Source organism: Grus americana, chromosome 4 (genome assembly GCF_028858705.1).
Source record: "Grus americana isolate bGruAme1 chromosome 4, bGruAme1.mat, whole genome shotgun sequence".
In the NCBI taxonomy this organism is placed as follows: Eukaryota; Metazoa; Chordata; class Aves; order Gruiformes; family Gruidae; genus Grus; species Grus americana.
In genome coordinates this window covers 75,475,135-75,547,223 of record NC_072855.1, presented here as the reverse complement: position 1 = coordinate 75,547,223, position 72,089 = coordinate 75,475,135, and the positions used below count along the sequence as shown (strand labels likewise).

The window sequence follows — 72,089 nt, the reverse complement described above, 5'->3', positions numbered from 1 at the left end:
TCTGTGCATTACAGTAAGTAAAAATTCTAAGCGCTAGCAAAGACAAACCAGAAATTGCAGCAGGACAAAGTGTGTTTTAAACCCACAGCGCAAGGGAGAGCGTTGTACCAGCACGGTATGGTATTTAGAGAAATCTCCTCACCTAACCCAGTAAACGGGTTTTACCAACTTAGAAACAAGTTCTCAGAAGTTTACGGTTAATACAGGCCCATCTTAAAAGCTAGAGGCAGTTTCTTCCTAGCAAATGAACACAACGCCAGCAGAAATCCACAGCTACCACTATAAACAGAGGTCACTCGGCACTGCCAGGCGGGTGCCTCAAAGAGCGGGAGGGTCCTGCTGACACACGGCAATCCCGAACCGAGTCAGCCATCGGGAGAGAGAATACTTGTTGGGAATAACACTTGATGCACACAGCCAGGAAAATTGGAACCAGACTCAGAGCTCGTGTGCTGGAAAAATAACTGCGATTATGGAAAAAATATTCTTCTAGGCTACGTGGTTGACTCCAGATTACAGATAATGGGTTTGCCGCGCACACGACTCCAGTGCTGTGATTGCTCAGTTAGGGAAGCGAACTGCGTAGCTGGCATTTTAACTAGCCGCACCTCCGTATGCAAATACAGGCTTACTGCATCATCTGCTTTGCAAAGTGTATTGAGTTAGAATTATTCTAGTTTTTTCATATTTTTATGTATCATATATATCTATAAAAATAACTTTAAAATAATGTTTTCTCTTGTAGTTCTCTTTTGTTTACCATTTTAATTTCATGAATTCACTTAGCGAAAGATCTGCTTTAGATGTGAGGAAGCCAGGGAAGAGACTAGAAGCTAAGGCTCAGTACTCTTTATTGCACACGGTAGCACTATTTTCTGGAAGATTTTACATTCTTCTCCTAATAGTTTTTTCCATTAATTTCAATCTCACAACAGCTAAGTTATAAACTGGTACTTGCCAGAGTCACAGTTACTATATATCTCAAGTATGTAATGATTCATTATATAAGTTTAACAAATGGTTATATACGAAATATACCGTTAGCTTTTTAAAATCAGCGTAGCCTGCCCACGTTCCGGTATGTTGCTGTTCTAATTCAGTTCATAGTGATATAAACGATACTGCCTAATGACTATTGCTAACGAGGTGATGGAACTTGCTCAGATAGTTTTGCTTGGCCATGGTAATGGCGTTGTCTTCCAAGCTTATTTACACATCAGTTTTCCTGATCCATGTTTTGCCTACCGGTACTGCTGGAGTTCTTGTTTTGCGCAAGTTAAAAGATACAATTGACACAATTGTTTCCTATGCTGGGATACAGAAAAGAAATATCTGAATCCTTCAGGTTTCTGCTTGCACCGAACTCTAGCAATATTTTCATTAAATAATTTTCTAATTGAATCCATGCAGCATTTGTTCCCTTTTAAGAGAAGGGGAGATGTCAGCTAATTGTATGCTTCATACCGGGATGGAAGTGATTAGGTAATTATGTATTTTCAACAGCAGAATCTTCTAGGGGAATTGTTTCTGTGGGGGTACTTTATCCGTTGTCCCTTTCTTTTGAGAGATTTTGCTTGGTAGAAATACGTCCCTGGGCTTTTCTTTAACAGGCTGACTGAATATTGCTATTGGAAAGTTGTGTTCCACACATACCAAGGAGAAATGAAATATAAACACAAACGCTAGGAAAAAATTATAGAAAAAGATTGCATATGATGATAAACCAGTAGCACTTTTGCATATATAGTACAAAACACACCCTGCACTAATGCAAATGCCAAACAGAGCAAGTTCTGTCATCCTTTGGGCATATTCATCACAGATTTTTTTGGACTTAGAGTTAGCTTGGATAGTAACAAAAATCAGAGGTTTTAAGTCGATTTCATTTGCAGAAATTAAAGCAAAAAGATTAAATGAATAGCAAACACTGCTGAAATTGAAGTTTGGATATCAGCATTGTCATTCTTGCAAACTTTTCCAGTGCTATAAATCTTCCCACGTTATGCTCAAAGGTTTTTTTTTTTTTTTTTTTTTGCAAAGGCTTGATGAAAGGTAGCAGTACTTTGCAGATATTCTAAGTTGTGTAAAATAATTGCTAGCCTTGGGAATTCTCCTCTCTTTGAATGACATTTAAAAATCTATGAAATTTAATTAAAAATACATATATCATAATTGCTCTGCCTAATTTTCTTCAACACTTTGCTTTCACATCTAAACCATCTCCTTTTCTCTTTCCCTACACGCCGGCGCTCAGCTGGCTGGCATGAACTGTCCTGTCTACGTCAAAAGTAGCCGGTGCGATGTCAAAGCTTTTTCCCTCTGCTAAACCAAGCCACAAGCAATTTAGCGCAATACAGCCGGGAGTTCATAATCCCTAACACAGCACACTGTAAGCATTAAGCTACTGACCAGAGGTCTCCTCAGAGTTATTCAACTTGTATAATCCTGCAGATAGCTGAAGCTTGAAAGGCTTGGAACCTGTTTCCTAGCAGACCAGTAATCCCTCTCGAGGCATATTTACAAATGTGGGTTGGTTTTTTTCATCTGGTACTCATGACAATGTAGATCACATTTTAGAACCTTACAATTAAAAACGTTTTCCAAAAAAGCGTGTGTTTTTGCGCAAGCACGTATCTCCATCACAAGGACGAGCGTGTTTGGGACACGGCACGTGATATTAACTCTTTCCTGTTTCCATCCAAGGAATACTGCATGCACAGCAGCAGAAACAGAGGTTGTAATGTTGTTGACCAGCATAGACAAATCTGAAAATTTTGCCTGGATATTGGTTTCCACACCACAAACCTCCCATCTTTCCTTGTTCTACACCCAGAAACCTTCCTAGCGACGCTGAACATAAGCTGTTTTCTTAGATTGCGGCGAAACCTCTTGCTACGCGTCAGGATCCCTGATAACCCTCACTGGCGTAACAAGTCCACGGACGCAAAACAGACGGAGGTCACACCGATACCCTCTCCTTCGTACTGACTCAGGGAGAGCCTGGTCATCTCTTACCTGAGTGTCCGGACAGGACGACTCCGGCAGTGCCGTCGTGGCTGTTGGGCAGCAACGTGCCCGCGGCTCCGCAGCTGCTGGGCTTTCTTTGCATCTTTGCAGGGTGAGGGCAGGGAGCCTGGGGCGAGGGAGGCCGGTGGCAGCGCCCGGCTCTCCCCACGGTGGCTGGGGCAATCTCAGGTAGCTCGGTCCCTCCTCCGCACTTTGATTTTCCTCCCTGTAAAAGAAGAGCCACGGTTCTGACCTCCTCTGCGGCTCCTGTCGAAATCCATTGACGCACTTACTGCTGCTCTCAGAACCGCTTTAAAGCTGAAACTATTTCCTAATTTAGTTCAGTTTTTAAAGATTTTTTTAAAATAAGAGAATATCCTTTCTCCTTATTTTTCCAATAACCCATTTAAATTCATATTTTATGAGTTCCTGTAGCTTAAATTGTGAGAGATGTTGCCTCTCTTTCTCAGCAATTCTTGAAGCAGTAAAGATATTGGTTAAGCATTACAAAGTAACTAATTAGGCCTTCAATTACCACTGAAACTGTTTTTTAAACAGCTATCTACTGAAATGAGAACCTTTTGATCCTATAGCAAGGCCTGAAGTATCTCACTGCTCAAAATACAAGATCAGGTTACTCTTACATTAAATGGTTCTATTTATATATAAACTCTTCCTAACTCAACATTACAAAGGAGTTTGTATTATCACAGGCAATTATTTAAGAAATAATCAAAAGTCTTCTTCCTTTCAAAAGGAAATTTGAGCCTAGCTATAACAGAAACATTTCCCAACTTTGTTTCTGTTACATTAGTAAAGACTTGTTAAGAAGTCACCTTCAGTAAGAATATCTGTCAAATACCTTGTATATATTTAAAAGGAAGGTTATTTTCTCGAGGAAAAAAAAGCTCCATACTTATTTTTATTAGCTTAAGGCATCAACTAGAAAGTATTACTTCTCTGGGAGATGTCCTAATTAAAAATATCCTCTCCAAACAAGTTAACAAGGAGGAGGTCTCCTGTTCTTTAAAAAGATCCTGCAGTTGGTTGATTGCTGCTGCTTTTTTTTTTTTCTTCTTTTTTTTAACCAAATGGCTGCCTTAATTACAGTCTGCAGTAACTTCTCCCCAAATTAAAGGTTATTGTCAAACACTCTCTGCAAGACAACGCTAAAGCAAACTGAAAGATATAAAAATATATCTCGGAGTTTATGCAGTTGAGACCTGGAGGCAACAGGCCTAGTTTTATGGTGAAGAAAAAAAAACCCCACGTCGTTCTCATTAACACTCATTGTGTCTGCCACTTTCTGAATGGAGCCAGTAATTGCCCAGGAGTCTATATAATTAGCTTTAACACTTTCCTTAATGAAACAAGGAGTCAGAAGGGTGTGAACTATCATCTCTGTAGGTCTTAGGCACGCAAGGAGCCTCCGAGTGCCTTGCAGTAGAGAGGAGGACACATTTGTGTCCTTAAATAAAATTACTATAATAAAGAATAATAATGTCATTAGCGTCCAGGTTTATGTTGTTAGTGACATTTGTGTCTCTCTTGGTCAAAAAGCTGGTGGTGGGCAAGCTGCTTTGTGCAGAAAATAATTTGCCCTCCATCTGGAGAGACCCCCAAGAAGCAGCGTAACCATCTCGCTGAACTCAGATGCCTTTGCCCACGGCACTAGATGTATTTTTAAGGACTCCCACCCAGGCGCAGATCTGGCGCGACTCGGTTTAACTTGTGAAATCGGATCACAGCGTAAGGTGACGTGACTTAAGGCAGAGTGGTGGCTCTAAGTGAGAGAGGGGAATGATCGTAGTGCAGTAAATAACAGCACCGGAAGCTCAGTACGACAGAACTTGCTGTCAGATTAAAGCTACCTTAGTTCCAAATTTGTTTACATTAAGTGTTTGGAAGCCGGTATTTATGGAGCCTTTAGGACGCCAGAATGTAGCTCCTGAATCATGCATTCTGAGATCATTAATTACTTGACCTTCTTCTGCAGTTAGCTCCAAACAGATTGCCGTGATTATAAGAACGGATAATTATGTTTATATTAGAGGAACAAAGACATTATTTTCCGTTATTGTAAATCAAATCAGCAGAGTTCATTGTAACATTTTCCTAGAAACAGAGATTACCTTTCTTTTCCTCACCACTGATTTTAAACGGTGGTTCTACTCATGCATCAATCTGAAGATAACTTCGATGGACCTAGTCTAGACGTACAGTAGTGTAAAGGAAATTTGACTCTACTTGAGGAGTTTTCTTGGCAATTTGAGGTGATGCCCCCATGTACCTTTGTCCCTGGACAAGGCATCAGCCGTTATACTCTCTGCCTGTTGGACATGCCAGGTTCCAGGCTCACATATTTTTATGGCCATGAATCTGACTCCCCTCCGTTTGACCAAGGAGAACAGGAAACACTCAAGAAAATATGAATATATTCCGGGGAAGTACACGTGCTTCAGCTGGTTTACGCTGAGCAGGAGCTCTGAAACTTTCCACATGAGCAGATGAGACGCCCATGCTCAGATTTTATACTTATAGTGTCCTTGGAAGGATTAAATCAAGAGAAAAATATGCAAGAGGAGGAAATAAGTTTCCTTCCTCAGGCTCTTTATCCCTTTGGTCCTGCCTCGCTTGCTTCTGAAACCTCACCACCGCTTCCCATACAGCCGAATCGCGCCTGTGCCTCTGCACCCCTCTGTGATGGGCACCAGCCAGAGGAACGGCAGGGAGCAGAGCTGAGAGAGACTGGAATACGCTTGTTCCTGCTTCTGAGCCATTTGGACAAAAAATCACGCTAAAAGGAGGCAGAAACCTACACTGTGGAAAACCTGGCACACCGTAGATTTAGGAAGTCCATATGGCGAAAAGACAGGAAAATTAAAGTTGGGTGTGCATTAAACTTTTGGTCCCCGAAGACTTTGGGATCGACATCTGAAAGCTACCCTGACCCAGAAACCTAAACAGGGGGAAACTGCGTCAGATCAGCTAAAAAATTCTGACTGCCCATCCTAAGCTCTAGATCTTCGTGCTTTTTACTTCTGTTTTTACTGGAAGTTTTACTTTAAAAAATTGAAGTAAAAAAAAATTACAAAAGAAAATGCTTGGATGATTTCAAACTTTGCAGAAAATGAGAAGAGGAGATCTCTCTGAACCTGTGCTTTCCGCTCAACAGTTTCAATTTAGATGAATCGCCACGTCTAAGAGAACCGTGCAAACCAACCAGATCTTCCCTGGGTTTGCCAGGAACCCCCCAGCGTTTTCAGCGACCAAACCTGTCTGAGATACGCAGCTTTCCAAGGCTTTCTGACTGGACCTGAATCAAGACAGAATTTGGGGAACTAATCAGTTTTACCCAGGAGCATCTTTTTAATTGGCAGCGTAACACTCTGTTACCTTAACGAAGTCTGTTGCTGGTCATATTTCTACAAAACAGACCGGGAGGAGAAGCGACGCTCATCTTTGCTGATCCCAAATGCCTCCTCAGAGCAGTTAAAAAAAGCAGCGTTTTCTAGTGCGGAGGTAAAGACGGAGCGAGGAAAGCTTCGCAGCGCTCTGCAGCACGATCGGTACTGCGCCGGGCAGCTGCACCGCAGAGGCGAGGATGGGTTTGTGCCGCGGAGCGCGCCAGCGACTGCACCGGACGCTCGCAGAGCTGACGGGGGACGCGTTCAGAAACGAGCTTGCACCACAACAAAGAAATCAATCACAATTTGTTGGCGTGAGGCTGAAAACAATTTCTCTGGGTCTGTCTTGACTGCAGTTATATTTGGCTTCGAGGCTCATCAGCATTTATAGTTCTCAAAATGCTGTAATATAAACATTACTTCATTGGGCCAAACTTCCATTAGATTTAAGGTCCATGAAAAAAAAGAGCGTATTTATCTGTGAAACAGAATCTAGATCAAAGCAGCAGCAATTTGCCAGCGCAGTCCCCTGTGCCGTGTGGTTACGAAAGCCTGCACAGCCGGCAGAGCAAAGCTGGTGTAAAACCGGGATGGAGTGCAGACTCGGGGGTTCACTCTGTTAATCATGCCTCGGCATTGGGATACGCCGCAAATGTAGCGCGGTGCCACGGACGGGACTAACTAATGATTACAGTCTGAACTTATTTAATCTCTTATACACAAGCATCTTTTCTTAAACCCAGCTCGAGTACCGGATGGGCCAAACAACGTGAAAGGCTAGCAGTGAGAGAGCCTGCAATCAGTTTTTCATCTGCCCCGTAGGACGAAAGAGGAATATGTGAGGCATTTTCCTGTACAATGGAGAAGCCTGAATCCCTCTGCATCTGGTTAATACCAAGGACTGTCCAAACAGTATTCCGCTGTAATTTGTCACAAACTAAAATGCGATCATAAATGTTTCTCGGAGTATTTTTTCATGGGTTTTGAACTCAGCAATAAAATACAGTTCTTTCAGAGGAATTTCAGTCACAGAACACCTATACTAATGCCTATAAAGCAATTTCATCAATAAGCGGTAAAGGATTGTCATTATTTCTGCACCTAGACATTGAACAACAGAATACTGAAGCACAGTGACAGAGCCATTCACGTTGTGAGTTTACTGGTCTTTGTGTCTTTTCAGACTCATGTTTTGAGTCTTTTTACCGTAATGTTTCATGAGTTGCTACTGCAGCAATAAAACCAAAGCTAAGGAAAACACTGAGGAGCTATGCCTGCACCTTCACAAATGACATCGCATTGCTCTTTCTGATACACACGCAGTCTGGTGGGAAGAAATGGGCTTGGCTTTTGCTTTTTTTTTTTTTTAAAAAAAACCAATGGAGATTCTTGCTGTGTGAAGTAGCTTTCCTTTTTAGTCAGCCTGTTCCACGTTCATCCAGATCCTTCACCCCCTGCCAGCCGATGACGGGTTGATGTAGTAACAGTTAGCTAAGCAGTATTCAATCACGCTCCGTTTGCATTGCTTTAAAGTAAACTGATTCTCACTTTACAGTAAACTTGAGTCTGAACAGATATTTGGGGATTAAAAAGTGATGCGTAAAATGAACAGATACGTTGTTCTGGTTTCTTCTAAACAAGCTAATAATAGAGGGGAAGTTCTGCCAAGAAGCTGGTAACCGCCACCTCAAAAAGAAAGCGGAGACGGGCACCATGCTAATCGTAGCACGCACCTCCCGCTGGAAACTGATTTTGCTTGAGAACCACAAAAATGTGGGTGAAACCGAGACAAAAAGAGGCAGTGCAAAGCCTACGTGCGATGGGGGCAGCGGCTCTTCACTCTACATCGGGCCACCCGGGTCCGAAAGGGGTTCACCAGTGGTGGGGCCACGCCGGGCACGCCGTGCAGCTCCACCACGCCGGGATCAGTGTGGCCAGCTCTCGCTGCTCCAACTGGGTGACATAAACCGGGCTGGCAGGCACAGCGCTGGCGCGGATGTGACAGGGCGTGCTGGTCCACGCAAGGACCTGCACCAACAGGTCTCCGCCGCTTCAAAGTTCAGCTTGGGAGCTTTGCCCGGCGGCACCTCCATCCAACGGCAGGCGGGCCTTTCTCCGTTTTCAGGAGAGGGAAAGCAAGGCAGTATCATGTAGAGAAACACCCGAGATCCCACGGGCTCGCTAGCGCTGGCGTGGTGCTGGCTCCATGCTGCTGCCTCCCTGCCGGCTCCACAGCACTTGTGGGAGCTTCCTGGCCCTGGCGCAGGGACCCACAAAAGCCGTCCAGCCCAGGCAGCACAAAGGCACCCAAACGCCTTTGCGTGGCCGCAATGTGTGGAGGCCATGGGGACGGGCTGACAGGCATGGTCTCACCGCTTGGTCCTCTCTCTGAGGACATTTTGTGAGTTCAGGAGCAGCCCTGGCCTCAGCTGCCTCCTCCTGCCTGCTCGGTGCCCGCAGGAGCCAGCGCAGGTCAGGGAAAGCCAGCGCTGCCTAATAAACTTGCTGGCCCGTACGCGGCCGTTTGCGCACTGCATTCCCACGCGCATCCCGCAGCGCTGACGTTCCAGGGAGCTGGAGAGTCCCAGGGTTCTACTAATCTCAGCTTACAAAGAACGAACTGTGTCATAAGCTGGCTGCATTTCGTATTTAGAAAGAGACTCAAGCTCTTTGAGTAACCCCGAACGACGGAAGGTACCCCCAGAGAGCCAGCGCTGCCCGCGGGAGGTGGGCTGGGAGTTACTCGCAGACGCAACGCCCACCTGGACGGCTGCTTTGCTCCGGTGGCTGCCGGCGCTGGGTGCAGCACCCACGCTGCGGTCCCAGCTGTGCCGCACGCAACAAGCTATTGCTGGTCTTAATTGCGCAATTGACTTAGGCAAACGTCCCCGAAATAGGAGAAACCCACTTAAATAGCCTTATGTAATTTCAACCTGATGAATGCATGGTGAAAGTCCACATCCTGAGGGAGCAGTCACAATGTGCTAGCCTGCTTCCTACCCTAATGCTACGGCAGCGCTCTGATACCCAAACAACGTCCTCTGGCCAGCCGATCCCAAGCGGGGGACAGCCCAGACTACATTAGCAGCAAGGTGTACACTCATCCTGTCACTAACGTGGTCTTCAACTCAGACCTTTGTTTTCAGGACCTCTTCTGTCAGTCTCAGCAATCTCTTGGATATACGAATGCTTCTCCTCACAAGGTAAAACTCCCACGTCTCACATCTTGTGCTGCATCCATCCTGAGGCAACGTTCAAGGCCAATTTTTCTAGGATGGCTCTTGCTGTGCCACGTTTCTCTGAACTGGCATCCCCTCCTCTTCCGTATTAAAAATGAGCTGCTCGTGTTGGTTTTTGAAGGCTTTGATTCCTGCTCTCCTCTCTCATTTGTTACGAGAAGGTCAGCTCTCACTCTGGCCAGCCTGCGCTGCCCACCATGGAGCTGGATATTCAAACAAGATATTCTGCATTTCCTCCTGGACTGCCTGGGACGATAATAAACATCTGCGTAAACACCAAGCCTCTCTCTTCCACATCCATTCTTAAAAATCTTTTGTACTTTGGAGCATTTGAAATTTCATAAAACTTCAGCTGTAAGGAAAAAAATAAAATGCTTTTATCAATTCTGCTGCCTCGCTCCTTCCTTGTCCAGGAGCTGCCTACGCCTTGCCCGAGGTTGGTACGTACCGCTGCAGCAAGAGACAGCGCGTTGCTCTGTTTGTCCAGCTCCACCCTCAGCGGCACTTTGGCCCCTCATTAAGACTCATAAGTGAAGAACAGAGCAGGTTTAATTGAGACGGTGGTTTTGCTACGTGAGGAACGGTGCCTGCAACCTAGCAGTCCTGCTGGAGCGGGGAAGCTGACGGAGCCAAGGAATACTGGGACCAGGGTGTTAGCTAAATTGTGGAAACTTGTTATATTTCTAAAGAGGGAGATTAGGAGTGTGGGGAACATCAAGTTTAAACCAGTTTGACGCTACCTGGCAACTTCTAGTCATTGTCCATGTGATCTATGAGAATCACAGAGTGAAATGAAAACAGAGAAGACAGCCGTCGTTTCTGCAGGGCAAGAGTTCGATCCTGGGAACACTGCCTGGCAAACCGCGAGCTTTGGAAACGCGGGAAGGAGTTAATCTGCTGGACTGATTTTCCTTTTCACCCAGGCACTCTGGTGCTGCACAGCAGTACAGACGGGAAGTGCGATGGCAACACTCTCTTGCACCGGTGTTCCCCTTTTTTGAATTTTGAAAACACTCACTTTTGAGTGTTCCTTGTTACTGACATCTGACGGCTTTGACTAATAGTTGAAGAGATGGTGAATCGATATTCAAGTTCGTTCATGTTAACTGGTAATAAGGAAACAATAACTCTGATGTTTTCACTCCTGGGATTCTTGTCTCTATGCAAAAAGACCTACTAGCTTCCCTGCAAGGATCGGGGGTAATGCAATGGTTTTTTCTTGCTTGTTGCAAAACAGGTTTTTAGCAGACGTGAGGAAGTTCTTTAGTCTCAAGTAGTATGTTTACTGTCTCCATTGTATAATGTTAATATCAAGTGCTCCACATCTATTTCATACCAAATAACATTTTTTTTGACATAATGAGCTCTAGTATAAATCTGGTTAGGGATTAAAACTTGTGTTCGGTAGCTGATTGCTTGGTGGTCTTACCCTTAAAGAACAAGTATTAAGTACGTTTTAAAAATTACAATGTGCTTTTCCCATCTCAGTCACTTGTTCCTGGCTGATTTGGTTAATATTGACCAATGTATAAAATATTAAAGACAAAGACACTGTCTCTGGGTTTGGAAATCCTTGAACCACAAACTGCTGGAGAGCACTCAGAAGAAAAAAAAATCATTAAAAGTTTACCCTGTTCTTACAGTCTTGTATTCACTTCTGATATTGGTCATTGCTAACGACAGATTGCTGGGCTGGATGAATTCAGGACGAACGTGTCCTGACATGGCTGTTCTTAAATTCATCATCCCACCTTGGCGAAGGGGAAAGACTTGCCCTTTATAAAAGCAGGCTTCATGTAAATGAGCCAGCAGCGTGATCCAAAAAGCACTGTAATACCAATTCATAGCAGCGCAGATTCTACCACCTTTCCTTCAAGCGCAGGGAACCGCACTCTTGAAGTACTGTGACAGAAATCGGCGTAACTGCTCGAGGAGGGAGTCTCTACCCCGCGTAAATACAGAATGTCCCTGAATAATCTTGTTCATTTATTTCACACGTTAAAAAAATTAATTAGCAAAATCATTTCAAAAACAACTTCAGCCAGTCCTCTTGTGGGAAATCTCAGCAGAAGACAAGCAGACTGAATTAACTACGGTGTGACCAGGGCAAACGTTGCACCAGAGCCAGAGCAAAGGCACTTCTGCCTCGTCCCCGGTCTGCCGTGAACACCTCCTGCGCACAGATGAGGACTCTTGCTCTTAATTATGCACCCACTAATAATCTCGAGGTTTGTTCTAGTAACAAAGTTTTTTAGATGGGGCAATTAGTGAATTGCATTTTGAAGACGTCTGAGATGACGTGAGCCTGTGTCCCCCCCCCGCCGCCACGTTTTCTCTCACACAATCAAATCTTGTACGTCAACAGTTCTTGTGCTTTTTGCTCCCACCTTCCAGAAAAGTTTAACTGGAAAAATACATAGACCGCTCGGTTCTATCCAGCTCCTGAAAAATTTCTGTGCTTTGAACATTGTGCCTGGAAAAGATCTCATCTCTCAATACCATGAATACCATCAAATGACAGCCTTCAGAAACAGACAGCCCCATCGATTTGTCAAAAGACCGACAGCTAACCAAGGCACGAGGGAGACATTAAACGTTACCAGAGATAGAAACATCCACGTCGCTTTATCTCCCATTCAATTCAGAGTATTCCATCAGGAGAAAACTGGCACCAGAACATGAAGGCTGGGATGCATGTGGACATTGCTTCTCACAAAGTTTGAAAAAACTCTCGGGTCTCTCCGTATCTGTTAATCAGGTTCCTGGATAAGCCTAATTTTTATTTTTTTTTTCCCCAAGAGGGGCTTTTGAAAGATCTGACTGCAGCGGAAAAATGAGCACGACTACACAGGGAGCTGTGGCGAGGCAGTCCTCTGCCCAGCCCAGTGCAGGTCTGCCAGCTGGGAGGTCTGCGCATCGGCGCCGGCTCATCTCCGACGCAGCTCAGCCGGCCGGCCGAAGAGCTCGGGCTGGCTGCACCCAGCTGTGTGGAGAGCCTCCTGCGAGTTATACTGCAAATGCAGAAAAAGCAACTACAAAAAGCAGATGAGTCAATGCCAGACAACAGGTTCTCCAAGGCGGCAGAATTGCCTAGCGCTGGCGGGGACCCAGGGGCTTTTCCCGACTTTGTTTTTGGCCCCTTTACGTGATTGAGAGGGCAAACATTTCTTAATCTCCATACTCCTCTTTTCTGTAAAGTGTTTTTACTGGTAAAAAGTACCACCTTCTAGAAGAGCGACATGGAAAAACAGCAATGTAATTATCCCATTATTATTATTAAACCAATCTCAAGCACTATAGCGTTGCAATTAGTCCAGACGTACTGCTGAATAAGACTGGATTGTTTTGTACTTGGGGAAAATACAATGGTAAATTGAATAGCCAGTATAATGGAAGAAGACGGAAAAAATTGTACTAAGGGTCCACTCTGTCTTTGTCTTCTATGAATAAAGCTTTGAATTTTAAACAGTCTCCCTATGTAGCTGCTTAATGTTCGCCAAGACATAGCAAGTACGCAGCAGCTGTGCTCACAGTCTTAACTCATAATGGAAAGAAGAGAATTTTATTACTCACCTGATTTTTTTTTTTTTTTTAATCTCTTTCCCCTAGGAGATGCAGACCAAAACCGAGTTACATCAAAGAAGTTAAAGGAAAAAAAAAACCAAAACAAACCAAAACCCCAACAGCTTATTCTGTTTTGTTCCCCAAACTCTCCTGCCTGGAATCTTGGTGTTTTCAGAGTATCAATTTCACCAAGAAAGCTGTAACGTCATCAGGAACCAGGAGGCTCCTTCGCTGGGAAGCTCCTTTAATGAAGGCACCAAGCATCTTGCAAAGGTTTCTTTAAAAACTTCCTGCCCTCCCCGGCAGTTCCAAATAAAATAGACTGCCTTTTGCAATACAGATCTGGCAACGTACATCATCACCACCGTTCTAGCAGTAAAAAAAAAGGAAAGTCTTTAACATGGTCAAATGAAATACTATGAAAATAATTTACCATGGTTTGGCCTTTCCATTAGACCCCTCACCTGCTAATTTGACCAACACTTTTCCGTATATTTTCTTCTCCTTTGGGCATACCAGCTTTGCGTGCAGAAAAAAAATGAATGTCAGCCTACATACAGGTGCTGCTCCCCAGCAGGAGGTGTTTACGATTTGTTCTAGGTCTGTAACGAACAAAACTTAATGAAAATACCACCAAATCTTTACATCAAATCATAATCCAACTGCCAGGCTTTGACTGGAGAAACTGCCTGGGACAGTAGCTTTCAAACTTTTTGGATTTTTATTTGCTCCCAAACCAACCTGTGAATCAAAAATCTCTAGCCTTAAACCCATTGACTTATTTAGCTGGCGCTTCAGAGTTGTGGTTTTCAGGCTTATTTGATTTGCAAATGCCTAAGATTTTGGCAAGGAGGGGCAGGCCCCCTTATGAATTCAAGTCATCTGATAATAGGTTTGCTTTTATTTTTTTTTGTTACCTTTTTACAAAGCCCTTAAAATTCATTCATGAATCACGAGGGTTTTGCAGACCACAGTTGGAGAACCACTGTTTAGGGGCAGCAGCTTGCCCACATTATGCGAGTCAGACCTCTCATCTTAACTCTGAGAATTATCATCATTTAAAAGACAAAATAATCATAAAATTTAGGAACTGTCCCCTCAGCTGGGACTGAGGGTTTCTGGAACCTGGCCTATTTAACACAGGCCAACAGCAAGCAAAACAGAACCACCTCTGCAGCAGACGAACATGCAATAAGAACAATTCTGAACACAGCATTTTGTTCTGAATAAATATAAAAAAAATAAATTCAGCAAAGCCCAACTCTTACTCGAAACCCAGCGCCCTTCTGCAGTGGGCTGTTAGCAATTCAGACATAAAGCCTCAATCGGTGCATCAACTGAAAGACACAGTTAAACCAGAGATAACTGCTTGAAACCTTCCAGATTTGAAGAAGTGGCAATTATCGTTCCAATTAGCTCTATCTGGCATAGCCGTTTCCTGCATCGCCCTCTCCATCTCCTGGTTTTTCAAGGGCACACGAGAGCAATGGCTGAACACTACCGTAGCTCTGGCAGTCCCCTGTGCACACGCTGGAGCAAGCCCCAAAAGGCAACTACAGAAGAGACCAGGGAGTCCGAGATGAACTAACGAGGCACAGAGATGGAAAGAGGTCCCAAACAAAACCACAAAATCCCTTACTGCGTTCTTAATCCACCAGAAACAGTTACAAGACACAAACTAAATTCCTGAAGATGCAAGATTTTATCACGGGAATCCATTAGATGTTATTTTTCTCTAGATTAAAATCTACCTGCAATTGTAGCTCTGCGATTTGGCTGGTCTCATACAAACTTACAAGAATAAAAGAGAACAGTAGGTCTTTCTGGGACACCAGCAAGTTAGATTTTCAGTCTAAAGGTCAATTTGTTTATATTAGCTACAGATAAATCTGGAGACTTCTTTAATAAAATGATTTCTCAGTCCCATACCCTATTTCCGCGACTCTGTGTAGCGTAAAATGATGGGGATTTAGATCAATGCCAAATTCTCATTGCTGTCTCTCAAAGGGCCTCCAACTGAAAAGCTTTAGTTCACTGTGCCAACTAGTCCCAGCTCTCTTTTGAAAAATACATGTAAGACACATGCCAAATTGTTGTAAAGATCTCACAGAAGATGCGAGGCATTATTCAATGTGATTGCTTACACTTCATAGAATAAGAGCTTAAAAACAGGTGTTGAATAATTTTATTTAAATATTATTACAGTCATTATCTGAAGAAAATGTGTGTGTCTGGTACGTGATATAACTTACTCAAAGATTAAGTCAGTCAAAATGATTCTTTGCCTCAAGGAAAAATAGCCACAGAACTAATGCATCTTAGACTTTGTTATTTCAGACATAAAGAGCTTAAGAAAAGAGGGTGAACAATTATTGTGAAAATCCACACAAACACACAGAAAACAAGCCAACAGCTACCGACAATTTTGTTTGTCATTCTCCTAAGCTTAGAAATCAGTCGAGCCATGAGCACCGACAGCTGGAAAGCAGCGTGAACCAGAATACGCGGAGGTAAACCTGAACCATCATTTGCAGAGGGCACAGCCAAACTCTTCCTTCACATTCAACAACTCCCTGCAGAGAAATCACGATGGGTATATAAGATAATCTAAAGCAAAAGTGAGAGAAGATCACAGGAGCAAATGGGATTATTGCAATGACTGGAAAACTTCTCTCTTACGTTTTTAATAATAAGCTCAAGAAAAATGAGTAGCCATCATCAGTAAGCAAGGTTTTGCTTAAACTGAAAATACTACAGAGAAATGCTGATCAAAGATAATTAACAAACAGCATTTTAAAGTGGTAAAGAACTTAGAGCTGAAATATTGAATTTATTGGCCCTCCTAGTATATACGGTATATAATGGTTATTTTAAACAAAAGAACATGCAGCAAATTTTCTCCTGCAAATGCTCAGGGTTGACTCAGATTGATGTGAAACATTGGCTGAGTGATGAGCAGGGTCATAGGAATTAACAGCAGGGTCTGAGTTTTGCTAGCCTAGACTGCCTACTGGACACATACATCGTGCTTCATGAAGTACTACACACACATTACTCAAGTTTAATAACCTTTTCCTGAGATGTCCCAGGAAATGAGGTAGTAAAATTAAAACAGTTAGATGTCTGCTGAAAAGCAAATATATTTATTATGCACTTTCATATACACAGGGATTTTCGCTTAATATAATACAAGGAATAAAATAAAAATTTTACAATGTGAAATTCATTCAATGTACATTAAAGGCTATTTACAACCCACTCCAGGAAAAACAGTCTATCTGCAAACCGAGTTAACTGAGGAGTTCAGATGGGGAATATTAAGCATAACAGACATTTGCATAGCAGAGTAACTGATGAGGGAAAATACCTTTTTATTTTTAAATAAATGGTAACGTTTTCAATACTGATCACAGAGAAGACAAAAACGCATCAATTGTGCCTTTGTATCTCTTCACGCATTTCTCTTTTGAAGAGTTTTTCCACATGCATACAGTATTGATAGCAGGGTCCACAAAACAGTCTTTTCCCTACCGCTCCCATCAAGAATTTGAGATGTCTTGTGGAGGTGACCTTGCAAGGACCAGTGAAACGGGATGAAGAGAAACAGGATTCATGTTTTATTCAGGTTTTTTTTAGGTTGTGAGAACTGTTGCCTTGCCAGAAGAAACCGTGCCGAGCCACAGCTACGCAACTCCATTCGCCTCCACTTGATTGTACAGATGTGAACGAGCAGAGCAGAACAGAGCAAACAACGGGGGCGGGGGGGGAACAGCAACTTTTCTTTGTACGCAAAACCCTCACGAATGATGATATTAAAAATCACACGCAACAGCAACGTGGAATTACACAGACCTTCTGAGAAAGTAGATGTTTTAAAGCAATTCATGCTCTGTTCCAAAGCGATATTCAAAATCTGTAAGAATTGTCATTCTGAAAAATTTAACAGGTCTACTTTCTGCTGATTTAGATATAAGGTTTCCCCAGCAACTGTTTCAAATGTAAATATTATTCACACAAAACCCATCAGGCTATCTATAAGTTGTGGCCCCTTGTGAAACTGGCCATATTTTTACGTCCTCTGTCCACAAGGTGCAGTTAATAACAACACAATAAAATTAAATAAATATAATCCCAATGACAGTCAAGGTCAGTAGAAAAATGTCGGCATTCAGGGATCCCTTTCTACAGAACAAAACATACATCTAATAAACTAAGAAAAGTTGTATTCTTGCACAGTATTGCAGATGTACTGTACTTGAGGTTCGGAACAAGTTTGCTGAGAACATTTTGGTACTCTCTCTTTACTGAGCCACTAACCCTCTTAAGGCCATTCTGCCGGACTCCCGTTATGTTTATTTTATAATTGTCCCACGGGGACAAGAAATTCAATACATGAAACATTCAGAATAATCAATATTGCCGTGTGTCAACTTTCAACATCTAATTTTACTATATGCTGAATGCCTGCCTATAAAAGATTCTTTTTACATTTAGTAACAAGCAAATAAGAATGGAGGTGCAAGATATTAAGAAAACCCACGTTCTGATGATTGTTAATCATAACAACAAGACATGGAGCCCTTTAGTGCCTCAGAATACGCACTACATATACATCCAGGGGCCATTTATCAAAGTTTCAGGATAGCCGTACATCTAATTAATCCTCTGTGAAAAATAACCTCAGCTTTCTATCATCTTTATTTGTGGAATGATCAGAATTAGAGTATGAAAAAGATGAATCCCAATCCTTTAGAAGAAATACATACAAAAATAGGCTTATTTTCTAAAGAGCAAGGCTGTGTAATGGTGAATAGTAGAATATAGCTTGCATTTTTAGGAGAAAATAACCCACTTGTTTCATTTTATCACCCACAGAGCTGTGCAAGTAAGATGTGCACATTCAAAGGAAAAAGTCATACTGTTCACTTTCACAACAATAGCCTTGATTTTGCTCTCTTTCATGTAAGTAGAATTCTTCTGCTATTAGAGTGGGGAACCAGCTTTCCATTATCCGTAGATGGACCCTCCAGGCTGCCGATTAACCATGCTCCAGGTACCGAGATACTCACGCTGGCTCTACCTAATCTGTGTGAAGCAGTAACCACATTCATACAAGTTTGTGCTTTAAAGAGTTATTGTCTCAGGACAGGGCTAACTCAGTAATCTCTGTACTCCCCAGACAACGGCATTACTAACCGTTTGCTTTTCCATCGTACTCTCACTGTATATTCTCTCAGCCTCATTAACAAAGCATCTGTCTTTTCTGTGGTTTGTTTTACTGACATTCTCAATACAGTCTTTTACCTTGGAAAAAAGAAAGAACTGTTTCTAACGTATAAAGATATACATGAAAGCAGGATCAGACCTTTTACTTTAGCACCTAAAACATACCCATCTTCAGTTACCTCATTACCATAACAATAAGAGAGGCTATTTAAGATCAGGTGTCCAAGGCCAAATTCGCCCATTGCTTTCAGTGGTCACAGTCTGCCATCCAGATTCGGTGCTGTAGTACCAGACGGTGGATTTTGTCTCTTAAAAATCCCAAAGACACTGCGGGTGGTCGCAGTCCGACTCCTTTGCTCCCACTGAACAGCTATTATAGACAGAACACACAGGTACAGTATTTATAAAATACTGTTACAAGACTTGTATTTCTGGAGAGAGAACTTTTAAGTACACAGGGAACTAACCATACATTACGACAATGCAAATGTGAGAAACTGTTTGCTTATTTTCTTTAGCCACAGGAAAATAAATACAAAAAGCACTGCCCTTCCACACACAGTTCAGTGTGGTACATGCACCTCTACCAAGCGTTCCGGAATAGGAAATCGGAATTCCTTGTTCTTACCATTTTCAGCTGTTGTCAGGGAAATACAGCTTCTATCTTTCTGCAATTAAAAAAAAGTGCTCATTCTGTGTATTACATACAAAGTACACAAAATAAATTTTTGAAGCACAGAGGGTTATACTGAGAAGGCAGCCTGAAAATGTAGGCACGTTACAGTAATTAAGGTAACTGTACTGGAGTAATCACATTCTTGAATTTCTAGGTGGACTAAACAAGCATTGTATGCTTTCATCCCAGCCAGCTGATAAATCATTCGGAGCAGAAGCGCTTCTGTTCATAGCATCATGGAATTGGCCTAAAAGTACAAAATAGAAACAGTAAGTTTTGAAATACTCCACAATACGAACAGTGTTGTCAGAAAGAGAGCTATATCGTTTCCAATTAAATTAAAAGCACACAACACCACACCGGTAATGAAAAGTATTTTCTGCCCAACTCAAATCTCAGGATTGATTCCCTGGGCTCTCTACCATCCAAAGCAGCTACAAGGTCCTCACAGTGGGAGAGCTTCCCGAATAGAGCTCGAAAGCAGCAGCCGGGGAAGGAAAGCCGTTCCGCAGGTGCTCCGGTACAGTCTTTCTGATGTGATTCTCCACAGGTGACTAATTTATTCACTGGTCAGGGAAATTACTGTTTTTGTGCTGGAGACTTGGCAAAAGAGGACGTAAATTATAGCCTGTGCCAAGCAATTCATAATCCACACAAAATTGTTTTAAACTTCCATATTTAAAATGAGGCTATGAAAAATTCTTAAGAGAAAAAGGAAAATGAACTATTTAGTTATCCTTCACTTCATGTGCTTAGCCACTTGCATGAACAAGTACTTCATGGACAAAATCCCTGAATTGTCAGTAAAGTGCTACTTGTTCCACATTAAGCAAAACTCAGTTCGAGTTTCAAAATTGTATGTGGAATGTTCCCTTTTTTTTTTTACAGGCTTTGCTTATATTTTAAAATCAAAGACAGAAAATTCATCAAAACTAGTCTTTTGTTGACAGGTCAGGTCAAATCAATACATCCTACATCAGAACCATACAATTTATCCACAATAAAGCATAACATGAAAGCAAGCACTGAACATCAGGCTCAGGTACAGAAGAGTTAGGAAATGCAAGTCTTAATTATACATTTTTAATATGTTCTATGGTGGCAATAAAAAAATTACAAACAAATTTAAATCCTGTTTGGACATGATGTGGAACTGTGGGAATCTGAAGTCCTTTAAACTTTTATGAAGATTTAGGGCCCATTCTCTCTCACCTGCTTATTCCTCTCTATGCCGGTTCCTGTCGTCCTGCCTCTCCACTTTTGCCTGCCCCACAGCTCATCTGACCCTTTGCTAATACTTGGATTTTACAAATGTGCAGGCTCTAGTATACAGCTTTTTGAAACACAGCGTTGTTTCAAATATTTTAGTTTAACCAAAATGCCAACCCCAAGGAAACATCTTGGAGTCCTGCACAATATTTTAATTCACAAGAGACCTCAGCTACATCTAGAGAGATGCATTCCATTAAAATGAAATCCATTTCCAGGACATTTTGGGAAAAAACCTGTCTGTGTGTTTTTGACAGCTGAAAACATCCCATTTGTGGATTCTGTGCCACCTGCAACTGTCCTAGAAACTTGCAGCCTTTGACGACTTGCAGCAGAACCCAGTCCACGAGCAAGAACATTCTTGTTCTAAGGAGCAGCAGTCTGATCTGTCGAAAATGCAGCATTTACACAAACAAAAAATTGCAAATAAGCACTAAGAGATGTGCATACATTTCATAAAGATGCTGCCTCTTTGAAATGCAAATAGAAAATACGTTAATAATTACCACATTCCCAATACCCTAAAAAAAGATAAACCTCATCAGGAAGAGGGAGAAAAATAGTTCTATTTTAGCTGACTCACTGACAGTTCAGGTCTGAAAAAGCTACATGAAAATTCTTCTTCAGCCTAAAATTCAGTATGGGAGAAAAAGTGAGAAATCTAAATGAACTCCACTGATTAAGAACTACAGAATGGTCAGAAAATTGGTACCATAACATAGATTCCAATCTCACTCTGAGGAATGCCATCTCTTTTATAGGAGAGTTACCATCACAGTAACAGAAATATTAAAGTAAAGCTTTAGTGTATTGTAACTTTTTAATTTGTAGATAATTATGATTCTGAGATTTCATATTTAAAATCCAAATTCACAAAAGTAAAGTGGTTGCCGGTAACTTACAAGAATCTTCAGAAGCTTCCTGAAAAGCATTTTCGTAAATAATGAAATAATTACTGAATAATATCCGAAAATATCACGTATTAAAATTCCCAGCTGTCCTTATGTTTGAAAAGAAAATTCCATATCAATGCTACATGACACTTGCTGCTTTATTCAGTCACGTATCAAAGACAGCAGGGTATGATTTGAGCAATCAGAATTCAACAGAAAATATGACTGTGATCCAATTCCCTCTATGGCTGATGCTTTTCAACAACAGCAAAACAAATACTCGGCAGGTTAAAATTTTAACATTCATGGTTTTCATTAAGAAAGCAATTATGATTATATATAACAATGTAACATAATTTTGGCATATTTAAAATGCACACAATGAAACACATGCATTTGCTTCCTTTGTGATTGGACAGGTTACCTTTTATAATGGCGTTTCCTTCTTGTAGTTGAAGCTTGGGTCGCTACTTTCAATCTGAAGTTTTAAGGCTTGCTTAAGGCTGAGTTCTGTCTCTGTGTGAGGATAGCCTTCCAGCACCTCCTGATGCCCTCTATCCTGCACTGTTCGGGGGACAGAAACCCTACCGAGAAAAACCTGATTGCTCTGGAGATGGTAATTGGGATTAGTCATAATTCCGTTTCTCTTCTTCTGTTCTCCACTCTGTTGGTGAATTAGGAACTGTTGCTGAGATCGACCAACTTCTTGCTGAGCTGGCGGGACTAAAATTTTGCACTGTGGCTCTGCCGGCATTGATTTAAGTGGCACGCTTGTCCCAGATTTGGCAATAGGTACTCGTTTATCAAACTGAGTCATTTCATACTCTAATACTTTTGGTTGGGAGGAACCACTTTGTTTTATTTTTTTCCCAGCTGACCCGGATTTGCTGGAGTTGTCCGTTTTCCCCCCTTTGTTAGCTTTAGTTGATTTCAAACTAGGTTTTACTTGGCTCCATTCGAATTCACTACTTGGCGAATTATGATTTTGACTTAGGGAATGAGTTGTGGAAGAAGGAGAAACAATAGACTGCCTACTTCTGCTGCGTGGCAGGGAATGCTGCTGTATTTGCTCTGTGAACGACAGGCTGTGGAAACTATCAATGGGCACTGTCTGAGCAGTCGCAGTTGATGACGTGGTGCGGAGAGAAGAATTTTTGGAACTTTTCAGGGAATTATTTGACAAAGATGACTTCTGACGGTCAACCGTAGAATCAGGCGACTCTGAAGGAGAACTGAAGGCGTGAGCAGGCCCATTAGATAAGCCACGCATGCTAGGCTGCATATCTCCCCCAGTACTCCCTGAACTATTTGACTTCATTGTTAATGACTGCATTTTAGAGGAGACTGATTGTAAGGGCTTTTGCTCCATTGTGTGGACTGGAGATGGCGTACAACCATTCAGAGTAGATGCACCATATTTTTCCAGTAATTTAATAATCTGAGAGTGTCCGTTTTTAGCCGCAACACGCATAGCAGTGCGCCCAAACTGGTCGGCATGATTTGGATCAGCACCGTGCTCCAGTAATATTTGGACAACGTCAATGTGCCCTTCTTGGGCTGCAATGCAGAGTCCAGTAGCACCTTGATTACACGTATGGTCAACCAGAGCTCCATGCTCAATGAGAAGCTGCACTACCTTCACATGACCTTGCCATGCAGCAGACTGCAAAGCAGATCTCTTCTCATTATCTGCAGCATTCACATCAGCATGGTATGTTATCAGCACCTGTACCATCTCCAAATGGCCCTGCCAGCAGGAAACATGGAGTGCTGTTCTTCCTTCAGCATCACTCGCTTCTACGTTTGCACCATTTTCTAAAAAATACTCAGCCATCGTAAGCTGGTTTTCTAATGCTAAGATATAAAGTGTTGGCCGGCCATCGGCATCTTTGTAGTTTACATCTGCTCCGTGGCTGAGCAGTAGTTCAACTATATCTCTGTGACCTTCTAAAGCAGCAACCCGGAGAGCATTTCTCCCATCATAGCCTCTCTGATCAATGTTGGATTTATTTTCCAGTAATATCTGCACACAATCATAGTGACCTTCTTGCGCAGCTAATATGAAAGGTATACGTCCGTCATTATCAGTTTCATTTGTTCTAGCACCTTGTTCTATAAGAGCTTCACATATCAGCCTGTGACCTTCAAAAGCTGCCATATGCAAAGGTGTCCAGCCTGCATCATCTCTATGATTTTCATCTAGCCCCCTGTCCAGCAGAGTCCGTACTACTTCAACATTGCCTTGAGCAGAGGCTATGCTCAGAACTGTTCTCCCTTCACTATCAATGCTATCAACAGCTGCACCCCAAAATAAGAGAGTATTTACAACTGAAGCGTGGCCCATGGAGGCTGCTGCCAGAAGGGGTGTACGACCATTGTTGTCTGTGTGATCAACATCAGCTCCTCCTTCTAGAAGTAGATCAACAACATCTACATGTCCTTCATAAGCAGCTACCAGCAGTGGAGTCATGCCATCTTTATCACAATGGTCAACTTCAGCACCACGGTCAATTAGAAGACTCACCACTGAGGCATGCCCCTTACTGGCCGGTACGCAAAGCGCAGCGACAGACAGCGCAGTCCTTCCATCCACATCCTCATGGTTTACCTCTGCACCATGATCCAGCAGGTGCTCCACGATCTCTTTATGCCCCATGTATGCGGCTGCAATCAAAGCCGTTCTGCCCTCATTATCAGCTTTATTAACTTCAGCACCATGCTGAAGCAGATTCAGCACAATATCTTCATGTCCTCCCCAAGCTGCTGCTCTCAGCGCCGTTCGACTATCAGCATCTGCACAGTCCACTTTGACTCCGGCATAAAGGAGCGCAGAAACCACCTCTGTGTGCCCACCCCACGCTGCAGATCGCAACGCCGTCCAGCCATCATGATCGGTGTGATTAACGTTAGCCCCACATCCGATCAAGCAATTGACGACCTTGGTATGTCCCTGCCGAGCAGCTAAGGTAAGTGCTGTTTGCCCGTGAGTATCTTCTATCTCTAAATCTGCTCCCCTTGAAACCAGCAAGTTAACAACATCAAGGTTGCCACTGTATGCTGCATTGGCCAAGAGCGTTCTCCCATTGGAATCGCACTGGTTTACTGAAGCTCCATTGTCTAACAAGGTGCGGATGGAATCTTCTCTCTCCAGAGCCTGCCGAACAATGCAAGATGTGCGGTCATCTTCACTGTTGACGTGAGCACCAGCTTTTACCAGCAGCTGTAATACTTCTTGTTCCTTAGGAATTAAGGTTGACAGGGAGTCTTTGACAGGTGTGCCATTCCATATCATCCATAACGCCAGCTCTGAAGTCTCTAACTGTAAATTTGAATTAATTAGATGCAATGCAAACTCTTGAGCTTCTAATGGTGTTAAATCCTTTGCTCGGCAAGTGTAACTCATTGCCAGCATTCTGTGTCCCTCTGCTGCATTACACAAGTATTTCTGTGTACAGTGCTTCACATCTAGCAACCATTCTGCAAAACTGTAATGAAACAAGATTTTTGTATTTCCCAGTCCATCAATAAGGACTTTTGACAGGACATCCAATTTGCGTTGAAAGTCCTCCATCGTCAACGCCATATTTTTGGTCCAGACTGCATGATACAATTCCGTTGTGGTTAATGGCCTACAGGCTGCAAGAATTACATTAAGAATAGGTTGGACTTTTGCAAACTGTTTTCTCACAAAAAGTCTCTGACAGAGCCAAAGGTATAGGCCATTTAACGTTCCCGGAATATCACGGATCTCTCGTAACATAATAAAATTCTCCACAACTCCATCTAGGACACGTTCCAGATACAAAAAGCAACCGCTGCTTTTGATGTGGAGCTGATTCAGCATTTCCGCAGTTTCTTTTGTGAGATGTTGTCTCAGGGCTTCTTCCTGATCTAAACGATGCAGAATATATTGTTGCACATCTTTCACAATATAAGCCTTTCGTAGATCATCCAGACTTATTTTTCGAAAACCTATTAAAAGGGAAGAAAGTTACTATTATTAGTGTCACTTAACTCAGTGTTAAAAAAAAAAAAAGATAGACATTTCTGGGTAGGGAACACCCACAATAATATATTTTGGGTGTACATATAGTAAATGTAAATTAATAACAACAGCAGAGAACTTTGATGATAGACACATTTTTATCACCATCTACTATAAGAAGAAATACATGCCACTAACGAAGAAAATTTTAAAAATCACTTTGAATTAGGCATTGTGCATCTACCTTGAACAATACTAAACACCTAAGCAAAACCACCAGAATTGCCACCAAAATAAGGTTATTAAGTATTATTATATTATTAAAGGAATAATCCCTTCTTCAATGTGGTTAAAAATGGAATTCCAAATAATTTTCAGCTATTTAGGTTAAGACAACTATTATATTAATATCATTATAGAAGAGGTTATTCACACCTGGTGCATATGCATGATGAAATGTGCATAGATCACTAATTTGATCATGTTAGTTTCTTTTAAAAGCTTTTATAATACAGAAGAGAGAGACTCACAAATATCTTTACACCTCTGTGCACTAAAAGTTCCCTACTTTTTTCAAGTAAGGACTGAGTTAGAAAAACATCCCAGTTCTTTGGTAGGTGACTCATTGTACAAGGAAACAGGTTTTCTCATAGTCACATGATCTCATTGTTTTTCCCAACCTGTTTACTCTTCAGAGGAAAAAGGGAAATTATTTCATCCATGCATACTGTGTACATCTCCTCCCTACACATTCACGCCCCCACCCCCAAAGCAAAGAACGCTATTCTTGGTGGCGCATGCGAAGAAGTCCCTAGGGCAACCTCAGTGCCCGTACGGCTCTCAAGAAGGAGGTGGAATGAAGATATAGTTGTATGGACGACACTGCTATCTCTGTCATTTATAACCTTTGCTTTGGTAGTGCCAAGTTAAGCATTTGATGAAGACCTACCCTCTTTGATTAATGACACATTACATTGTTTGAACACTACTTTTCCGGAAGCTATGGGAAAACCGCAGAGGTCAGACACAGCAGCTTCAACTACTGTGTTTTGAGGCCAGAACTGTACCTCACCTCTCCAGGGACAGGCTGTAATCTCTTCCTCCAGCGTAGCAGCCTGCACACATTTCCTTACAGTCAGCTCAACTCTCTATAAAAAAAACCCCCAACTTTGCTTTTCAAACCAAAGCAGTTACTAATCTCCAAATTACACTGAAGGAAAAGCAACCACAGAGCAACGCATTCAATGCTATTTGGGCCCCACCTCCACGGAATAACTAATTTTAAGTGAGACTCTGAAGAATGCGACTTTCAGATCTATGTTTTTATTGTATTTAAACACTCTGTGGATCAAACTTGTTCTGACTGAAAACTGCTGATAACTAAGCTGTGGTTTTTTGTTCCCGAGTGTCTTCAGCAGAGGTTCTGAATGTCACATTAAGCTCACCCTGTTAATTATTTAGTCTACATGAGCATTGTAAAACCACAACAGATTAGAACTGAGAGGCAAACTATGGCAGTGTTACTAAAATATTTCCGCTTCCCTTATTAATTACAGTAGCATTACAAATCCAACCGGACATACCTAAAACAAAATCATGCTTCTCCCCAAAATCAAATCACCTTTTGCACAGTCACTTCTCATGCTAAGACTACACTAATAAGATTGTCTCTTGAAGATTTTTGAATGAGAAGGCCACGAGGCAGAAAATAATTATTTTGGGGGGATCTTTCTCCATTCCACAGAAGCATTTTTTTTTCTCTCAAAAGAAACACAGAACCATCTTTATCCACCACAATTTGTCACAATTTCAAGTAATGTCCTGACCTGATCTGCAGAATGGCATAATTCATCGATTTACTATGTATTTGATTAAAATATTCTCTACGTAACTTTGTAAAGCCCTTAATTCTTGCACATAATCCAAATAAGAAATTTTGCTGAGCAAGACCAGACGGTGCCCTGCGATTCCGCAGATCCCAAGTTTCTACTTCAAGTGAAAAGCTGTTTCTAGGTTACGATCCTTCAGAAGATACAGAAGTGGACACAGAGGCATTAAAACCAGGGCATGGCTTGGCGCCCGCGTTCACAGTCGCGTGCATACCCAGAGCTGTAACCAGACACACGTGTCCCTTTGGCTGTCCCACCTGCGCAGGGAACAGCCGCGTTTTGCTCAATTCAGAACAAACGCAACCACTGCATCCGCTCACCTTCCAGTTCTCTGAACCTCTCTGCTTCTCCTAGTACAGATCTGACCTGTCACTTGGCTGAATGAGAGCCGGTACGGGGCTCTGCAAACTCCTCCTCAACGCGTTGAGCCGTAAGTGACTCTGCTCACAACATCCCCAATCTCTCCCATTAATCCCATGCCTGCATCCTTCCTGCCAATGTATCTCTGCGTACGTAAGTTATTTTTATTTTTAAATTACTCAAGTGTTTTTTCAACTTTTACAGTAGTTGATTTCATTTCCCCAATGAGAAAACCCCTGACTGACTCGCACAACAGCGATCCTGAGATTTCAGCTAGCGTTCAGCATTCACTAATGACTACACTTCACCTCCCTTGACTCCCAGCCCTCACGTGAAAACTCGCAGAGTGGTAACTCGGTCCCTGTATGTGTCCTTCAAAAGCAAAAGACTTTTGCTTATCTTGCAGTGTTCTTTGAATACCAATCTTAATTTTGCTTCCCAAAACGGGTGGGAAAGTGAACAAAACCATTTTGGATGTCATAGAAACTCCCAAGCCCTCCAAAAAAAGTAAAATAGGAAGGGTTTGTGTTGGGTTTTGTTTGTTTGTCCCTTTAAGTGAGACTGTATCATTACTTTGTTTAATATTTGGGTTAAAAATATTGCCAGAGTCTGTACTTACCTGAGACATGCCAAATGCCTAAGCACTTCAGCCAAACAAATAGATTTCAGAAGACTTCAGAGCAGTGAATATTCCAGAAGTCAGTAATTTCAACTATTTGATTGGCTGTATGTTCACAGAAGCTAAAAATTGTTTCTTTTCTTTTGCAATTATTTCCAAATATTCCTTGTTAATGAGATCCTATATATGGTATCTACAGACCAGTTTGCATAGCAAGAAGGACTCTGCACTCCTACAGATCTCCACGTATGCCAGGGACAACGTGCTCTTTAAGGGCTGGGATTAACAAACTTCCATTGTAACAGATACTTGAACAGAAATAAGTTGTTAACTTTAACCATTGCACCATGCCATACTATAACCACCAAATAATTCAAAAAAGGCCTTATAGATAAGAATTATTTTTTTTTAATCTCAAATTCTTGTTGTTAGCTTGAAGGAGGAAAACAAAGCCCTATTTTTTTTTGCCCAAACATCTATCTAAATGAGGTCATTTTACATTTCCAAACAAAGATCCTGCAAACTTGCTTTTCAACCTTACCAGATACAATAACTCACTTTCATGGACAAGAAGCAGCAAAACATTAAGAGAAAGCTCATTTTGTTTCAGATGCATTCCCATGAACTACTTCAGCTCAGCAAAACGGGAGCGCAGTAGACAGAACTTGCAATCCCACGACCCTGCTTTTCGCATTGTTAAAATTTTTCTTACAACACATCACTTTCAACCCCATAGGAGCTCCAATATGGATTTTCCTGATTTATTAAATTCCTGGCAGTTCTGTAAACAAACCAGTTCCAAATGTATTTCTTGGCAAGACCTAGGGTCATTCAAAGGAAAAGAAAAAAACCTATCTTGGCTATATAAATACTTTTACAATATGTCAACCTTTTCAAACTTTAATAATAAAAAATAAGCTATTAACGAGCAGATTCCAGTAAATACTTAAAAATAGCCTTCTACTTTCATATCTTTAAATACATTTACATAAGGAAAAGTTTTAAATGCATTTTAATATATTTCATTTAGCCAAATTGTTAACTTTAAAGTTATCTAAATGATTAAAATCATGGCGATGTTTTGGCATTAATAATTTATACTGCTGATCTAAGCATATATTAAATTAGGGATTTCTATGCCATTTATGCACACCTGCTCAAGAAGAACAAGGTATCCAGCAGAGTAAAACGCACCTGAGAACTCAAGCAGCACACTTAGCTTTCAGTGCATCAGCAGTATGATATGCATTACAAATTTCACTGCATCTACCCCAGACGCTAAGAGACATTGAGGCTGAAATCTGCTGCTCCCACTGGCCCATGTCACCGCACAGAAGTTTAGTTAGATTTACAGGTAACAGTCCATTTAAAACGATTTAATCTTCCCTCTTTAATTACAAAGCAACTAGGTTCAAAATTCACACAGAACTTTTTACTAGGAAATGTGGAATTCCCTGGTACCACGTTTTTCAAAGCAGTAATGAGAAGAAAGGAAACAGTAATTAAAAGCTCCCAGTTTATTTCCCAAGCCTTCTAAATAATTTTGTTTTCCAAAAACCAAACCAACAAATAAATTTTTTTCAAAGCTTTAACATTATAGAAGTAATTTTTACAACTACATAAATACATAAAAATTATCTTTTATAGTAAAAATCCAACTCACATAAAGATTTTAAAGTAACATGAAACCACCCAAATAAATTCCAACCTACAATGAAAAAAAATCAGAGGACAACTTAGATTTTTCCTTTTTGAAGCAATCTCTCCTGAAGCGGTCTCATGCCATTTATTTTCTGGAATGGCAGCTAATGAGAAAAGGTTCAGTTTCAAATCAGGCAACTGATTTGATTTGGGGATTCAGCACCAGAACCAGCAAATAGCAGAAATATGAGAAAGACTTATGGTCGCAAGATTTCTGATCCAGAATAAGTATGGATAAATATCAGCTCTTAATAATATCTGGCTGTCTGGAACTGAATGAGAGATAAAAGGAAGAGTGAAAAATGAATGACAGATTGTCTGCTTTTGCCTATGAATAAGTGGATGAATGGCGCTTAAGCTGCCTCCGAGACTAAACTGAACCCTTTCACAGCCACTTTCGATTCTTTTTATTGTAGATTCCAGCAGCTTTCCGGTATCTAACATTAACTTTATGGGAAGTACGGCTCCCTGAGATGTGACATCTGCATGGGTGGTACCACACTGGTGCACTCATGCCCCACGCACGAGAAGAGATTCTTTGGATGAAGAATGTCCATGTTCAATTCAGGGGTATAAATCAAGCCAGATGCCACAGATACTTGATTTGTGTGTGTAGCAAAAAAGAAGAAATTAAGTAAATGCCTATTAAAAAGCCTCTTTAAACAAATAATTAGAGCATTTGTACATATGTACTTTTGCCTATTTCCCTTTATGCTGTTAATGAGAAAGTATCTGCTTTTTGCTCAAATTTATCTAAATAAAATCACCTGATTTTAAAAAGCCAAAGTTCTTAAACTAATATGATGGCTCTTTAAAAAAGTAATTTAGTTTTGTAAGAACAACTGCTATGCTTTCAAGCTTTAGCCTCATTTTACAAGAAGCATTTTTATTAGCTAATTAGCTGAAGGATAAAAAAAAATAAAATTGTATGTTCTGTGCCACTTTCAAGTTAGAGGGCTTTTTCAGTTCTTTAGAAATACAAGAAAACTTTTTCTAACATAATACAGAGATTGGAAAGACTGTATTTAATGTAGCTGCTTGACTGTCCATGCTTGTAGCCAAATGATAGCAAACGATGATGTGGGAGATAATGCGGACAATTATGGGTGCAAGACAGAATTGTTAAATTAAGGGGAAAAGCTCGTAAGAAAAACAAAGGCATGACTGTAGCAGTTGGTGACCATGCTCATGCAAGAGAAGGCAGAAGGACACGTGTTATCTGTTCCCCTCCTTTTTCACTCAATTGGCTGCCTTTTGCTCACTGTGGAGGGTGACCACAGACTCATGCAAGCATCATTTTACATGTGGTTCATATTTTTTGAGGTTGTCTCTGCAGCCACAAGAGGCAAAACCTTTTTTTTCTTTTTAATTGAGGAAAGCTGAGAATCTGAGCAAGGGGAAAAAAATCTGTAGCGCATTGTGCTACTACAAAATCTGGGAATACAGAAGGGCCCAGAACACAAGCTGCAGCAGATGCAGGCACAACTATTCAATTTTCATAAATAAGTCACCAACAAAAGTGAAGGAACAAAGAGGACCAGAATAAACACCCCTCCTCTTTTTCTCGTTCTTAGAGTGGTAGGGATAATGTATTCACCGCTGGCAGTGGCAAGATGACAGTGGATGAGAAACACTGAGCTCCTTCTTCCATGTCATCGCTAGTTTTGACTAGGGAGATGCTTGAGGAACTCTCATCTGTACTGGACACCCAACTAAGAGCATTGTTAGAACCAGGCCACTGCAGGAATCCTGCTCCCAGTCGTTCATAACGCTTTCTGACAAATAGGTTTAGCTCTCAGTTCAGCAGGTATCTGGAGGAAGTTTTTACCACATGAAAATTTTAAGTGAAAACTGATATAAACTGATTGTAAATAAATTAATATTGGTTAATATATATTTCATATTGTACTCTAAAATTTTTAGCAGAAAAACCTACAGATGGGACACATTTTCCTAAAATAATCCTAAAAGGATTCCAATCTATCTTACTAAGTTACAGTGAAACTGATTTCTGTTTTGTTCCAAATTAAAGAAACATATTTGAAGGAAATGGACAGTGATTATAATATCGTTGCAAAAATTTATTTGCTGGGAAATTGGAAGTATTAGAAGTTCGGTACAATAGCGTCCCAGAGTGCAGTGCATGTTATACACCATTTATTTCTTCAGTCACGAGGGCAAAAAATACTTATCGTTGATCTTGAATTCTGCCTGCCCACCAATTAAATAGCTTTATAAATTGGCTTGGCTAAAAGTAAACATTCAAATACCACAAAGGAGGAGAAGAGTTTGCCCCAGTAGAAGTGTTAATGACAGTCTATCCTTTCCAGGCTAGATGCAGAAGAGAAATCAACATCACCTCACGTCTTACAAGACACAGTTGCAATGCATCTGAAGTTAACAGAAGCTTGGGCCATGCTCCTCACATCCTCACTATACTTTTCACAAACATGAATATTGGCTGTAAAAAGAAAAATCATCCAATGGTGTATTAAGTGGGCAACTGTCACACTGGCTGTAATGTCACGGTTTTCTTTTGTAGTGGGAAAAACACACCACTTCCTCCAAACAGACCCTAAATTTTCTTCTCAATTTGTGTCCTATTATTTTGGGATTCATTCTTTCTTTGCTGTACCTTTTCCACAGTGAAGATGGGATTATAATATCACAAGCCAACTTCCCTTATGCTATTCATCAAGTCATTCTCTGTGGAAATGAGAAATTAACTCATTTAAATTAAATTCATTTTAAAGGCATATCCATTAGTTCTGCTGATTTTTCCTGTCAGGAATTCCATCTGGAAACATACTTAAAAGACAACAGCAATTTTTTAGGACTAGTCTGAAATATTATATGATTCAATGGAAAGGAAATAAAACTGCTCTGAAGAAAGTTTTGTCTGTTTTTTTGGCATTGACAACGTATCTAATCAGCCAAGCTTTGACAAAACTATTCCCATATGAACGTCCAAAGGAGCCCTGTGAAGCTACCCCAAAGTTTCCTTTGGTTCTCACATACTCCCAAATACCAATGTTCGTGTCTGCCACTGATTAATACAGTACTTCGTTCCAAAATGCAATTATCCCATTGACCTTTCGCCACTGTGGAAACGAGCAAGCCTATGGGTCTATGTTCTATAATCACATTTTTGTCCTAATTGTTGCCTTAATACACACAGGCTTTATACATAGGCCTGGAATCCAGTCTAGATATTGCCCTTTATTAAATTTCAGAGACCTTGCAGTAACAATGTCATTATAGTGAAGAAATGTTCTCATGACACAGTAAAGCCTGGATGAAGAAGCTGTAAAGAATTTTTTTACTGTGCAGCCTTTGCCAAAAGTATACTTCAAGAACCCACGTCTACATTGTTCCCCTCTCAAGTTCCACCTTTAAAGGTTATTTCCTGCTTTCTGAAAATAAGGGGAGAGATTTTAATGGGAGATGAAAAAAAAAATAAAATCTTTCGAGATTGTAAGGAACGGGTGTATGCAGCTGACATGCTGATGTACTTACACATCACCTACGCTGTTTCAAAGCTTTTGAATACGAGCAAAGCAAAAGGAAAACTCAAAGTGGCCATATTCTTTGCAGATGTATTGCAAAGACATAATTTACCTCTAAAATTTTTGGCCGATTTAAGCTTGCTATAGTCCTCAGTAAACTGGAATGTGTGTTTTTTAGAATTACCATTTGTGCGATTGTTGTTTTTTCAGAACTAAGCATGCATCAGTGCTCTCAACCATCACTGACGGTCTTGTAAATACTACGTCCTAGTTACTCCTGATGCTCTGTACTCACCTGTAAACATTTTCGTAACAGCTTTGCTCTGCTTGCGGGCAGAACACAGGAGGAGCAGCCAGGGAGGGAAGAACTCAAAGTGGCCAGCTAAAAGCTCCGCTATTGTTCCAGATAAACTTGTTGAAGTCTGTTCACCCTCGGAAACGTTACAGCCCTCGTCAACCGAATCGACGAGCAGGAAGAGGCTCTGCTGAGGGGGCTTCATTCCCAAGAGAGGGAGCAGAATGCACCTGTAAGGAACGTGAAACAAACAAACAAAAAAATCACTATTTTAAATACATTTAACAACACATTGACTATCATATAGTCATTCAAGTTGAAGCTATGATCAACCTAAAATGCAAAGTTATTTTTTAAACAGTCTAAGGAACTTTTTTACATAGTTACCACAGAAAATACTGAGGTAGACTGAACTAACAGAAAGAGAGATAGTTTGAACAGTCAGTGATGTAATTCTTGCTTAGGCAATATTACTTTTTAATGAACTTTTAATTTATAGCAATACTTTAAAACGATGTAATGTTGTTCAAGGCTGATTAGGAGACTTGGAAAAACATTGCTTAGCTAAGAAAGAAACTACTTGGCCTAAAGTTTAAGAACTTAATTACTGGTGTCTCTGCCAAAGCTGTTATAATTGCTTATCAGAAACTAATAGCGAACAATAGCTGGTCATGAAACAAAAGTCTAAATAAAAGACACATGAAATACCAAAGCTCAAAGAGTTCAAGTCTGAATGAATAACAGTTTTACAAATAACAGAATTTCTGCCATACCTTCACAAATGAAATGCAAATTAATTTAGTAGCAGACTGTGGCATTTGGTAGTGACTTTGATGTAATATTTTTTATTTATATTGAAGTTGCCAGGTTTGTATTACTGGAAAAGGATTATCCGCATCCTCAGGATGCTCGCATCTATACCAACATATGTGACTGTGCAGCTAAAGATCTTGAATTTGCATGTATTGTTGCCACCCTTAACAGTGCTCCTTAAAAATATATCTAACTCCACGCTTATGTGTATCTTTAAATAGCTACTGCATAACTGTCATGAGTCTATCCAGAATTTCCATGCTATGCTGCTATTTTTTGGGAAACTTCCTAATGATTTAGGCCCCTAAGTTCCACTGACTAAATTATCTTTAAATCCATTTGGCAAGTAAACTTTGACCGTATAGTAAAAAGATTCAGAAAATTAAGTGAGGTGAGAAAAATATGTACAGAATTATCATGTGGTTTGGGTTGGAAGGGACCTCAAAGCCCATCTAGTTCCACCCCCCCTGCCATGGGCAGGGACACCCTCCCCTAGCCCAGGTTGCCCAAAGCCCCATCCAGCCTGGCCTTGGACACTGCCAGGGATCCAGGGGCATCCACAGCTTCTCTGGGCAACCTGTTCCAGCGCCTCACCACCCTCTTTCTAACATCTAATCTAAATCTCCCCTCCTTCAGCTTAAGGCCATTATCCCTCATCCTACCACTCCATGCCCGTGTAAACAGTCCCTCTCCAGCTTTCCTGTAGGCCCTTCAGGTACTGGAAGGCTGCTGTAAGGTCTAACAATCTACTCTCTTTTGTAGATTTGTTACTTGCACATGTCCTGAAGCCATGCACATATAAGTATTTTTTGTTTTACTGAAGATCATAATAATCTTTCTTCATTTGTTTCACTGAACAAATTTATCTTCAGAAGACTTTGCTCAACATGTTATTACCTACCGAGCATTCAAACTGGAATACAGGCCAATCTTGCCTGTTAATGGAAGAACGCAACCCACTTCAGAAATGATTCGCAACCCCTGTTAGTGGAAGGTTTGTTATTTTCTGGTTTTCTGACTGAGAACAATACAAAATGGAAACAGAGTGGTGCACCTTTCATGTTCCACAGTAACAGCAGAATCTAGCAGAGCAGTGCAGGTGATCTATTACACTTGCGGAAATTTGCCTAAAGGTATAAAAAGGAAGTACAACATACTTGCGTTTAAGTATTCAGTATAGGATGGATTTTAAATCCCTAACATTGCCTGCCCCCACCCCCCCCTTTTTTTTTTTTTCAGATGCACAAGGCTACTGAGAATTCTTTGGTACTTCTACAGCTAGTTACTCTTTCAGAAGATGCCTGAAGTACAACTAAAATCACTGTTCACGAAGCTGGGAAGTTAAGCAGCTACCAATTTACAGAACAGGAAATTAAAGTAGCCATATGGTTAAATTTACTTTCCTAAGTGATGCCAATCCCACAATGAAAGGAGGCAGTTGGAAATGACCACATTTTCCACCCCTTCCCCCATTAGAATGCTGCCTTGCCCCCTCAGCTATTTATGTCAAGGCATTTTCTCTGCAACATTTCTTTTTCTGTCAAAACCAATTTTCTTTTCACATAGTGCTCTATATGAGAATAATTTTCAAGTATGAATGTTACTACGAGATATGAAGAAATGATCATGGTATCTTGAACTAAAATCTCACTTAAAAATCTGTGTGATCATAACGAAATGCCTCCAAAATACCTTAGGAGCATCCAACAACGTTCTTGTGTCAGTATTTACCTGTTGGGAATACTACCAAGAAAAGCTAACCGTCATGTCTGGGAAAGAGTCCCAAATCACTCTGCTTAATTCCTGCAGTACGTAGTAGTTGGCTGTAGTAGGTCAAATCAAAAGGTTCACCCTGTCACCAAGCAGGGATGAAAGCAGATGTCTAAGGAATAATGTAAGCACTGGGCAAGCGCTAAACCACGTTGTCCCAGAGCTCTCAGGGACCGCAATGAATGGTGCTTCCAGGGACTTTCTGAATCAGGGATTCAGTCTTTGCGTTTAAGATCCCTTAACCGACCACACTTACGCAGGTTTGTCCAAGTCTTCTATGAACCGATTTAAGTCTCTGGCATCCACAACATCCCACAGCAAAAGACCTTCTGCAGCTTAGTTACACACTGCACGAAAAACCCCTTCCTTTCATAGTTTAAAATCCCAAACGTCCTTGTTTCATTTGATACCCTTCAGCTTCTGTACCGGAAGGGACAGTGAGCCATTAGGTCATATTCACCTTCTCCGTGCCATTTGTAATCTTCTGACTTGTACCACAGCCTCTCTGAGCCATTTCTTTCCAGGCAGAAGAGTCCTAGCGTATTATTGATGGTGCTTCATAAAAAGCTGCTCCATAGACCCTTGTCTCCCTGTGCTTTCTTCCACTCTGCAATACTTGTATTTCTTAAATTAATCTAAAATTCCACTAGGAAAAATATATGCATGTATATGTAAACACACATGCATGTAAGAGGCACGATGACTTCCCCAGCTTACAGCAGTACTATTAAATGTGTGGCCTTGACAAGACATTGATAAGACTTTCTGTTAAAGTGTCCTTAGAAATCGTTTGAGGAAGTTCTGTTCTTCCTAGACCTTTTATATCTCTTGAGTTCAGAGTAGATGCCAAGTAATGTAATAGTGAAACTTTTCAGAGACTAAGAGCTGTGCTAACTTGCCAGAAGTCACGTCATGTTTACCTCCATAATGTGACTTAGTAATTCCACTCCCCTACAATTTCTTGCTTGCATAGGAAAATTACATAAATCAATGCGGAATTAACAATGTCTTAAAGTACTTCCGTAAACGGTGATTCATCTACAGATTGTTGTAACAGATTGCTTAATTTTTGCAGAGTGCCTCTCAAAAGATTAGAGGTTGATTTTCTTTACCTTCTGAAAGGATAACAGCTTTCTAACTTTTATATTCAATACAGATATAAAAGCAGTTATCATTACAGAAAATTTCTGAAATAGAAATCGTGATTTAAAACAACAAAATTAGTCAGTAAAAATACAAAATCTCTAGCAAAAACAAGACAATTAGGTATTTGAAAAGAATTCATTTTAATGGCAATGTAATGTAATGATTTATTTATGCAGAGCAAAGATGTTTTACATGCTCTCTAACAAATAAGAAGTCCTCAGAACAATGAGCCATCCCACAGAATTCTTCAGGATTGCTACTGAGTTGACTGAACCCACGCAAACATGATTTTCCACATATGGAAGGCATATATACAGGCTATGCTGAAGTTCTGCTTATGATTATCCTTGAGATTTTTTAGATTGGATCCACAAAAATACCAAGACACAACAGAACAAAGTAGAAAGATACCGGCGTTGTCCACAAAGGCTGAAAAGAGTCAGTGGAATGCACGTACTTGCTAAAAAAATAAATAAAAAGACAAACACACAGATGCCAAATAACAATTAATGAGTGGTTCTAGGAACAAAAGAAGTTATAAATCCTAGTTTCTTATGAATGTGTTCCTCATATATATGATTGTCTCTGGTGTGTAGGAAATTCAGTTATGTCCCCACATAAATTGTTTGATGCCTGTTACAGCGTGAACATAGCTTTTCCCTAAAAGGGGTAAAGGGAAAAGCTTACTTTTCTCTATCCATCTGCTAGCATTCACTACTGACAAACACACAGAACAATTGTATAATATTCATCTCCTAAGCCAGCCAGAAGGGAGGGAAGAAAGAAAAACACCCCCCCCCATTTGTCAGACTCCAAATGCTGCTACTTTTAGCAAAACATGAAATACTTCAAATTTCATGAAAGAAATGACTGATTTGGAAATCTGCTTTACTACTACTACAGCTCTTACGTTTCTTTTTCTACATCAACATGACAGTTCTTTAAGAAACTGCCTTTTGAGTCACCTTCTCGCTAACAGGTTTATAGTTTAGCACTCGTATTTCAATTACAGCCGCTGATGCCAAGAACCACCATCCCAGCGGTCTGCGTCAGGAATTTACAAACTCTGTGCTTTTCAAAGCAAGTTTGTAAAAAAGCAGACAATACCATTATCCCACACATAGCCGTCTTTGCTTTCCCTTCCTGCTTTTTTTGCAAATGCTTCTACACCAGATTCCTTGAGCAAATTCACCAGCTATTTGTCATATTCCTAATCCCTGCATATTACATTAGCCTCTTCCCCCTCCCCCCTTAATTATTGAGGAGTAAACATTTCCTTCTCATTTTAAACTATTAGATGCCTCCAAACATCTTTATTCAGAGGAAACAATCTCTGTAAGCTACAGCTAGGGAGTCAGCTTCAGGATTAATTCTCAAAGCGGGCACGCACCCCGCGCTCTCGCAAAGGTGAAACCAATTTTGCATCCACAGACCAAAACCATAAGGTTTTCACCAGTTTTATGGAGCAAAGCCTACTGTCCTCTTCTAAGCTTCGCGGCTACTTTTGCCAAGCCTGCGGTGAGCCTCTGAAATGGTGTAAATGCAATCAGAGCAGCCCCCAGCCCAGCCGAGCACACGCATTTCTACACCAGGCCAACGCTATCGGGCCAGGGATACACTTCTGCCCACACACAAATTGCTTCAGGCTGGCTGGCAAGAAAGAACCCGTATTAACCCCAAGCACGCAAGCAGCACATTTGAAACACAGCTAATATATGCTCAGACTTTGCATATGTTGTCCTCTACTCCCACTCTGCCTGCGTAAGATTTTCTTATGTACCAAGAGAACGGCCGTGTGCTGTGTGCTTGTTCCAGGTTGGACGCCGTGCAACGTTACCACTCTGAACCTGGCTGGATCCGCTGTTTGGGGTGTGTTTTTCACTGTTGCATTTTGTCAGGTTGGAAAGAACAACTGGCAGCGCTGCAAGTTAGAAAACACCACTACAGGAGATGAGCACAAGAGAAGTAAGGCAAACATCCCAAATGGCTTTTTAAACACGGTGCTAAGTGCTCTGAGTGATGTTTACTGCTGTCAGCTAAGGTTGCCCTTATGCTCTACTTCAGCTTGTCTGTATTGCCCACTCGGGTTTTGGGAGTTCTAAAATGGTACAAAGTTGGCATTCTCCTGCTTGAGTTCACCAGCACCTCCCTGCCGAGCTCCCCGCAGAACGTCATCTTTCCTAAAGACTATTGCACTTCAAAAAGGAAAGCAATATTAATTGTCAGTGAGACAGTTAATATGTGATATTTACAATTAAGTTAATACCAATGCCACTATTCTGAGTCACAAGAAATGGCAGTGCTGGTAGGCAATCACACAGAGTAACAGAATATAGCTGCAGACTCTGTGAGGATTGTAATTCCTTGGAATTGAACTAATTCCTTGAGGATTGTAAACATATGCTGAAAAAAATGTATTCATAATACCTTAGATGAATAGGTTTGGTGATTGCTATCAACATGGTGGAGCTGATCAACTGATATCAGCAATCGAGGGCACATCGAGGTTTACCTGAATTTATTCTGTTGGTGAAAATTCGCCAACAGAACCTCATAAAACATTTGTCTTACATGAGAGGGACAATGCAGTGCCGTCCTCTGTACGAGATCTGAATGCCTCCTGGAGTTTACAGGGAAATTGCTCATTTGCCCATTTGACCTAAAGAATTATTGAAGATTAAAGTAATGGAGGAATATACTTGTATATATATTGGATGGATATCTTTACATATATATTTACAGATAAAGAGTTTAACAGTACCTAGTGTATAACAAAATAGACAATTCTTCAAACACTAGTTTCAATCTTTAGAGAAACAAGCAAGCATCTTCCTTCTTAGGGGAGGTTTACAACACGATCTATCACAGCAGTTTACCATGTAATTTTTAAGACACTCATTTCCATTTATGTCGTATCAGAAAATACAAAAAAATGAAGTGCATAGTGAAACTGTAAATACGCCAACTGTATTTACATAATGTTCCAGTAATTTTTGCCAGCAACATAAGTACTAGTGGGATTTTTGCCCAAAAATCACACATAGAGACCTAGCAAAAATCTAAACCAGTAAGTGGAAACCTGCTGCTGCCTCTGCCAGCTCTGAATCAGGTGTAGCAGAAACTCCATCTTCCCCAGCCCACTGCTGGGGGACACGCAGGGAAGGAGAAGGCTCTCCAGGGTGGTTAAGAGCTAGAGGTGCTGCGTGACACCAAAAGGGAAAATATGTTATACAGACATTACAGAGGGGAGCCCAGGCCGCTGCAGGAGACCTAAGGGCACAAATCTATATACAATGGGGTTTTCACTGCTTTCACTGCTCATGGAGTAAACGTAAAACCTTTAAAATGTACAATAGAAGAAAACAAATCGCGCAAGTCCACATTTTTTAATCATCTGTACTTAAAAAATTCACACAAGTGACAGCAAATACCTCACCTCGCTCTCCACTGCCTCATGAGTTTACAGACATCTATTCATTACTTTATTATAATAATCCAGGGGTTGGTTAGCAGAATATAACCCGTTAAGGATGTCGTGTGTCCCTCCCCCCCACCCCCCCAGTTTCCAATTTGCATTTGAAAGAATGAAGCCAGTGAAGATAAAGCTGTTAAAGACTGTTAGAAGCTTCAGCAAAGACAGATGTATGCCATTAGCAGAATTTTTCTCTTTTATTTTCCAAACTGCATAGGGGGTCTAGGTCACAATAAATGAAAAAAAGGTAAATTTCACTTCTAATAAAGTTGACAAATCCTGCCGTTGATGAAATATTATCCTCTTTCTGAGAAGACTTTCAGCAGCTGTATTCACACAGAAAGAAAAACCAGAGCATCTTTACAAATTACTTGCAGTACTGTTTGTAGAGGCAAGTTTTACTTTGTCCTATGACAAGGCATTTATGTCTTATGCATGACTGACAGTAAACAGTTTATTTACCTGCCTCGTAATGCATTCTGACTAATGATTAAAAGGGAAATTCTAGTTGTCAAGTCCAATAGCTGCTTTCCATATAATATCACCCCAATTCTTGGCACTATGTACGTGTGTACTATAAGCCTTTGCTTCTTACTAACTGCTCAGCTGCTCATACTGGTAATACCATCCTGAAAAACCCACACGCAGGACCCTTAACAGTGGAAACAGTCGACAAATACAAGGGCTATGAAGCATAGAACACTTCGACACTTAAAAAAACTGCAAAATAAAAACCCCCATATAGCTAAGCATGACAGAGTGAACTGACCCGGTTTGATGTGTGCACACCTGTGTACATACCGACGGATTTGATCAGGTTATTGAGATACCCGTTCTGTAATTCTTCAGCATGATAAAGTGTATTGCAACTGATTATGACTTTCTGACAAAGTGCAATACTGGAGCTATTCACACTCATGGACTACAGTATAATATAGATTATTGTTTCTAGTAAATTATTTATTTACAGGCTGCACAGAAAGATAAATTGGCTCTAGCAGTTCTTCTCAACCGCAGTTAGTCTTATGAAGGAAGAGGCAGAAAGCAGAAAAGAAAACCAAATGCTGAGAATCACCTATTGGGAAAGCTCTAGGTACAGTACATGGATATAAATCTAGCCTCTGGTCTTTTCAGAAGCAGTGAATTAGAAACAGCAGCAAGTCTTGTGCAATTCAGCACCTGATTTTGCAATGTCTTGTAGCAACCTGAATTTTACCTGTAACTGTAAAGCAGTCCCCCAAGGAGAGCACAAAAGCTAGCTCCAGGGCATCGGGCCAGACAACAGCAGAGCTTATCGTGGAACCAGCACCGTGGGTCACACATAAACAGTGTGCTGGACCCCTGTGTATTGATTAGGGAGCTTCTGCTGTCTCCTGCAAATATATAGGTGATTTTTGTCTATAAAGCATTGCCAGTGGATCTACTCGTAGATTTACTTGAAATCTCATAAAATAGAAACCTTAGGAGCAAATATTTTGGTGTAACAGTTGACTGTCTAGAACAGTTTGCAAACAACTCAACTATTATAAAGGACAGACAACTGTAGCTGAAAACCATTCACACCTGCTACCATGAGCAGGTTGACTCTCTCTCTCTATTTTAAAACGGCATATATTTGCCATATGTGCTAACATACACAATATGTCCTAAACTACTCAGAGTCTGACATACAAAAATCTGCGTCGCTACCAAAGGCAAAGAGGAGGAGAGTACAGAAAACAATGCAAACATTTTCCTGAACATGTAATATAAAATAGCAATTTATTCTACACAAACTCTCCCAGTTCTGGTTTTTAGTGATGGAGAGGTCATCTAGTCCACTTCCTTGTCTACAGCCAGATCAGCTCTACATCTGTCAGCCCTGAGATACACTAGTCTGGGCATTCCTGAAGACTTCCACTGATCAATACTCTGTCTCCCCAAGCGATCTATTCCAGTGCTTCAATATTCTTGTAATTAGGAAGCTTTCCTCTTCCCCCTGTGAGTCTAACCTTCACCTGCTTTCCTGCAATTTAAACCTTGTACTTCTCACCCTATTACTTGCATCCCACGGATAACACAAGGGTCATTACAAAGCAGCCAGTAGTATCCAAAAATGTATAACCATTTTCCTCTACTCAGTCAGCCAGACCATCAAGGAACGCACTGAACAGAGACAGACCTCTATGAAACCCAACGTGATTTGAAAATGAACTACTGTAATTACTCGCCAAGTACAGTTACTCAAAGCTGTTTGCATGCAGCCAAATATAGCTCTACCTTGCACACAGTCTGTTTGCATGAGCCTCAGGTAAGCATCAAAGCCTTCCTGGAATCACAACGACATTTATGGTTATCCCCTATCTGCAAGTATTATTACTCTGTCTCTTACAGAAAGAAGTTAGATTAGATTTGTCAAAACCTAACCAAGTCATACCATGTTAGCTGTTTTTTAACTCCTTGTTATCTTCCAGCTGCTTGCAAGTAGCTTGATTATTTGTTCTGGCATTTTTTATTTCAATCGACACACTTTTTGTCCCTTTTTAAAGCAAGCCACTAAGTATACATCTTTTTCTTTCAAGTCTGAATTTTCAGCCATCCTGACAAAGATAACCTGCCCTTTGAAGATAATCAGTAACAGTTCATAGGCTGAATAGTTTGAAAACATCTCACCTATTCTATGGTGGGTTTTTTGTCTGGGCTATGTTTTTCTGTAATCTTACTTCTTTGTTGCTAGTTTTAATTACGTTAGCTGACAGCAAAATGACTGTTTTTAAGAAAAGGCAACATACACAAACATGGAACATTTCAGCTTTCCCAGTGCTATCAGTTTTTCCTCCCCAGTGAACGGCAGACCTATACTTGCTGGATTTTGTCTTCCTTCTGCTAACGTATGCGTGGAATTATTTTTTACAAAACAAAACGCACCTTGCGGGAAGAATGAACAATGCACTTTGAACCTTCAGGTTTGCCCTCATTTTCACATTACTTTTACTTTCATATTCAGTAGGTGAACTATGTTTTTTCCGCAGTCTTCCTCCTAGTGTTTAACACAGGAGTGATGAGGAGCTCAGTTTCACTAAATTGGACATTTAATAGATTGCTTTGAGACCTCGGTGTTCTTTCCAGCTAATTCCTTTCTTTCATGAGATCTTACCCACAAATTATCTGAGGTCACCAATATCTCCCACTCCACTGCTTTTAGTTTGTCCTTCCTTTTCCTCCTCTTCTAAACATCATGCATGTAAGAACATTTCATAGTCACCGTCTCAAAAAGTTGTATTTCATTTTCTCAGCTGGTTCTTTCCAATCTGATTGAAGCAAATCTGTGTCTTCCCACTAGCTATTTTCTCCTCTCTGACATTAGAAATATGGTCACTGACAGATTCCTGCTGATATCATGCTTTCCCAGCTGATGTTCATCTCCTATTTGTTTTGTTATTCAAATATTTCAACTACATAGACATTATCGTCCAAATTCTATGCCTTGGATAATTCCATCTGATATCTTAAAGAAGCTTTGCTTACTTGATCTCACTGGTTTGGTAAAAACATTTGTATTTTAGGAAATAGCAATCTCTCTTAGTTACTGAGAACTACTAGACTTTACCGAAGCAGGTAAACTTTTACATACACAAAATGGTCTAACAGGGTAGTTGGTAGGTAGTTTTATTTACAGTCCACAAAAGATAACACTTTTACCAACAAACCTTTAAGTAGATCTCAACATGTAAAACTATCACCACACGTAGCATAGCTTTTATTCACAGATTTTTCAGTGGCTTTAACGTCTCCAGTTTATTCTAGACTACAAGCAAGCATGCGATACACAAAGCAACTCCTAAACAAGCTACTTTTTTTTTTTTTTAACATACCAGTTATACAAGTTATCCTGAGAGATCTTTTAGATCATTTGAATCTTGACTGTGTACTAATATTTCCAGTTCTGCCTGTTCACCCCACACCTTTTTTCTATTAGTATAAAGACACCTTAGGCACTTGATTACTACCTCACTTATCTTCTCTGTCCGTCCCATGACCCTATATGAATAACCCTATTTCCTCTCCTCCTCCACCCCCCGGTTTTTGAGCTGTTGTCTAAGTTTCTGTTGTTTATATTTATCCCTGGAATTTGTCATCCATCAGGTATTGTTTAAAAGGTCTCTTTTATTAGGGTCAAAAAAATCACTGCTTTTCTTTGTATTAAGCATCAATTACATTCTAATTGTTTCCACAATTCAATCTCTCTCAAAAAAAAAAAAAGAGAGAGAAAGAGGTAAGGGGTGACAAAGAAAGTGCACTTTACATCAAATGCACGACATGAAAGCATCAACAACAGACTCACTGAAAACCATTATTAGTTGAAATGAGAGAATTACCTATACTGTACCTTATTTTCCATACCTGTAAAGTCAAGATAATAACTTACTTTGTAAATATGCAGAAGTCTGTGGTTGAAATGCAACATGTAGGAGTGGGGTACCATAATAAGAAAACTAACAAGTTTATATATGCAACAGAATGTATTAAGATTACGAAGTTAGTTTTAAATCATTTATGAAACCAAAGGTATAGCAAAATGAAATATGTAGTCTTTTCAGCTTTCCTTATTAACTACCTGGCTCCTTAGCCATATAAAAATTAATAAAAATATATCTTCTATGAGCAGTGTTATCTGAACACATCAGTATACAGCAGAACTGAACATCTTGTAGCTTTACAGGCATTTGAGTTTGTTGGTATTATACTATGGTTTGGAGATAGACAAAAATCTATTTCTTTCTTCTGTCTTGATTTATGCAGAGCATAAATGCAACTGAAGAAACAGACACTGCCTTCCACGTATATTACTGTAATTGTCACAGGAGACAAATACTAGCCACAAAAATGAAACAAAAAACCCGCAGATGAGACAGGTAGAAATCTGCACTGAATACTTCAAATTGCGTGGCTTTTGTCAGGCTATATTTTTAGTTTACTGTCCAGCCAGCCCTACGTTCTATTGTTCCATGACCACTGAACAAAAGACAATAGCATAATGCAAGATACAGAAACAGTCACTGTTATTACTGCAGTTCAGTCTGACATGCTCCAAATTAATTAGATTTTTCCTACGCATTTGATTCCAAAAGAAGAAAAAAAACCCCAAACAACAAACGTTACTGATTGGGAAGCACAAAGAAGAGGTGCTGCAGTGGCTATTTCAGCAGTGAGCTGTCTCTTCTGAACAGGGGGTTCTGGAATTGCCTGCCTGGAGAAACCAGGATAAACAACAATATACATTTTGAAATCTTGATCATTCCCCAATCAAATTGCTCTATACCTGCCTTTCTCATTTCTTGCACATCATCATAAAGCACCCCACACTTCACCTGTTGACCTGATTACAGGATTATACTGTCCAACCTCATTTTCAGAAAATCCTCTGCACAAATACCAGAAGAAAAGCTGTTAGGATTTTACCTCACTAGTCAAGCACTTAAGACAGCTCTCCTCCTATGTTTGCATTACCACGTATCTTTTTCCATCTTATTTTCTCAAGTCAAGGGGACTATCCTAACCTTTAGCTGCACTCTCTTAGTTGAAGAGGCAACAGATGGAGCAGCTTTCACGTGTCCCATCCAAAATTATTCTCCCATACTCCCCAAAGTAGAATCCAAAGCATATGTTCCTCATGCATCATTCTGGGTCCGTATTACTTACTTTATGGTTTCTTGTTGTTTTTTTAGCTCCCCCGACCCCAAGCAGATATAGTTTCTCTTAATTTGACTGTAAATCTCCCATTGCTCTCTTCTATATCTTCTCTGTAATTTACTTTAAAAAACATAGTTAGGTTAGCACCATGTGAACCTGATTCTATTATCTTAGAGCAGTGATGCAATCAGCTTTGGAACCGATTCGATAGCTTTATATTTAGTATGATCTATCTTTAGCCCTAAGTACAATCGAACCAGTGACAGAACTACATTCTCCTGTTCTTCCCCCCCCCCCCCCCCAACAATTTATACACATGATGTTTACTGTGGAAGGCAACTTTATCATAATTTTAAATTATGAAGGAGATACTACAGAAAAAAAAGTATACCTGAAATCATAAAAATCAAACCATGTGAATGTGCAATACCTGCTACAAATCTTGGGGGGGTGCAGGGGGGGATAAAAAAATACATTTTTTCTTCATTTTTTTTTTAAAGAAAGTAAGTGGAACAAAGCTGAAGCAAAGGAAGTGGCCAGTGGCCACACTCTCCAATACAAAATAAAGCAACTGAACCAAACTGATGCATACAATTGTCACTGGAATGCAGTAAGAGTTTGGAAAGTTTACCTATGTGTTTCTAGACTAGTCAAAACTAATGCGTGGCGGTACCACTGCCATCACTTACACCAGTGCACCAGCGAGGACACCTAACTGAAGAGTTCATAACATTCTTCTTTCTTAAACACTTTGTGTTGTTGACTAGTTAAGTTTCCATCTGGTAGAGAAGGCAGAGTTGGTACTCCTTTGCTAATTTAGGGTAATTGACAATCATATAGGAACAACCTCTCTTATTGCAGATTTGCTGCACTTTACCTACAAACAGAATTTTTTTTCCAGTGTCCTGTTGAACTCTGCTTCACGGAAGCGTAGAAAAAGGGTGGACAGCTCAGTGACTGCATCCTGCTCACCATGACTGCAGGAGAGTTAAAGTAGTTAAACCAGGGCTTGTTAATTAAGTGCTTTAAGATGGAAATCATGTTGCAATCTCATTTTTAACAGTTCTTCCTCATGATGTTCTTCCATATCTGCCCATTACTGTCATCTCTATACTGCTGGTATTTTCCTTAACCAGCCTAGAGCCTCTGAACAGTTTTCTGTTCCTTCTAGGACAACTCATCATTCTTCAAACAACGTTAAATAAGATGCTGCCATGCCCCTTTCCTCTTCACCTCTTTCATCTACTAAGGTATCAGGGATCTTTAGCATACAGGCTTGTGTCTGTGCAGCCAGATGCTCACCTCCCTTTCTTCACACGCACATCAGTACTACCAACTCTTACTAGTATGGGACAAAGAAAAAAAAAAAAACAAGGAAAAGACATAGTTGATGGGCCACTGACTTAAAGTCCACTCACATATGATCCTTTATTCTCATTCTTCCTCCCAATCTTGTCAATTTAAACAACAGCATCCAAAACTAAGCCAAGAAGTCTGATCACCTTCTATCAACACCAAAGACTTTTTGGTCCTTGCTTTGTGTGAAGTTGTCTGCAAACACGCAACACAGAGAGGACTCTGATGGCAATTGTTCTGCCCCTTTCACTTCATTGGCTATGTAAGTTTGCCATTTGCCTTTTCTTGATCTCATTTTCAGTTGTTTCATGCTATTCCATCACATTTTGATGCCATCAAGTGCACCAGGAACCTACCCACCTACATTCTTTACAGCACCTCCTCTGCAATACCTTGGAACACCTATATACAACTCAACCCTTACTTCAACATAATTATTTCCTTAATTTTTTTTCCTCATACTTGTCTTTTTTCTTAATTATTTCTTTTTGAGCGTAATTCTTCAATTGTGAAAAAAAACATTCCTGCTCCTAGACAAAGAGAGAAGATTTCTCACCACTCCCGGTGTATTGTATACATCATCACGCAGAAGAAACTGAAACCTCTTCAATGCATTGCTTCACTAACACTTTCAGGAGGCGATATTTCAGTACTATCTTTTCCCAGTATATTAGACACACTAAGTCCTTTCTACTTCACAATCCGCCAAATCCTTTTCATTTTTTCATTAAAAAGGAAGAAAAGAAGAGAAACTTAAACCCTTGCACAAGCTATGAACATGTGCATAGAAAATTGGAGGCAAGGGAAATAATTAACAAGTGAGAATTGCTATTAAGGTCCATCTAACTAAACAGCTTATAGGAAAACCTGTAAGGTTTAAGACTGAGCCACACAGATTAAAGGCAAAAAGTTAATGCCTATAGAAGTAGAAGACAAAAAGGTCTATGTAAGTTGTCATTATTAAAATGCCTCGGGGAAACTTTCTTATGGTAATTTAAACTGAAAAGGTTAAAACCTTAAATGGTATTATGTTCAGCCTGTATGCAGTGCTTCCATACAATGAAAGAAGAACATACAACTTTGCCCTTGCAGAAACACTAACTGTTGCTATGTGACTCGTTAACTCCACAGATTTAAGGGAACAGCCTAAAGAGAAACATGACACAAAGTACTTAAGCTTCAGCTCAACTTTCTAATAGTCTAGGGAGCACCAGAACCAGCATTTTCTATGAAACATCAGTTAGAAGTCTAAAGCATCAGTTACATATTACATGTACATACTAGGAATCAAAAGCTCCATCAGAGTCAAATACTCTCACAAGAGCAAGTTTATGAAATACCAGTTTACCTTCTGCAGCTTCACTTTCACTGAGCTGGAAATACAAGCTGAGTTGGTAGATTCTTTTTAACCTTTTGTGCATGCTTTTACAAAAATAGTTTCTCATCTCACCCATGAATTGGTCTGATTTTCAGTCGGTGTCCTGCCTCTACCATTTTTTTAGTATAAAATAAATCATGTTACTGAATAATTAAAATGTAGACAAATTTTGTATTTACTAGAAGTCTCCATAATATACATGACAAATATGTAAATACTTATAAATTAACTGGCTCACACCACACAAAAGTGAAAGTCAGCACAGAAACTACTCATTATTATTTGGACTGTTGTAACTAGTAAGCTACATCGAATACAAGTAGTATTTAGTATCTAGCATTAATACACTTTAGTAGTTCACATCTTTACAGTACATCATGATATGGGAGATAGTATTAAGGTTCAGCGCAACACATTTTTTTGTACTGTTCCTTACTTTTTTCATGCAGACTGTCTTGTTCACCATTTTTCTTCATTAGATCTCAAAAGATCTTTTGATCTTGCATATATCAGCCTACATGTAGGTGCTTCCTATAAAGAGTCATAAAAGACTTTGTGCTGTGAAGTCTGTCTGCTATTTTTAATATTTTATGTCTCTCAGTACACAATCACTAAGTGTAAGCCTCCACAGCATGAAGATCAATCTGCTAGGAAGCCAAAGGCTGTAAAACTGTCCAGTCTTTCTGATGAAACTCAAAGGAGTAAACTTTTTTAAAGTAAAAAGTACCTCAGTCACTTGATATTGAAGGCACGTATTTTTGACACGAACTTTCTTCACCAGAAATGAGATACTAAGATCAAACTGTAATTATTCCATTATGATTGAGTACATAATACTATCAGTAACAAAAAGAGGCATATATGTTTTGGCATGACTATGTATGACAGTCTAAGGTTTTTCAAAAACCAGGAGAGACTTACATCCTTTCATGAATCTAGCCTTGAATCACACAGAATTGAGAGCTTGTCATTCCAACACCCAACTTCTGTGGAATCTCAAACTGAGACTAAAAACAGGCAGAAGACTACCTGGGAGAGATCACAGAGAACCTCCCTTGCTAGAGCACTGCTTGCACTTCCCCTTTGGCATGCTGGAGGTGCTCAGATCTTCAACAACCCATCGATACACCACAGGAAGTCCACAAAAAGGTACCTAACACAAAACAACTTGCTTTTAACTGAGAATAGTTATGGCTCCTACTAAAAGCAGAATTCAATCTCGTACCAGATCAAGCTCCTCTAGACTAGGATCCAACTAGCTTCAGGATTCTAGTCAAGCGTAAATGAAAGATGTAGGAATGGACAAAATCCTGGGAAAGTAAAGAAGTAGAATGCTGCGTATTTACACATCTAAAATGTTACTAAAAAAATTCCCTTTAGATACAGAAAATTTTATTTAGCTAAGGGATTTTTTTAATGTCACATTCTTAGGTGTGACCTCTGAGGAAAGACTAACAAGTTGGAATTATTTAATTCAAAGATGAGATGAAAGAGTATAAAGCAGCATTCAAATATGTAAAAGGCTGTCCCAAAAACGAGAGAAAGAATCTATTCTCCACATCTTTAGAGAACACCATAAGTAGTAACCAGCTTAGATTATAGCAAGAAAAAAAAAACAAACTCAGGTTAGACATACGGAAATTTTTTTCTGGTAAGAATTGTGAAGCATGAGAGCAGATGAAGCAAGCATCTCAGAAACAGACTTTGTTTCTTCTGCCTAGGGAAGGAGATGGTGGACTTGATTTTGAGGTCTCCGTCCAACCTTCTCTCTCAAGGTTGAAATCAGTCACTTGCACGTTTGAACTTTACACGTGGTAAATAAACTTTCTTCTTTAAAGGGTCTTGTAAATTAATTCATTATGCATTCAAATCTTTCTTCACATGAAACAGGATACAGTTAGTCCTTGGCTTTGTGTCTACCGTTTATAGCTCTATGAAATTAGAGTCTGACAATACCTATGTTCACACCCTCCTCGTAACCGTCGCAAAGCTACGGCTACCAAGATTGTACTGGAGCTGCAGAAGCAGAGGGAAAGGCTGTGTAGCAGCCCGTTCCAGGAGAAAGGAGAAGTTTAGAGAAAAAAAAGATGTAGATCACTTCCAGACAGCCTTTGAGACTTGGGTGAGAAAAGTCAAGGCATTTCTTTTCTACAAAAAAATTAATACTGAATTACTTATGTCTTACAAAATAAATTGATAGAAATCCCAGCAACTTTTGACTTTCCAGATGGTCCAAGCTCAGGCATCTATAACTGTCTCCAATGTGCTGCGTCTCAGTGCAGCTTTTATTTCAATCCCTCCTAAGCTCATGGTAAAACCAGACTTTTAGTAAATGCATTTAATTAAAAAAAAAAAAAAAAGAATATACAAGCAAGAGAAAAGTAGCCCCAATATCACATGCTTCCACCTCAGCCCCTCCATCCAGAGCAAAATGAATACTGCTTATTTTCACAGCAGTCACAGAACTTTGGGGGCTGCAAACAGCCGCAGGAGGATGTACTGTGGGTAATTCACTAGCAAGGAAAACTCAAAGTTTGTTGGGTAAAGTATCAAAGATTAACCCCATGAAAGTCAGGATACTCCAATTAATCTCTGGCATCAGCCATTAAAGTGGATTTGAAACTTTCTGTTAGCTAAAGACAATACAAAAGGAAACAGTTAAAAGTGGGGGTGGGGGAAGGAAAGAACTGGAGGAGCTGGCCTTCAACTTCTCAGATTTACTCCAAAAAAGACTTAAGTTTTTGCAATTAAGAATGAGCTACTCCAAAACAGTGAAAAGCGCACTAATTAATTGTTCAACGAAGCCTACACAATCCATGATAATTTTAATTATATTAGTGGCTTCAAAGATCGTACAAGGAGTTCTAAAAAGAACAGCTTCTTCACACTTCATCTGTTACCGCATACAACTCAATTTCTAAACCTGCTCCTTCATCTATGCTAAATAAATGGCAAGAAAAACAGCATTTCAGTACTACAGATTTAAAGTCCCTGTACAACAGCGACAGAACATTTGCTGAACAAACCTGTATTTTTCTACATTGTCAGACAAACAATCCAGAACTGGAAGTAAAACTTGCTTCCCCTTATCATTTAGATAAAGCTCTCTGAATCACCTGCAATTTGCAACTTTCTAATGATACACCACTCTTGAGGGAAACAGGAAAGAAAGAAAAATTAGTAGCATGGAAAGCCAATACAGGTGAAGGGCTGGAGAGGAGGAAATGCTTGTTAGCATTGGTTGACAATCCTAGGTTTTTTTACTCTGAATTCTGCTGTTTCTGAGATTTCCATCATATTGCCAAACATGAAACACCAGAGGCTCAATCCTTTGGAGTTCTCCTCCAAAGAGGTAAAAGTAATCTTACATAGATAACGGCTATTGGCACGAGATTTGTTGTACTTTAATGCTGTCCAAACAAATGACTCATACAAGGAGGCTTTCAATTCTAATCAACATAAACCCCTGCTTCAAACCTGCAGTCGGTATAAAACCTTATGTGACCTCTCACACTTTTTTACAATCAAGTCTACAGCTATTTGCATATTCTAGACAACTATAAAACTGCTTTACTTTTTATATCACTTAACATCATTAGTCACGTTCCATTACGATACGAATCTGTTGTGCATGCAGAGGCATACGAACTGTACCACAGATACCTAGTACAGCTTCACAGAGCGCTAGGGTGCAAAGAAACTGCAATATCCAACCATTTTTTATTGCCATTAATGTCTTGGTGTGGATGCCTCTTGCCCCCTGTCCAGGTTAGTTAACTCTCTGGGGTTTCTCCCTTTCAAATAGGAGTAGCAGAGATCAGCTGTTAGAAATAGAAGACCAGCTGTGATTCTCTGGGAAGCTACAAAAGGAACCATTACACTGAATTTAGCACCAGCATGCGTAGAAAAATAAATAAATCTGGTGTCCTTTCTGAAAAAGTTCTGGGGCATAGTTTCCACTATATTAATTTTTGGTAAAGAAGATGTAACATGAGCTTAAGAAAACTTCTATGAAGTTCTTATACAATAACAAATTTGTTCAGCAACTTTTTTTTTCTTCCTTCTTTTAAATTGTTCTTTTCTTGGGTCCCTCCCGATCAGGGACAGCTACTTGCATGGGAATGCAATTCCACCAATGCAAATAAGTAGAGTAATAGTATTAGAAATACTTCAGCAATAAAGTTTTAGGACACTCCGCAAGTGAAAAAACACTTAAACATCATTGACCCAAATTCAATACATGAGAAGTATGTATGTGAAGAGTCTCACAAGATTTGAACTTTCTTGAGAAGACATGCAGAAGACAGCAAGAAACTTCATCTGTGAGTGATAGCAAAGTAGCTCCATCTAAACCAACCTGTTAGATGTGGAAATTCACCATTTTTTTTGGTATTAATTTCAGCAATTCACTCAAGCAAAATTTGAATTTTGCTTTAAGTTTGTGCTAGACCAACACATAGTAAAGGTGAGTTTAGTGCAAGCTTAAAAACAGTATGTAATTTAACAGATATGTTCTAACTCTAAATTCTGTGAAACTGACTCAGGAGCTCTGGTCATAAATGTCTTTCAAACCCAGAGCAACGGTTGCAAAAGAAATGAACCCTACAGGGTAAACTAGGTCTACACTTCTGGTAATGTTCACTTTCTGGGCTGTGAATTAACCAAGCTCTGCCTTCCACCACTAATCCTAACTGTAGCACAACATGTGGGAATTATAAGCCTTCGATGTTTAATGTCATCTCCTTTGTCTGAAAAACATAAACTAGGATCATAAGGGTAAATGTCCTTTTACAGCCTAGTTTGAACAAATTTCAGTATTATCCACGGTTTATATCAGAGTTCCTCCATGTCCTGATGGCCTTGGATAACTCGTAGCTGCCTGCCTTCCTACCAAATTGCTGGAAGGTCAGAACTTTTTTTGCTACAGCAAAACCAAAAGCAACCCCCATTCACAACCCTAGAGACAGTATTGCAACATTTAGGTTATTCTGATTTTGACTTTTCTATTTAAATAGGGAAGAATAGCCTAATAGACCTTTTCAATTAAATTCTTTCAGTTTAACACATTTCTTCTCACTTTTGGAGTTTCTCTGCCATTTCCTTTACACTTTTTGCTTCGTTTTCATCTAAAATTTGAATGTGAGGCTTCAGCATTCTTCCTTATGTTTAAGACTGCTTTCTGCTCCAGTACTGCATGCGTGAGAAGAAAAGTGCCTCAGAAGCGGTGCTCTAAGTACCAGTTCTTTCTCTCAGCTGTCAGTGCAGCAACAAATGCTTGTGAAATACATGTGTACAGATCAGCCATTCCAATTCTTCAAATCTGCAAGATCTGCCCCTGACAGAATTTTTAGGGCACATTAAGATTACAAATATGTGAGAAACTTTTAAGAGAAGACATTCAAACAGGAGGAGAAAAGTCTTAACTCTATGTGTCATCACTTGCACATGTATCACTATGACCATCAGGGTTGCTGAAAACCTATCTAAAAAGCGTTCTTCAGCCAAAGATTCGCTGTTTTAACTACTGACATCTATATTGTTTATAAACCGACGTGTTACAAGGCATTAGAAAGCTTTTCTTTCTCACTGCTTCTAGGACAATTAGCACAAAAATAGAATGGCGTAATCTTGTTCAGCACTTATGAAGAGAAGTCTTTCCATTTTAGGCCATGAATACATAGCTGGGTCTGGAGCAGCTGTGCAAAGCAGAGCCAAAATTTGACACTGTCTTTAAAGGAAGCTCTTTCCCCTCTTCTACTGAATAAAGAAAATTAAAATAAGGTAAAAATCAATGGAGCATCAAGACGAGAACTTTATGCTGTTTCAGTGTCTTTACGCAATGCAGAAGGCAATCGGTTGACTGTTAAGTCTTCCTAGAACTCATTTCACATTACAACAACTTTCACTTAACAGAAAGCACATATAAACACACCAGACCAGAATACCGAAGTGCTCGGCGATAAGTCTTAGAAATCTTGAAAAAATACTTATACTTTTGTTAAACACTTCTTACATGCTTTATATATTAACAAAAGTTCAATTAGCAAATGATCGAGGTATTTGATGGTGGGAAGGGGGTTGCCAAGTTCCTTGTGTTTGTGGACAGCAATTGTATGGTACACTTAGCAAACAAGCTCGCGGTACTGCTGATAACAGCCATCTCCTGGTCCCCTGCCACAGTGCTGAAAACTTACATTCCCAGTCCAGCACCTTGGCTCTAACACCTCATCTCCCTCGAACCTGAAATCTGAGAATGAAGACTATCTACCACAGCTGCTTTTGAGAGCAGGAGATCAGGGTAAGCGGGCAGCAAGGGAATATATGAAGGGCCAAAAACCCCAAAAAAACTCCTCGACTGAAGCTGCTGTAGTACAACATAAGTATTTTTAGCGTAATAATAAGAGTTCACGATCACTGCTGCAAAATTTGAGAAGGGAAAGACTAGTACCAGATGTTGTGTCATATTTTATTTTTCCAGTACAAAACCAAGAACCCTGTATATCGACCTAAATACTCAAACAGCCCATCATTATACCCTGCATTCATAAAAAAGCAGTCTTAGCTAAAAAGCTGTGTCTGACTTACAAGTTATCTTTTATATTTCTATACTGCATTTTTGTTTAAGACATTTACCTGACTCTGGTTCTTTGGAGTAAAGCAATCATCTTTAGAACAGAGGAAGGATTCCGGCTCTTAGAGAGAACTTGCCTGCACTAAATTAGTACGATTTCCTTGTAATAAACTTTTAAACATGAATGGGCTATTACTCACCAGATTAACCCACTTCCATGATTTTAGAAGACTGCCTAAAGCTAGATGACCAGTCTGCTATTCCATTTATAGACCCTTAATTTCAGTCATTAGAAACTGAAAGGGCTTAATACTTCCAAAATTAGGACCTTAATAGCTGCTGGAAGTTGCATCTTCACTTAGCAACAAACAAAAAAAATCCAGAATTAGTCTTGGTTTAGACACGACACTGAGAACAATGTAGACATATATCCTGTTTATTCAGCAGCAGGCAAGGACGTAACAGCCATCAGAACTGGAAGGCTCTTTTACACCACCATCACAATACGAGCAAGCACTACAGTTCAATCTCAGACTTGTTTACCTAGTTTTAGTACTCAGCAGAAAAAAAAAAAAAAGACAGGACTTTTTTTTATACTGCAAACATCATCCAATAAACCCTTAAGTACCACAAAAGGTTACGTCACTACACAATACTAAAGAACTTTGGTTTAACTAATATTTCAGGAAAGTTTTCTACTGGCAACGCAATCAATTGAAGCTCTGTTGCTAGAGATAAGACTTATCCTTTCTGAATTTTCCTTCATTGTGACCCAAAGGAATAAAGACCAATAGACACATACTTGCGAAGGCTGTGCTCAAGACATTGTTCTAAGTGATCTATGGATATACACTCACATACACATTAGTATCCTTAAAGAAACAAAATTCTCAGTGACATACTGAAGAGACTTTGGTTTGTTACGGAACATTAAGTAAAAAAATAAATATTGTCATTCAGCTTAGAAAACTGACAAGCCTCCAAAGGGGCAGGGTGAGCCTTCTTTGTAAATTTCTGATCCACTCAACACTTTGGAGTACTTATTTCATAAGTAGCAATAAAGACTTGACATAATCTGTGCGTATTGTGACAAGTAACATAAGGAGTTAATTGACATTTTCCTACCACATATTTTTAGACAAACATAAAACCGATGTGCTGGATCAGACTCAGAGATCCATTAGTCCAGTTTCCTTTTAGAGCACGATATTGGAAGCATTTGCGAGGGTCCTACAAGGTCTGCTTCAGGTCTGTGAAGGACAACTGCCCTACCTGTGTGAAACATGAAGGCCACTGACTAGATACCTTCCACTCTGAAGTCAATTACTTTAACATCTTTCCAAAACACCAGTTACAACTGAGGGTATTAACATAGAAATGTAAATAAATTGACTATTAATAGTAAATTTGGTTTAAAAAGTAAGTATTTATGTCAGCTATAAGGAAAAATTTACATTTTCCCATGGTAGGTCTGCAAGCTCTGACAGAGATAACAAGCCATGAAACACACGTTTTAAACCATCTGCCTGGTAGACTCTCTGGAAGGAAGACCTAAACAGAAGCCAGCACTTTTTATATTTGGGTTTTATTTTCAATAGGGTTTTTTTAATTTGTTTTTACCTTTTAAATGCTTCAGCAGGGTTCCTCTCACATTCCCCAGGTTGCAAGAGACTTTGAATAGCGGGATCTCTTAGTTTGTCCTCATATCCCTGGATCAGTCCACTGCGGCAGATTTGTGTAACTAAACCTCTAATAAACCCTCCAACACACAGCGTGTCAGAGTCTTGGGCCCTGCAGAAATGGAAGGCTAGCGCCTGACGATGTAAGCCTCTTTGTAGGTTTGCAGGTGAGCTTGGCCACAGTAACTCAGTACAGAGGGCCGTCTTCCCACTACCGGGCCCTCCTACCAACAATACACCCCAGGCAGCTCCTTTCCCAGAGACAACACCGGTATTATTCCCAGAATTCGCTACAAGACATGGTTTGTTGGCAGCACTACTGCTGCAGTTAGCTTTCTCCTGGAGGCAGTGCTGAAGCTTGTGGAAAACCCACTCCCTACAGTAAAACTGCTTTCCCTGCAGCAAGCTGGTTTGAGCCATTTTATAAAGCTTCTTCTCTTGGATTTGTCATAAGCAGCAGTACACCTTCAGCATCTCCGAGTAGGGAGGTACGCATTCATCTTGCACAGAAAAATCTTCTGCTCGGAACTTGACAGAGGTTACGGCAATCAGTTAACCTTTCTCGTAGAACTTAACAGCCTCTTCTCAGGAAGGGTGTCACTCCATTTGTATGCTTTATTATGATTAGCATAACACAATCATAGTTCAGCTGACATCATGAAGTGGTGTCTGATACCAACGCTCAACAATACTTCTCATATGGCTCAAAAGTTCATACAGCTCCATGGCTGCATCTGTAGTTTATGCAGTTGTGTGTGTTCCCAGTATACAGGGGAGACAATACATCTGGAAAAACTGAGGGAAAGCCAACTTTTCAGTGTATACTAAACGCCTTTCAACTCTAGGCATTAATCTCTCCGGATATACATCCAGAAAAAGCTGTCCATAATAAAATGTTCCTTCTGGGAATTTTATAGAGAAAGTGATTTTTCTTCAGAGCACTATATACATACCACAAATGTGGGTAAGTACCACTTACTAAGCAACGGTCACTTTGGACAGCGGGCTTTGCAGACTTCATCCATCTGGGTGAGCGTCTGAGAAGTGCTTCAGATTGTGGTTTCTTATGCAGTACAGACGACAGGAAAAAAAAAATATGTTTTCAGCTTCTTATTTCAATACATTCGTAAGTGTCTTCTTCAGGAACCTGGATTCTTACTGAACCTGTTCTCAGGTATCTTAATCGCAAGATGTCAGAAGAGACAACATCTTCCCCTAGAGCTCTGAAATAAAGAAGACAGCACTTTTAACCCTACATGCAAGTCATAATTCGGTCAATTGCAAATGCAGACAACAAAGAATAAAGTCAGGGGCTCTTATTCCTTATTTTTGCTTACACTATTAAAGCAAATTAATCTAAAAAGCTGGTTTGAAGAAATTTGTTGTTACAAGGTACGATTAGCCACATATAAAAAAAAAAAGGTAACAAAAAACCAATAAAGAGATGTGACAGTGGCCTCAAAACCACAGGAGCAATAAGTCTTGCATTTTCTCCTGCAGAGAACTGGACGTACCCCTTCGTCTGAGAAATATTCTTCCTAACAAGGCTTCATCACCGAATTCTCTCTTCGCCCGATTTTTCTACCGCCGGCTACGGGTTTGCCTGGGTTTTTGTTGTTTTTTTTTTTTTTTTGAAGTTTATTTTACACGGGAGAGCTGCCGACGGCTCTTTGCACACTTCTTTGTTCACGACTCGCCGGCAGCAGGGCGCCCGGCGGGCTCCAGGGTCACGGTTTAACACCCCCACCGCCGGCACCTCACGCCTCCCCGCCGCCCTTGTCACCGCTCCCTTCCCCTCGGCTCCGGCCCCACCGTGACACCCCCTTCCCCGCAAACAAAACCCTTTATCCCGGGCTCCGCTTTCTTTCAGCCGAGGCGCGGACGCCCGCACGGCTCGAAAGTCACTTCGGCAGCGCCCTGGCAGCCCCATCGCCTCCCTTGGAAAAACCCCCGAGTCAAGCGAGCAGCTGGGGAACTCCCCCCTCCCCGCCCGCCCTTCATCTGCTTCTCCTACCCCCGGCGCGGAGCACACACGCCCTGTCCCCCGCTCCCCTCCCCCTGCACACACACACACACACACCCGGCTCCGCACAAAGATCCCGGGCACCGCACCGCACCCCCACCCCGCCGAGGCGGCCGGCCCCCGCCGCGGCACCCCGCTGCCAGCCCGGCGGCAGGCAACCCCCCCCCCCCCCCCGCACCGCCCCCAACCCCGCGCACCGGTGTCAGTCCCCTGCCCACCTCAGGCGGCAAGTACAGCCCAGCCCGCCCCGCCCGCCGCGCAACGGCCGCCCCGCCGCCAACCGCCCCGACCGCCGCCCCGCCAGGGACGAACCGCCGCCCCGCCAGGGACGAACCGCCGCCGCCGCCTACCCCCCGCGGCCGGGCGAGGGGCCTCCCCACCGCCGCTCGCTCACCTCCGCCGTCGCCCCAGCGGCAGCAGCAGCGGCTGCTGCTTCTGCTCCTCCAGACCCTCCCCGCGGCGGCGCGCCCCTCCTCTTCCTCCGGGCCCCTGGGCTCCCGCCCCCGGGCGCCGCCGTGCCAGGCCCGCGGCCAGCCCGGTCCGCAGCCGCCTCAGCCCGTTTGGTACTCTCCTCGGCGCCTCCTTGACCCCCCTCCGCCCGGCCCCGCCCCGCCGCCCGCGGCCCCGCCCCGGCCCGCCCCCTCCGGCGCCAGCCCCGCCCCCTTCCTCTCCAGCGCGTGCGGCGGCGGAGGCGGGGGTAGATGCCGCCCGACATCTGGGGCGAAGTAGTCCGAGGCGGAGGGAGACGGGCGGCGCGGACCCCACCACCGCCCGCCGGACCCTTCACCGCCCCTCCCGCCACCCCGGGCTTTGTCCCGGCCTCCGCCGGCCGCCCGTCTCCCCTCAGCGCCCGCGGCGGCGGGACCGTCCCGGCGCGGCCCTGCAGGGGGCGGCAGCGCGGCTCCCTCCGCCGGGGGCGGCAGGCACGGCCTCACCGACCGCCCCCGGGGGGGGGGCATGGGCTGGGGCCCGCGGTACCGTGCCGTGCCCTGGGCGACCGGGCGGAGCAGGCCGAGCGCGGTGCCCGCGGCCCGGTCCCGGCCCCTCCAGCCCCGGCCTGGCGTCAGTTCGAAGGCGGCAAAACTTGAAAAATGAAGGTGGTGGCTGGAGCCAGACCGGCCGTGAAACGGGGCCGGGACGCTTCGCTTCTCATCCCAGCTCCGGTGCAGAACGGGGCCCTCTCACACACGACCTTCCTCTCTGGTGTTTTAACCGAGCGCGGGCCTAGTAGCTTTTTGTGTTCCCCGTTCTGCCGCACCGTTGCCTTTTCCTCATTTTGTCCCGACCTGGCTCATTTCAGACAGAACTTCATTGCACCGACGGAGGCAGCGCAGCAATTCCAAACGTGCTTTTCCCCCCACCCCTTGCATCTGGTGATGCACACAAGCAAAAAACCCCTTTTTGCAAGGCTGCTGGCAGCACCAGGGCTTAGCTACTACCAGCTCTGGGCTTAGCTACTACCAGGTCTGGGCTTAGCCGCAGGGACGGGGAGCAACCCGCGCCCTTGGCTTACACCACGCCAATATAGCGATGCTTCAGCTTTGTTATTCGTGGGTCCCTACAAACCATTGGAAACGTGGACCTTAATATGGAAGAAAACAGGGTAGAACTTGCTCCTGGACACCTTTGGGAGGCCCCTGTGAAGCCCCCTCCACCCGTGACAAGAAAGGGGAGAGAGCTCACCTATATTTTGGGTGCTCACCTTTATTTTGGGTGCGCTTTAGCAGGCAAGGGAAGGATTTTCATTAAAATTTGCTCCCCTCGGAGCAGAGCGCATTATTTGTGATGAGGCACTTTTCCATTAACGGTTGGATCAAGGTCTTTATGATTACTAAATAGCGCCTTCATTTTAGCACAGCTCTGTATGGTTACATATACCAGTAATTAAAGTATTGTGGCGTACACACTGAATATATCCACATGATACAACAGAGTGATTTAGGGCCCTTCAAGGAGCGTCCTGAGAGTCTTTGTAGGAGGCAAAATGAAAAATTAAATAAATTCAGTTGGTATACTGAAGAGCTTAGCAAAACAAGTCTGCCTGCCTCTGAAAACCAGTAGAACAAGTTTGAAGAACCTTTGGAAGCAGTGAATTACAAATTTGCAAAGCAATTGGGAGTGGGGGAGAAACAGAAATAAGATTAGTAGTAAGAAAGAGTTGTGTGGTTGTTTTGGTTTTTTTTTTAAGATTTCTTAGTTGGGTTTTTTTAAATATGTACTTTAGGCAAATAGTCTTCTCTAGGCTCCCCCCCCCCCCCACCAGCTGCACCACCCTTCCATTTTGAAATGTTGTGGAAACTCAAGACTTCCAAAACAGATGCTAATACAAGTTCCAAGAGACTTTGAACTAGAAAATCTTTTCTTTTTTCTTCTTTTTCTTTTAACACTAAAGAAATAGATAACATTTGGAGTGATGGAATTACAGGTCGGGTCAGCTGAGCAGGCTAGAGACAAAACAGGGAAAGAAATTGTAAAAAACCTGCAAGAAATAATTGCAGATTCAACACTTGAAGAGATAGATCTTAGGCACAAACATTAGACTGGTGAATGATCTGGGGGGGAAAAAAAAAAAGGATGAAATTGGACAGTGGTGAGACCCAGGGGAGGGTGCAGCTTCCGCTTCTCTGGTGACCAAGACACAAATGAAAACCCAATTTATATGAAAAGGTGCTGTCGGTTTTCACAATATCCAATATGAATGTACCACAGCAGGAGGAGTAATAGCATGGTTTGCTAAAATCAGAGATACTTAAATGTAATCACGATGGAGTTCCAGATAATTATAGAAATACTAACCTCTCCACGCTAATCCATAAATCCTACAACCAAACAGATGACAATAATTTGATTTTAGTGTGGGACAGAGGACACAATAATTAGCCCCACCAAACTTGTGCGTACTGCATCTGAGCAAAGCTCCCCGTCAGGATCTCACCTCTGCAGCTGACCTGAGGAGCGTGAAGTACTTCTGGGAATGACAAGGGGAAGGGAGGGGGGAATACGAGTAGGAAAAAAAATGCAGCAGGCCTACGATATAGTTAGACCCTTATCACCGGCAGGATTTTTAGTCTTTTGTTCAAAAGAAGACAAAATATTGCAACATCCAAAGTATGACCTGCACACTTCTTTCTAAAAGGATGTATGTATGACCTAAAGGTGAAGGTTGGTAGTGGCCCTGCATTGACCGACACCCCCCCGCCAAATTACTATTAGGAAGCAAAAGCATATAGACACTTTTGATAAATCCTTTTTAAAAAAAGTCCTAAAGAAAAGTTCAAAGAGTTAAAAACCTGAGATTGTCATGAAGGAAGAGGCATAGCTGCTTAGCCTGGGATCTTTCATCTGTACACAAAAAACTAAGACCCTGAAGTCAACCTTCAAAAGCAAGGAAGGCATTTTGTTATCAAGTTTATTTGCGTAGTACCTCCTATATATAACGTGACAGCTTAGATGACATCATCCTAGTGAATTATTATAGCTAAGAGTCAGATATTACTGATACAATTGTGCAATGTTGTAGTTAATGAGACAGTATAAGGATAAGAACCAAACCTTATTTTGTGGTTTTGTATAACTTAGTTTGACATAGATAGCAAACCAAGCATGACATAACTGGATGCAACCTTGCAGGCTACAAGACTGACAGATAAGACCTAAAAGAGACACAAAGAAGATGAAACAGATCAAAATTTCCTATCCAAAAAAACCCCAACCCAACAACCAACCTTCTCCTTTTAGCTTCAGTGGTCTGAAGCTGTAGTAACCTTCCCGCTTAACCTGAGCAACACGGCAGCACCTGCCTTTAAAACATGAGGGGAGGTTTGTGTCACGCACAGTTTTAGGTCCAGTTTTATGCTTACTTAAATACTAGTTAAGGCTAAGAAAATAAGAAAGTTTTAGCAAAAAGATTGCACAAAAAGTTGTAACATTATGAAGTCTGCGCCAACAATGAAAAACCCCAGGGGGTGGGTTAAACAAAAATCTGTTAAGCTTTCTAAATGATTTGCTGCATCTTTTTCAGAATATTAGAAAATACTATTATGTGTTTTTCAATTATTTTAACAGTTTCAATATGATGGTTTTTTGGGTATGAAAGCAGTCAGTCTTGATGGGCAAGGGAACATAATTGATTACAATGAGAAAGGCAGCATGAGGCTGATACTTAAAGTTATCAAAATCTGAGCCATCATCACATACGTAAACTTTTGTTTGCTTTCTACATAGTTTGTAGCACTATTATCAGTTTGTCGCTTTTCTGAGCGTGGCTCAGTCCCACTGCAGGTCCCGCCGTCCAGGTACATGCGCGGTCCAGCCAGTTTGGAGCTGACTCTGCATGCAAAGGGAGCGGAACTGCAAATCCTTGCGTGCTTGTAAGGTCTTTGGTAAAGCTTTTGGTAGGCAGTGATTCACATCCCAAAATAAATGTTTTGCAAGGGTGGGCCTGAGGCATGATTATGTCCTTAACATGTAGTAGTCATTTTAACTACTTTTCTAACTTTAAGTTACTGATTTTCATGCATAATTATGTATAATGCAGGTACTTTCATTCTCTGACAGATAAAATTAGTGAAGTTGATGGTAAATAAAGATAGTGTAGACTTAGCATAACAAAAAATCTATAATTTCCCAAGCGAATAGTGGAAGTCTTACCACGTGAAGTATTTAGGCAAAGGCATTTCTCCAATACTGTTTCAGGTCTCAGGCCCAAAATCTGTCTAGGGCGAGATGCACTTTCACCTTGGGCTTCTCGGTGTCATGTAAGATGCCTCCAGAAAGTCATCTCAAAGTCCCGTACGCTGGCAGCCCGCGTTCAGCCTGGCATCCACTGCAGCGTTCGTGGGTCCCTTTCGGCAGGGCTGCCGCTCCACTGCTTGCTTCTCGGCCTGGGCAGATGCCTGGGGTTGCTCTGCCCCACGCAGAGCTCTGTGCCTCTCCTTGTTGAGCTTCAAGAGGTTGCTGCCAAGCCGGTTTTGAAATTCCACAAGCTCCCTCTGGAATGAAGCTTGCTGTTTGCCATGCCAGTGGCTTCTCCAGTGTAGCAGAACACCCTCCATGAGTGGTACTCTGTGTCACCATCCAGGCTGGCAATGAATATGCTGGAAAACATCAGCCCCCGGTGCTGATCTTGGAGCCCCCCACTAGTCGTTGGTTGCCACATGGATGTTGCACCACTAGGTGCCATTCTCTGAACCAAGCCGTGCAGCCAGTTTCCAACCCACCTAGTCATCCATTCCTCCAGGCTGTAATTCTTCAGCTCCTAAATGAGTGTGCTACAGACAATGTCAAAAGCCTTCCTGGGGTCTGGGTTAGGTCATGTTCACCATTTGCTGATCATCCAACTATGAAGTCAACGGTGCTGATAAAGCAGTTTGTCTATTTTGTAACATACTTGGGACTGGACTCCAAGAGCATGTGCTTCGTGAGCTCCTCAAACTGAGGTGAGGTTGACCATCTACCTCCCTGCATCCTCCTTGCCTTTTTAAAAGAAGAACATAACGTTTTGGGGGTTTTTTCCCTAGTTATCAGGGACTTGCCCTCATCATTGTGATTTTCAATAGATGAAGGCAGTAGTGTTCTTTGACACAAGAATATAGCTAGGAAGTATAATAGTCCCTTTCAGCTCCTTCCTCAAGCCTTCCTTATTACCCAGTAATTTGGGTAGGAGTACTATCTATCCCATCTATTGAAACTGGATCTCTGAACAAAAGGATGTAAGAATGATTGAGCTGAAGCAAAATTAAACAAAAGATCCTGGATAGGATAATGTGGTGGCTGAAACACTTGCCCAGGAGAGGAGGGAGCTGTATTCTCATTCCCCCTGAAAAGGAAATTGTTCCTATTTCCAGGCTGACAGCATTAATTTCTAGATCATTACAGAACTGCCGCCACAACATATTCTAGTTGCACTTTGGTAGAAAAATGGCTACTGTGCTTTGGGTTAGAAAAGGCAATTACCCGCTCCTTGATAAACAAGGGCCAGCATCTCTCCTGGAGCCACCAAAAAGGGAAAGGAAGATGTTTGCATCCACGTATCCTCATCCTTTGTGCGGATATGTATGTGCATTGAATACCCCAGCAACGGCGGATGGTCATTTTGTAGCGTAAAAAAAAAAAAAAAAAGGCATCGAGAGCAGCTCAGAAGACCTGCTGCCCATGCCTGGAAAAGATTGTGGGTGGGAAGTGCAGGCAGGCGGGGAGAGGCACCCAGGCTGCCGGGCTTATGGCACAGGAGCCAAGAGGGCAGGTAGTCCTACCCCAGCCGGAGTATCAGCAAGAAGTAATACATCCAAGTACAACCAAGCTGAGCTGTCGAAACCAGAGCAAAACACAGCAGCAGTATTGCTGATACCATTATATGAACGCCTGGTAGCTTGGGCATCCTTTGTAGCACATGTAGTTATAACTGTGATTATATCTACTACTACGTGATACTATCATCCTAGTAGTACAATTGCTCATCAGTGCTACGCTTTCAAGAAAAACGCTTCTCCAGATGGCTATTCAAAATAGGAGCCCAGTTTGAATGCTCTGAATTGCTTCTGGAGTAGCCTTTTTTGGCCTTTCTCGACGTGAGAGCACCATCCTCCTGCTGCAGGCACGGGGGTTGCACCCTAAATTTAGCCAATAGGCTAGGAGACACTTTTATGCCTCTTGGGCAAAACCCCAGGCATTGGCTTTCAAGATTTGCTGCGGCATCTTTTTTTTTTTTTTTTTAATATATACACAAATATGCATCTGCACAGAACTCGGAAGAGACGAATCTTCTATTTAATAATTGATACTCAACCTCTGATGCCTATCGAGCACGGGTTTAGCCGGGTGTCTCGCAAACGCACTGCAATTTTTAGGCAGCTAAACACAAAAATCCAAGTTGACTGCTTTCAGTGACTAAGAAATGCGTGTTGATGTAGTGCTCTGGAGTGCCATAGTCTGTCCAGCCTGCGTCCTTCTAACCTTCAGTATTGCTGTGTATACAGGAACATGAATATACTTCAGGTTCCTCCTACCTTGAAGTAACATTACCCAGTTTTTGTGCAATGTGAATTATGGTATAACATTACCATTCTGTTTAATAACAATTGACAATGCACAAGGCCAGCCAAAATTAATAATAAAGTCTAATATTCTGCAAAGCAGGTGTTGCAGTGGATAACTTGTTCTGTTGGATGAAAACGTATGAGGGACTGGGAAAAAATTAATGTCATTAAATGATGGCATGAAAATATCTATAGAGTGGAAAGACAAAAAAATCTGCAGCAGTGAGCCATAAGAGAAAACTGAATCAAGAAAGTGACTTTTTATGTGAGTTGGAGCAGAAATATATTCAGTATCATTCTCAGACCAGGTATTGCAAAGGTAATCAGTTGCCTGAGAATATGATACTTACATGAATAGTCAGAATCACTACAACAACAGGAGACCTTCTGCTGACGCAAGATTTTGTACAAACTTAGTGAAATCTAAAAATATATATGTGAGAAGTGAACAAGCTGTAAACTTTGGGAAATTTTGTGTACCAGTAGTTTAAGTACATACTATATATTCCTCATGCAGTCTCACTGTCTTCATCAGCTTGGGTTACAGGCAGTGTCTGAACGCTTGCCCTGACCTGCTCTGTGATCTTGAGCAATGTGTGTCACCTTACCTGCTTCTATTTCCCCATCGCTACAATAAAAATAGGAAGTCTTTCCTATCTCCTTTCTTATGCCTGGTCAAATGGCAAGCTAAAGCGAGATTTGCCAAAACATTTTGTACCATTTCAGGAACACGAGGTAGCCATAGACTTGCTCTAACTGGCCAAGTTTGATGTGTCTTTGAAGCAGCGTAAACTATCCAGACTACACCATAAGTAATAAATAGCCAAAATACTTTTTGTTGTGTATGCTGTTACAAACTTCTGCCCTAAGCCTATAGTAGCTCATAAGCTTTTATGTGAGAAGTCATGCTGATATACTCTTTAGAGTCAATTTAACTCATTTTCTCTCCATGGAGCTTACCCTGTCTCAAGACAGTTTCCTGTTATTTGTGAACTCCTGCATTTTAAACACGATACTGCAGTCCTTGTGCGGGCAGGCTGTCCGTTTGGCAGAATCCCTCAGGTCAGGAAGCACTTGCTGTTGCTGCTGTTCTGCATTCGTGGGTGCTCCGTAAGCCATCATTTTAGAAGCGAGATAAATGGCAGGATTTAATTTTGCCTGTCCTTTTAAACAAACTTCACCCAAACAGGGAGCAGCCTGCTCCATCTGAAGCTGGGGAGCCATTCGACCGTTCATTGCATTAGCTGCAGGACTACTACATCTATCAAATGCAAATTTGGTTTTATCTATAAGCTACGCTTCCAGCGTTATCAGCAGTTTGGAGAATAATATGGAATGCAATCATGCCCATCTTTATTCCTTAACATAAGGCATGCTTAAAATAGCAAACAGAGATCCTCCTTTCTTACGAGGAGACTCAGGTGACAAAACACGCGCAATGGCTCGGCAAGAGCACTGGAGGAGCCAGGAGCAGAAGAGGGCAAGCTCAGAGCTGTCTTGGTGGCCCTTGCTGGCAGCTCTGGCCTTTGCCCTGCCCAGGCTAAGGCAGGGAGGAAGAGGGTAAAACACTGCCCCAGCATCCTCCGTCGCTGCGCTGAGGTCTAGTTGAAAAGTCATACTCATTTTTTGTAGAATGATGTTTATGCTTGCAAAGTTAAATACAAATAGTCAGCGTAATTCTAAAAAATTGTAATATAAGCTATATATTTTTTACAGGCTGGGGCAACTACAATGTTACAGACACTCAGAAAATGAAATTATTCATGACAAATTGTAATCAACAGGGATAAAGATACAAGAGATTTTTTTAAATCTGTTTCACTGCATCTGTGAAATCACTTGATTAGTCCTTCTCCAACATGTTTCTAAACACAGAAAAAAACAGTGAGACGATGAATTTTTAGAGCATATTTTGGATAAGTTTGCTGAGATTAATTGCAGATCTTCTGAATCTAGAAGAGGAAGCTAAAATATATTCCTAGAAATATGCTATTAGACTTTGAAGATGAAATGAAAGACATACTAATGTTGATTAAAAACAAGCATTTGCATTTTGTGTGGAAGTGAACTTAGTTTAATCATTAATATCCTTTGATAAGCAGAGTTTCATTCACTTCCCCTAAATAAGAAACTTGCTCTATCTTCCACACTATCTTTCCTGATGGATTTTAAAAATCCAAACTAATTCCTTTTATAAAGGGAATAAAAGGAAAGAATCAAATTATGTGTCCTCATGCAACACAGTAAAATAACTCAAAACTTTAGACACACACTGGAAGACCCGTATCAAAGCAACTGACTTGTCCTCTTGCTGTTTTCCAGCACGACAAAGTTTAGTCTGACCCATCATAAGAGCAAAATTAGATTTTCCTGCACCTACCAAACACAGAGGTCGCATGGTTTCCTTGTGCTCTACAAGCTGAAGGCAACTCAGGAGAGATTCGGAAAGTACATAAAGCTGAAGTTAACAAGTCGATCTGGGGCAGGTAGTAACTTTGGCTGTTAAATGGTGTTTGTGGAAATACACAAACCCCCCTGCTCTCCGACGGGCGATGCCTGTGGATACGTAGATGGCACCAGTGAAGGTGCACGCAGAGCTGCATTAAACTCTACAGCATGAGATGGAAAGTGCGGGTAGCTTTCCTCCACAGAATATCCTCACAGGGGAACGTCCTTTCCTGTGCCCGTGAAGCGTGCAGTAAGCCCCTGCAACCTAAATGGCGGCAGTAACGCCAACAACAGCTTCCAGCAGTACCCTCCTTGACGGCATTCGGCAAAAAGTTCTCCTGAGTTGACAGGCACAGACTTCTCTCAAGTAGTTTGAATTTCAGTGGCATTTGTTTTGGAGCAGTCAGTGTACTGGGAACCTGGAAAATAAACGTGATGATGGCTTTGAAACAGCTCTTCAGCAGCGTTTGCTGTGATGATACAGCACTGAATATCTTACTGTTCGCTGTTAACCATCTCCTCCCATTCTGCACGCCTTACCGAATACCCTGCCTTGTCCGCATTGCATTAGCACGCTGTAGAAATCCAAACTGAAGTCAAAATCCAGGCCACATCTTTAAAGCTCAAAGGGTTTGGGTACGGGTTGTTTCCGCGAGTGCCTCACCCACATAAAATCCCGCTAACGCCCTTACGAAGCAGACAGTGACACTGAAGCCTGTGAGAAGAGATGAAGATCTGGCTTACGCAGAAGATCATAGAATCATAAAGGTTGGAAAAGACCTCTAAGATCATCAAGTCCAACCGTGACTATGGAATACACGGCCCAAAAGGATATTTAGATGTAGAGCAAGGCTTATCTTTTTGTTTTAGCTTTCTCTTGAAAGCAGGTCTGATACAAAAGTCCGAAAAACCCCGTAATACCTATGGAATTGAGGTTAAAAGAGGAAAAAAACATTAATTTGATGATACAAAAAAATACTAGTCTGTGTTGAAAGCCGCGTATTAAACTAAACGGATTACCTGTTTACCTCCTTATAGGTGAATTCCTGTGACCCTGAACCTGCAGGAAGAACGGAAAAAAAAAGCACAAAGTCCATTTCTTTGCATAGTCACGAGCAGCAAAGGGAAAAGATAAATTGTCTTTGCTGGCTGTACTGAGTCTGAGCAGGAACGCTGCAGTGCCTCAGTGCTGGATATACTCAGACACATCAAGAGGTGGCACATAGGGCCTCGAAGCTGAGGATTTAGCAGAAGGAAAAAAAAATAATAGAAGGATTTAAATGGATTATGTGGGTGATGGGACTCAAGCAGAAGGAGGTGGAGATAGCTCTAGCTATCTACTAAACGAGAAGAGGGAGAGATGATAAATGGAGTCCTGAAGCCTCCACAGATTAAGTTATCTGGGTGGGAGGCAGGTGTGAATTACCAGGGAAGTGCAGGGACTAAAGGGATTTTTGTATTTGCTGGTGTGAGGTAAACTCCCCTTCATGTGATGCAGTCACAGCGGTGGAAATGCTTGGAGCTGTGTCTACCCGTGTACGTGGTATCTAAGGACTGGGGCATAATTCTTGGCGTGAGAAGAGCAGGAACCTGTAGCATCTCACTAGAGACCCAATGAAGCGAAAGAGAAGGGCAACAGAAAGGTCAACCGTGACATCCGTAGAAAAAAGTCAGTAGTCACCACGGCAAAGACGACCTGCCATAATGGAGAGGACTGGAAATAGTGTGGAGACAACTAGAAAGCTGCCTGTACGGCAGATAGACATGCTGCAAACATTGCTGGAAATCGATTACATATTCATGACATCAACAGGTTTTCAGTTGCATTGCTGAGAGTCTCATTTCAAAATACTTTTGCAACTATTTTCGGATCAATCTGTGTTTCAGTTTAGTGGCTGTGACTTTATTATCATATCTACCATGCCTTGCTACAGTTTTTAGCACCTATTTATTTTCTTCCCCTTTGCTAATCAAGAGGGTAATCACTATTACCCTTACAGTATATCAAAAGGAACAGATTAAAGCCAGGCTTATCAGAAGTTCTGACAGGTTTTGTCAGAAAACTAGACTATAAATTCAATGACTTTCTAATTAAGAATGATAAATTATGTCCCTATATCAAGTCACTATATTAACTCCCCACGTTAAGCCACTAATTAGCATCACTGCCATAACAGAAAAACAGTAATTGTTTCCGGCCTTTGACAAGTGTTCCATGTTTCAGAAATCACTGAGAGAAAGTCAAGTAGACGCTTCCTCCATTGCGACAGCTTTTAAGGAAATCGAATCAAGAAGCAGCTGTTTTCAAGGAGTTTGAGACTCATCCGTGTTCTCTCTTGCACTCTAGCCACAGCATTAAATTCAGTGGAAGAGGATTAAGTGTTTTACTACTAATTCAGAGCCCTATTACTGGAGATAATAGCATTTGTTGTATCAACTGCTTTGTAATCCTGTTGACATGAGGCAAAGTCAGATGTGAACAGGATACAAGAGCAGTGGTGACCACAGCAGTTGTCCCACCTTTATCATCCAGCAAGACTCTGCCCTTATTTAGTAGAAATTCTTTTTTAATCATTTCACACTGAAGTTTTCTTCTTAAGCCATGCACCTCAGCCACGCGCATGGGCTGGTTATGTTCTTCAGCGTTTTTTGACTGCGTTCTCAGAGGTTACAACCACTAAATCCCCTACTAGCTTGTTAAGTAGCTAGCTTGATTTTTCTAAACACTCCTTGAGATCCACCCACACCATGAAGAGTAATTCCCTCCAAATGAAATCAGATTGTATTTAATCGGGAAATTTAATTATGCCATGGCAATAGGTATTTTTTGAATGCCATAGATTAGATGGAATAATCAGATGCTCAGGAGGTAGGCGGTTGATATTGAAAAGGCAAAATTTGTTTGCACTGTATGTACAGACAATTCTGAAACTGCCAGCCAAGTCAGAAAAGAAGGATTTACACCAGTGCCTCTAATGAGGAGTAGATTAGTAGAAGCTGTGCACTTCAAGCAAAACTAAAACAATCACCTTTATAAGCCAAGCTGAAGAGTGCAAAAACAGTATAAATTTTTAATCAATACAGCATG

The 72,089-nt window shown here is 41.3% G+C and overlaps 1 protein-coding gene across 6 annotated transcripts; it reads right to left on the bottom strand.

Moving 5' to 3' along the window:
- Positions 1 to 16,338: 16,338 nt before the first annotated feature.
- ANKRD50 (ankyrin repeat domain containing 50) lies at positions 16,339 to 60,072 on the bottom strand. 6 transcript variants are annotated; one of them, XR_008576966.1, is made up of 7 exons: positions 59,911 to 60,072; positions 57,435 to 58,716; positions 33,636 to 33,865; positions 21,705 to 25,252; positions 18,608 to 19,365; positions 18,413 to 18,520; positions 16,339 to 18,301 (listed from the first exon to the last, which is right to left on the bottom strand). XR_008576966.1 is itself a non-coding variant. In XM_054824691.1 (5 exons), the coding sequence occupies exons 2-4, from the start codon at positions 57,911 to 57,913 to the stop codon at positions 21,708 to 21,710; spliced, it is 4,254 nt and encodes a 1,417-aa protein (XP_054680666.1). In that variant the 5' UTR covers positions 57,914 to 58,716; positions 59,911 to 60,072; the 3' UTR covers positions 16,339 to 19,365; positions 21,705 to 21,707. The 6 variants fall into 6 exon arrangements, 2 of the variants coding, with proteins under 2 accessions (XP_054680666.1, XP_054680667.1); XR_008576963.1 differs by having other exon boundaries at positions 18,413 to 19,365; XR_008576964.1 differs by having other exon boundaries at positions 16,339 to 18,520.
- Positions 60,073 to 72,089: the final 12,017 nt, after the last annotated feature.

Excerpts from the sequence above, each read along its gene's own strand:
- ANKRD50 (XM_054824691.1), bottom strand. The coding sequence starts at position 57,913 with ATGGCTCAAACCAGCTTGCTGCAGGGAAAGCAGTTTTACTGTAGGGAG. Across the intron at positions 33,866-57,434 it reads CCTGCTGAAGCATTTAAAAG|GTGCATTCTGCTCCCTCTCT; the intron begins GTAAAAACAAAT and ends CGTTCCTTACAG. Across the intron at positions 25,253-33,635 it reads TGTTACGAAAATGTTTACAG|GTTTTCGAAAAATAAGTCTG; the intron begins GTGAGTACAGAG and ends CCCTTTTAATAG.